Here is a 60,948-nt window from a genome sequence, read left to right on the forward strand (position 1 = left end):
CTTATGCTTGTTAGCCAAGGCGGGGACGTAGGCAATTTGGTTGAACCTTGATAACATTTATGGGTATCGTTTCCTTTATTGCTTTATTGTGCATGCTTGGTTAAATTTTGACTACAGTTTAAATTATGTTGTATATTTACATTTATTTATTTTACATGCACTAGATTGACCTTAGGCTTGTATAATACTGTTGTTAGTGGATTGACCTAGGGAACAAAATTTTTATATGCCAATTCACCCCCCTCTTGGGATTGCACCAAAGATAACATAATAGCTTCCATTCTAGCTACGGGGGCAAAGGTTTTATCATAGTTTATTCCTTCTTCTTGATTGTACCCCTTTGCTACAAGTCTAGCTTTGTTTCTAATGATTATACCATTTTCATACTTTTTATTTCTAAATACTCATTTAGTTCCTATGATCGAATGATTTTCCGGTTTGGGTACTAATTTCCATACTTGGCTTCTTTCAAATTGGTTTAATTCTCCTTGCATTGCAACTATCCAAGATTCATCCTTAAGGACTTCTTCAACATTTTTAAGCTCATTTTGGGATAGGAATGTATAATGATTACAAAGGTTCTTTAGTGAAGATCTAGTAGTCACACCTCTAGATAGTTCACCTATAATTTGTTCTTAAGGGTGATCTTTCTTATACTTCCATTTTCTTGGTAATTCCATATTTTCTATGAGTTCATCTTTTGACTTTTCTTCGTTCATTTCCTTTGCTTCCTTAATTTCTCTCTCATCCTCCTTTTTGAACATATCATCTTTTCCTTCATTTTTGACTTCTCTTAAAAAAAGGGTTAGATTCATCAAAGTCTGCATGAATTGATTCAACTATGGTGAGTGTTCTTTTGTTGTTGACTCTATTGGCTTTACTGTTTGTGGAGTATCCTAGGAAAATGCCTTCATCCGATTTAGCATCATATTTTCCTAAGTTGTCTTTGTTATTTAGGACGAATCACTTACATCCAAAGACATGAAAGTAATTTATGTTAGGCCTTCTTCCTTTCCACAATTCATAGGGTGTCTTGTTTAGGTTTGATCTAATGGAAACCCTATTAATTATATAGATAGTTATATTTATAGCTTCGGCCAGAATATATTTGGGTAGGTCATTTTCATTAAGCATATTCCTTGTCATTTCTTGGAGGGTTCTATTTTTCTTTTCCACAACTCCATTTTTTTATGGGGTTCTAGGTACTGAAAAGTTGTAATTTATGTCATGTTCATTACAAAATTTTTCAACATCTTGATTCTTAAATTCTCTTCCTTGGTCACTTCTAATATTTGAGACATTATACCCTTTCTCATTTTGAAGCTTCTTACATAAAGTGATTAATGAGTTGCAAGCTTCTTCTTTGTTAGCTAGGAACAACACCCATGTGTCTCTTAAGTAATCATCAACAATTACGAAGGCGTATTGTTTTCCTCCTAAACTTTGGGTTCTAGTAGGACCAAGCAAATCTAAGTGTATGAGTTCTAGGGGTCTACTAGTTTATATATGTTTCTTCTTTTTGAAGCTTTTCTTGACTTGTTTTCCTAATTGACAAGCATCACATACTTTATCTTTGACAAATTTGGTTTTAGGCAAGCCTTTAACTAAATTCCTTTTAAAGAGCTTGGATATAAGATTTATGCTTGCATGTCCTAACCTGCTATGCCAAAGCCAACTATTCTCGCTCATAGCTGCTAAGCAAGTTATATCTTAAGAGATCAAGCTATCAAGGTTTATGCAATATACATTGTTCATTGTAAGTGCAGTGAATAATGTCTTTTGATTCTTAGAATCTTAAATTATGCATTTGTCTCTCTTAAACATTATTTCAAATCCTTTGTCGCTAAGTTGACTAATGCTTAGTAAATTATGCTTTAAACCATCTACTAACAAGACATCATCTATAGTAAGTGAAGAGTCTTTACCTATTTTACCAATTCCGATGATCTTGCCTTTTGCATTGTCACTAAAGGTTACAAATCCTCCATCCTTTTAAGTGAGACAAGTGAACTTAGATTTATCTCCCGTCATATGCCTTGAACATCCGCTATCTAAGTACCATTTATCCTTAGACAAAGTGGTCCTAAAATTTATTCTTAGATGGAGTGGTCCTAAAGCAAACCTACAAGAAAGGATTAAAGTTGTTACTTTTGGAACCCAAACCTTCTTAACTTTCTTTAAATTTTACCCAGTTTTAGCATTTATCTTCCACTCATTCTTTACTTTAATATACTTTTTCTTAAGGGGACAATTAAACATTATGTGTCCTTTATTTTTGCACATATAGCAAGTGGTGTGCTCATAAATATTCGTTGATGAAGTGCTTGCATAATATTTATATTGATTTACAAAATATCTCATAAACAAGTTTTTCTTTTTTTTGTTTGGTACTCCATCATAACCAATTCCTTCTTTGTTGTTTGTCATCCTTTGTTGTCCTACTATCTTTTCGAAGTTTTCTTTACCTTTGGTAAAGTTGTAGATGACTTTTTTATTTCTCTTGAATTTGGTTTTTGAGATCATTTATTTCTTGCACTTTTTTACTATCTTCATTTACTTGAGACTTAGCTAATTTTTGAGACAAGTTATCTACTTTCTTCTCAAGTTCTTCAATCTTTAAGTCTGTTTCTTCTTCAACAAGTTTTGAGGATTCAAGTTGATTTCTAAGTGCTTCGTTTTGTTGTTTCAAGCTTATGTTCCTCTTTGAGACTTTAACAAACTTGTTATATAGAAAGAGTAATTCAGCTTAAAGTTCTTTGTAAGAGGGCATGCTTTCACACGAATTACTACAATATTCATTACACGAATCTTCAGAGATAGAATAATAAGAGTTTACCTCTTCATTATGCGCCATGAAGCACATGTTTGCTACTTTTAGATCACTTGACTCACTTTCCGATTCACTCGAACTAGTGTCATCCCAAGTTATCTTCATTGCAGGCTTCTTTTTCTTCTATTCCTTCTTGAGTTGTGGGCATTCCGATTTGATGTGCCCGACCTTTTTACAATAATAGCAAGTGGGAGGATCATTTTTGTTTTTGTATTCTTTTTTAGTACTTTCTCCTTTTTCAGCTTTTGATCCATTAAATTTTCTATCGAATTTTTTGTTTCTTCTTAAGACTTTTCCAAGTCTTTTAGTTATGAGAGCTAAGTCCTCATCTTCTAATTCACTAGATTCATTATCTTCCTCACTTGAATACTCTTTCAAGGCTTTTAGAGTTATAGACTTCTTATTTTTATTTTCAGTGCTTCTTTCTTTCAACATCATTCCATAGGTTAGAAGTGATCCTATGAGTTCATTTAAGGAAGTTGTTTTAAGATTTCTCCCTTCCGTAATGCTTGTGGTTTTTGGTTCCCAAATAGGTGGAAGTGCTCTTAGAATTTTGTGGATCATCTCATGGGTAAAATAATTTTTTCCTAAGGCACTTAGTGAGTTTATGATATGTGTGAACCTAGTGTACATGTTTGTTATACTTTCATCAGAGTTCATCCTAAAAGCTTTGTATTCACTGGTTAACATATCGATTCTACTTTCCCTAACATCTACCATGCCTTCATAGGTTACTTCCAATTTATCCCAAATCTCTTTGGTTGTTTTACACGCCATTACTCTATTGAATTCATTTGCATCAAGTGCACAGTATAAGGTGTTTATTGCACTTGAGTTAATTTGCAACATTTTGTAATCTGAGTCGTTTAGTTCTTTATCTTCTTTAGGTACTTCTTTTCCAACAACTAGTTTAGTGGGGATTAAATTTCCATTTGTGACAACATTCCATGCCTTCCAGTCTATTGTTTGAAGATAGATTCTCATTCGTTTCTTCCAAAATGTGTAATTTAATCCACAAAAAATGGGTGGCCTAGTTGAGGATTGACCCTCACCAAAGGGAGCTACTCCTATTTGTGCCATTTTGATCTTTATATAGCTACTTGTTAGGTTTTGCTATAACCGAGCTCTGATACCAATTAAAACCTAAGGTGTAGTCCCAAGATGGGGGGTGAATTGGGTCTTTTAAAAATTTCTTAGATCCTTTTTGTTCCTTTTTATAATCTTTTAAGACTTTCTTGTATTCTTGTTAACCGGGCAATCCACACAAAATCGTATAGTTTTTTTTCCAGTAAAATGATGTGAGCACACAAAAACTTTTAGGAGAATTTCAATGCAGGGATCGTATATAACTTCAGCGTATTGCTTATTTGATCTTTTTGCTACTTTTTGCTTCTGTATTTTTTCATTACTTAAAGGAGGTATTTATAGACTTTTTCAAAGAAAAGTTTCCTCGTTTAACATGAAGCATTTAGGTAACTTTTCAAAAAGTATTAAATTATAAAATTAATTTTGAAAATCTTCCATTTAGGTAAATTTTTCAAAAAAATATTAAATTATAGAATTAATTTTGAAAATTTTCCATTTAGGTAACTTTTCAAAAAAAAATATTAAATTATAAAATTAATTTTGAAAATTTTCCCACAAGTTTGAAATTCAAAGATTTTTAATTTTGACAATCTTCCCACAAGTCAAAAATTCTCAATTTTAACAATCTCCCCACAAGTTTGAAATTCAAAAATTCTTAATTTTGACAATCTTCCCATAAGTCAAAAATTTTCAATTTTGACAATCTTTAAAATTCTAGTTTACTTGAAAAACTTAATTGGAACATTTTAAAAACATTTTAAAGAGTTTTTCAAATAATGATCTCTGAGTCTTTGATTTTTAAGGAGCTTCACATATCTAAATAGCATTGACTTTGAAGTACTTACAACAATCCTTCTAATCGTGGTATCCTTAATCACTAAGTCCTTCAGCCTCTCGAGGTTCACTTTTGACTTTAAGATTTGCTTAGCCTTTAACTTCTTCATTTGTCGTTCATTGCTTCAATATTTTGAGGAGCTTCCACTAGATTGACATTGATCTTCAGCTTATCAACCGTGAGTGTTTTTTTACATAGATCTGAAATCAAATCACTCAACGCCACATATTAAAGCATCCTTCATTTTGTTATCATCAAAACACAATTGAAAAGCCCAGTTAGGCCAACACTTTTCCATCATACAGAATTGAGTTGTTAGGGAATAAATCATTATACTATATCATAGCCCTAAATTCATAATGAAGCTAAAATGCTTAAATATTTTCAAAGCTCATGCCCAGTTAGAAATTGTTGAATAAGAGTAAGCTTAAATCGGCGAATATTGATTATTTAAAATTTGGAGTCTTGGCTTAGATTTGAGAGCATTAAAAGTGAAACTTGAAAATTTAATGTTGCTTTGACTACATAAATGAGGGGGAGTAGAAACTTTTTATGGCATTGTGCTTAATTTCAAAACACCATTTTTGTATGGTTACATTTTAAGTTATGGTATGATCTAAGATGAAAGCTTATATCCATCCTTCACATAAATGCCTAATCATATTGGATGGATGATTTTCTATTTGAGCTAAATGCCACTATCCATTGCTTGTAAAATGAATATACTGTTTAAATGGATAGTCTATATTGATTCTCTACTAAATTGCATGCTTATACCGAATGTCTCCTGCATGGCCGATGCAGTAATGTGAATTGCATATTAGTAGTGGATATGGGTTCTCCCATGCTTGAATTGAATGGTATCTGTATGATGCAGATTATTTTGAATTGTTTGCTTGAACCTATCAAGTATTAGGTACATGGTAAAAATGGGAAAAATGTTCGATTTACAGACGACATGCTGCCGAAATTTTGTTAGAATTTTCCCAAAAAAAGTTCAAAATTTATAAGTTGTGTACTAGAATAAATTATGATAAAACGCATGCTAGGTGAACTTTATGATTATTTTTATAATGCATACAAAATAATTAAACTATTTGCTGGTGCGTGTTAAATTTTAAATGGTATATGCTAAACTGAAAAACATGCACAATCTTCATGTTTATTTCCTAGGTTGCTAGTTAATTAAATAGGTTAGTACATGTCAAATTTAAAAAGCTATAAATTAAAACATGTACACATTATGTTGTCCTAGGAGGGACTAGTTCATGGACACCATTTGGTCCAACTCTTGGGGTTATGTACTTTCAGTCTGGACATAAATGATAAAACATCATCCCTTTAATTAAACGTCCTATATCTTGATGATGGTCCATAAACTGGGACATTTGCATGACTTAGGGGGAGTTATCATATTGCACATAGTCATTGTGTATTTTGAGTTATATCATCTTTTTTTAACCCCTATTGCATAACTTTTTAGCATAACCTTGATTGGTTATCATGTATTAAATTGAAATGCAATATGTCATGCATATGTGTTGAATGACCAATATTTGCTACATACTGAAATCCTTTGAAAATGATGAAAATATGATGATTGATCTTTAATGAACAGCATCCTTGAACTATAATGTAAGTATGCGTGCACGCATATACAAGGGGAGGTTAAGCTCCACTTTCAAGAAAAATGAACTTAAATATCTATAATCTATTGCATGCTAAGTTTTGTTATGAAGGATGAACATATGATGGATGCGCTTAAATAAAATTCATCCTCGAACGTAAATGCACTTATGTGTGCTTGAGATTATACAGGAGAGTTTAAGCCCCACCCTTGAGAAAAGGATTAAAGTCACCTGACCCATGGACTCACACTTTCATTGTTTCTACTTTTTGGATTCAAAGTTTTTCTAGGCACCTTGAACATCATATCCTACGCATATTGAATCAATATTTGATATGGATTGTTCTTGGGGCATAGGAACACTGCACATAACTTAAATGTTAGACTTTTGGTGCATGAGTGTTCTAGGAATAGTTTTACTAGTGAAACACAAATCGTTTAATATAGATCCAGTAAAATCTATCAAAAATGAAAATTTATTGCTTATACTCCTAAATGAATTTCGTATAATTAATTTTAGTATAAGTAGCTAAAAGAATCTAAGCACGTATTCAAATTAGTAGGGGGAGCATCTAGAAATTATTTTTCTATCTTGTTGTGCTCACAACACTTCTAGCTTAGATTTGGTTTTTAAATTCATTGTGGCTTGTGCTTAATTGTAATGTTTTTATTGAATATTATAAATGAAAATATTTTATTTGCCACAGTGTCTTAGATTTTTTCATATGATCCCTCTTCGTAAATTTTCTAGTATCTTTGGGATCTATGTGGTTAGCTTTTTTGGTCATATTATGGAGTGCACTTAAATGTCAAACCAGAAAAACATTTGCTTGCTTGAACTTTATTTAAAGTTTCTTTTTCAGCAAGCATCACACCTTTTCTTTATCAAAAATCATTAGGGGATATATATATATATATATATATATATATATATATATATATATATATATATATATATATTTGCAAGAAATGAACTTACATAGAACATATCCTGTTTTCTTGCTTTTGTGCTTGAATGTCTTCATGACTCGTGCTATTCGGTTTTAAGAATTTATGTCATGAAATTTCAATTTTTAAAAGGGTGTTGCATAACTGGTTCATTGATCTTACATGAAATGCATATGAACTAGTTAGACCGCTTTTATGCTCAAACCTACATTTGCTATCATATGTAGTGTGTGTTGAACTCAAATCTTTCACGGGTCTTATGATATGTTTAAATTGTCATAGTTTGTGGGTAATCCAGGTTTGATCTTGTTTGTCATGTACCTTTTAATCTCTTAATGACCAATTATGAAATTTTTCTGTGCTTAATAGTTATATTTTCCTACGAGTTATAAATTTTTTTTATGCCCAACTGTTATATCAAAAAGGGGAGAGTTTTCAAAAAGGGGGAGTTCTCTTTGCTAAGTCTATTTTAAATACTCAAAATGTTTTCTACTTAACTTGGCCCTTTTGCTAATGACAAAAGGGGGAGAATGTTTATGAGCATCATGTTGAAAGGAAAATATTTTTAGGGGCAAATATTATGGAGACAAATTTCTGAGCTGCATGCATGCCTATATTTGTGCCTTATCGCTAAAATTGAATACATATAATGTGAAATGTCTTCTTTAGTTAATATGTTTGTGTCATCCTATTTATATTCTTAGTTATGTATATTCTTAGGGAGAGCCTTTTCAGACTGTACCCATTTTGCTCATGGGTGTTTGTCATCATCAAAAAGGTGGAAATTGTTAGCTTTTTGAGTCCGATCTCTGTTTTGATGCTAACAAAACACCAATATCTTATATGTGTACTCAGTATGTGAACATGTTTTATTTCAAACACACATAAAAAAAAGGAAATGGAGGCCATATAGAACTTAAAGCTCACATCATAGTTTTGGTCTGTAATAATTGCATGTCATGCATGATTTGGATTGGCAAGCTCAAAATGACCATAGTCTGGCCGTAAGGATCCAAACATGACCTTAGGGGACCCAACCAAAACTCAAAACATTTTTCTTTAAAGCTAAAACTCATACAAAGGTTTTTAAATTAACTTAAGGTTAAAAATAGAGTTCTCAAAGACGGTCGACCGATGCTAAATTTTTGGGCTTAATTTAAAAGCATGATTGACCGAACCCTTCCAATATTAATTAGTTCAATCGACTGAACAGACCATAGGCCAAAAAGTCAAAAGTTTGATGAAACCTCGAGCGACCGAACCCTTGGCATTATAAATGTCTCGGTTGACCGAACAAGTTTATTGACTTTTTTAGTCCGATCCCTATTTTGATGCTGACAAAGCACCAGTTTCTTATGTGTATTTTTAAGTGCTTGAACAAGTTTACTATTCAACACACACATAAGGCAAAATGGAAATGGAAGTTAGCAGACTTAAAGCTTACTTCAACTGGCGCATTCCATGGAGAGAAGGGCAATGAAGAAGAAGAAGACGACATTTAATTTTAATTTGTATTGCATTTAATTTTTTAATATTTGGTCTATAATAACGCATACATCTTGCATGATATGAATTGAATGCTCAGATAGAACCGTAGACTGACCATAGGGAACCAAAGGCCATAGATTGACCTTAGGAATCACCTTCGGTCGACCGACGTCAGATTTTTTGGGTTAACTCTCAATGACCATAGATTGACTTTAGGTCCCCATAAATTCTAGTAAAAATCAGGATTTAAATTAATCTTTGAAAGGGTCTTAGTCGACCAAACTCAGCTAGTTATATTCAGCTTAGTCGAAGGAACCATTCAAGGGTCAACAGTTTGACCAAAGACCGAACCTTGAAGTGACTGATCCCCTAACGGTTTAGCCGACCGAATTTTCAGTTCTTTTTGGACTTAGTTGACCGAACCTGATAAGTAGCTGATCGAACTTTGCCTTAGTCAACCGAATCTTGAAGGGGTTCAAAATCGCCTTAATTCAACCGACTATATTTGTAGTTCAAAAGTGTCTCGTTCGACCGTACTTATCTATATAGTCGACCAAACCTCTCGGGTTGGAAGTTTTTTAAGGGCTAAAACGTCATTAATTTTTTAATTAAACTTTTCCAAAATACCAAGCGTGTCCCCAAAGGTCATAATTTTCAAAAAATCTATAAATACCCCTTCCATAACTCAGATTAGCAACTTTGATTAACTCCCAAATTATTTTGTTAATCAAAGTTCCCCAAACCATTTTTATTGCAAAAATCATTCCTTTGGGGCAAATGTTTTAAACAAAAACTCTCCAACTCTCTTTCCATTCACTTATTTCAAAATCACTTTGGAAGAGAGGATATTTATTTCGGGTATTTCATTTGTATTCATATGCACATACTCTCACTTGTTATTTATTTTCTAAAAATCATTTTGAGAGTATTGGTTGGCTTTCTCCCATTTATTTCTTTGATAAATATTTTTTTTTGGAAGAAAAATTATTTACAGTACAAATATTTTATTGAACCTAAATTCCTAGATTCTCCAAATATTTTTTATTTGCAAAAATATTTATAGGAGAACAATAATACTCGTTTTTTATATATATTTTATTTGTGCAAAATTATTTGATAGCACCCTTACTCTACTGAGCATATTTCATATCATATTAGAGTGCATATATTTAGAGTCTAAATGTTATACATCTCTACTTGTATTTAGAAGCATTTTATCATATACAAAAATGGTTTTTATTGTACCGGTTGGATTCATCTCATTAATTAAGCTAGAGAGTCTCAGCCCCGTAACTGAGACCGGTTGGGTTCAGCCCGAAATTTGAACTGGGGAGTCTCAACCCCGTAACTGAAACAAGTTGGGCTCAGTCTTGTAATTGAGTTGGGGTTTACCTCACCCCGTAAGGAGAGGTTGTAATGGCTTTTGCTCCACCCGTTTAAGTGAGCAGGTTTAGTGGAATCCTTGGGGGGGGTATGCCCAAGGCGGGGACGTAGGCTAGTTTGTTTATTTATGGTTATAATTATTTGCATGCACACTTTTATTTAAATAAGATATGCTACACGTGTATGTTCACACCTATAGTTTAATCATTTTTCATACACGTTATTATATTGAGTGAGATATGATATGTGGTGAATCGACGTAAATTTTTTAATTTAGAAAAAATGGTTTTAAAACCCAATTCACCCCCCCCCCCCCTCTTAGGATCACACCAATTCCAACAAAGTTAGAAGTCAACATGTTGACCTAGCTTCAGCCAACCGAACATGTTTTGTGCATATCGTCCACGGTCAACTAAAGCTAAGATGTGACATTTTCCATCTTCCTCAGCCGACCGAACTTGTTGGCCTAATAAGGCTTACAATTCTTATTTTGATGATAACAAATCATGATGTGTTTAATGTGGTTCAAGTGAAATTTTTTCAGGAAAAAGGCAAAACTTAAAGGAAGTAACAAAGCTCAAAAGCATGAGGAAGCTTATGGATTAAAAAGAAATCTTGAAGAGCATAATAAAGCTTATGGATTACAAAGAGATCTTAAAGAGCATGAGGATTAAAGATAATCTGGTGAAAACTTAAAGAGAAGATTGAATACTCAGAGATGATGGAAGAACAAGATTGAAGATCAAAGGATCATTTTTTAAGGATGTTCTAAATGTAAGTATTTCAAGTTAATTTCAAATATAAATTGAATTGAAGCTCTCAAATATTCAGAAATATATTTTTATAACCTAAAGAATATTTTTATAATCAATGAAAAGAAAGGGTTTTTGAAAAAGAAAAACTTTTGAAATAAAGAAGGGTCAGACGACTGTCATATTATGGCAGGCGACTACCAAATTAAGTAAAGGATTTTTCAAAAAGACAGTAGTAAAACAGGCGACTGACTGAACATGCCAGGCGCCTGAGTGAACATGTCAGGCCACTGCCTTGGTTCTGGCAAGCATGGCAGGCGACTGCCACTCGAATGTTGGCTTAAAAACTCTCAACGGGAAGATTTTTTAAATGAAGTTTTTGGACACTATTATTTTAAAAAACTTGGAAACTATTTCAAGGAAACTTTGGGGGTAAGGAATTACTTTTAAACATATATAAAAAGCCCCAATCTTCAAAGGTTTGAGACACCCCAAGCAATTTTCAAACAATCAAAGTTCTCAAAGACTCTCAAACTCTCTTGTATTCAACTACTGAATTGCTACTGATTCAAACTCCGAAGCAAAGCTTTCAAAGTCAGAATCTTTTATATTTTGGAAGATATTTGGTCATTCATATTAAGTATTGAGCTTCAAATTTTTTTATATTTGAATTACTTTGAAGTATTATTGTGCTAAATGTTGTACTAACCTACTCTGCTATGAGAGTGTTTTCTTGTACACAAAATCTCTTTATCTTGATTCTTATTCATAGACGATTCAGGGCTGTAGAATCGTTGGACCAAACGAGGAAACATCGTTTGGAGAGGCGGGCTCTAGCCTAACGGAAGGAGTGTTTGTAATTGGTATTGTTCCACCCGTCAACGGAACTAAACTAGTGAATCCTTTGGTGATTTGCCAAAGGTGAGGACGTAGGCTGGGTATAAGCCGAACCTCATAAAATCTTGTGTTTCTCTTCTTCCTTACTCTTTACTTTTTCAGACAAGACTTATAATATGCGTGTATGTTTTTAAATTGTTAATTCTGAGTGTTTAGTTTTTAAATAGACCGAAGGATAATTTGTTTTTGGTTTGATCAGCATTGATTGCGGAAACCGAAAGGGACTACGTTGGTTGATCAACCTAAACTTTCTAATTTGAAAGTTTGTTTAAAAGCTAAACATAAAGAAGACTTGTGAGTTTGGAATAAACACAGGGCTTACATAAATTCAACTTGATTTACAATTCATTACAAGGCTATTGAGATAAAGATAGAGTTTTTGATTGTCTTGATTAGTTGTGATTGAATTGTTTTATATTTACTTATTGTGGTTGTTGATATTAAACAAAGAATTAAAATTGAATTAATCTTAAAAATTCCAATTCACCCCCACTCTTGGGAAGCTATCCTAATTTCAATTGGTATCAGAGCCTAGTTATAGCAAATTCCTAATAAGAAGCTATAAAAATATCTAAATGACTAACATAGGAGTAGCTCCTTTTGGAGAGGGTCAATTCTCAACTCGTCCACCAATCTTTTGTGGACACAACTACACCTTTTGGGAAAAGAGAATGCAAATCTACCTCCAACACATGGATTGGAAAGCATGGGAAGTAGTTGTAGATGGAGACCTTGTTCCCACCAAAATAATAGATGGAAAACATATTCCAAAAGAGAAAAAGGATATGATTGATTCAGATTATAAGATGCTTCAAATAAACTCAAGTGCTATAAACGCTTTGTATTGTGCTTTAGACGCTAACAAAATTAATAAGGTAATAGCTTGTAAAACAGCTAAAGAAATATGGGACAAATTAGAAGTCACATATGAAGGAACCATTGATGTTAGGGACAATAGAATAGACATGTTAACTAGTGGATATGAAGCATTCAAAATGAATTCAGATGAATCCATATCAAGTATGTACACAAGATTCACCCACATAATTAACTCCTTAAATGCCTTAGGAAAAACATATACCACCTACGAAATGATTAGGAAAATTTTGAGAGGCCTTCCCTCAATATGGGAACCTAAGGCTATAGCAATTACCAAAGGAAGAAACCTTAAGACCACCTCCTTAGATAAACTCATAAGATCACTTCTTACTTATGAAATGGCTCTAAAAGAAAGAAATCCTGAACCAAAGTATAAGAAATTTATTGCACTAAAAGCATCAAGCCACAGCTCAAGCGAAGAAGAAAGTGAATCAAGTAACTTAGATCAAGATGAATTAACATTCATCACTAAGAGACTAGGAAATTTTTATAGAAGGAATAAAAGATTTCCTAAGAAGTTCAACAAAAGAAAAACTGAAAAGGTAGAATCAAGTAGAAAAGAAAATAGAAGTAAAAATGAACCTCCTATATGCTATCATTGTAAGAAACCAAGACATATCAAACCGAACTGCCCTTTGCTCAAGAAAGACAAGAAGAAAAAGAAGGAAGCTATGAAAGCTCCTTGGGATGACTCAAGCTCCAGCGAAACTGAAAACGAATCAAGTGGACAAGAGATGGCAAACATGTGCTTCATGGCGAATGATGAAGAGGTAAACTCCTACTACTCTTCAACCGAATCTAGCAATGAATCTTATGATGAGTCATGTGATAGTATGCCCTCATACAAAGAATTACAAGCTGAATTATTTTCTTCACATAAAAGATTTATAAAAATTTCCAAAAGAAATATAACCTTGAAAGATCAAAATAAAGAACTTCTGAAGCAACTTGTATCATTTAAAACTATTGAAGAAGAAAAATATTCTTGTATGAAGAAATTAGAGGAAGAAGCAAGTAAAGTAACTCAAGAATTAGCCAAAACTCATAAAGAAAACTTAAGTAAAAAGGATCAAGAAATAAATGAACTAAAGAAATTAGTAGAAGATGAAGAACAAGTTATATATAATTTTACTAAAAGGAAAGATAATTTTGAAAAAATGATTGGACAACAAAGGCTACATGGGAATAAAGAAGGAATAGGTTACAATGGTAAACCAAACAAAAAGAATAAGAAATTATACATGGGATACTTTGTAAAGGAAGTCAAGCACTATGCTAGCACTTCCTCACACAACAAACATGAACACACTACTTGCTATATGTGCAAGACCAAAGGTCATGTAATGTTTGATTGCTCATTAAAAAGGAAGTATGTTAAAATACAAGGAGAATGGAAAGTCAATAATGGATCTAACAACAAAATAAAGAAAGTTAAAAGGATTTGGGTTCCTAAAACTAACCAAATGAATCCTCCATTGTAGGTATGTTTTAGGACAACATCATCAACGGACAAGTGGTACTTGGACAGCGAATGTTCAAGACACATAACCAACGATAAGACCAAGTTTACATCATTAAAACAAAAGGATGGAGGATATGTCACCTTCGGCGATAATGCCAAAGGTAAGATCATTGGCATCGGGAGAATAGGTAAAGAACCTTCTATTACTATTGATAATATATTATTAGTAGAAGGTTTAAAACACAATCTTTTAAGCATAAGCCAATTGAGTGACAAAGGGTTTGAAATAATCTTTAAGAAAGAAAAATGTGTTATTCAGAATCCCAAAGAAAATAAAATCTTATTTATAGCTCTTAGGATAAAAATGTTTATTGTATAAATCTTGAGAATCTAACAAATCAAAACGTAACTTGTTTGGCAGCCATGAATGATATAAGTTGGCTATGGCATAGGAAGTTAGGACATGCTAGCATGGACTTATTATCCAAATTATCAAAGAAAAATCTTGTAAAATGATTACCAAATACCAAATTCATAAAAGACAAGATATGTGACGCATGCCAAAAAGGAAAGCAAGTTAAAACCAGCTTTAAAAATAAAAAGTATATATCTACTAAAAGACCCCTAAAACTTTTACATACAGACTTATTTGGTCCAACTAGAACCTTAAGCTTAGGAGGAAAATAATATGTTTTTGTAATAGTAGATGATTATTCAAGATTTACTTGGGTATTATTTCTATCTAATAAAGATGAAGCTTGTAACATGCTAATTTCCTTATGTAAGAAATTACAAAATGAGAAAGGTTATAATGTAACAAGTTTTAGAAGTGACCAAGGAAAAGAGTTTAAAAACAAGGAAGTCAATAAATTTTGTAATAAACATGGAATATCTCTTAATTTTTCAGCACCTAGAACTCCACAACAAAATGGAGTTGTAGAAAGAAAAAATAGAACTCTACAAGAAATGGCAAGAACTATGCTTAATGAGAATAATTTACCTAAATACTTTTGGGCTGAAGCTGTAAACACAGCATGTTACATTATAAATAGGGTATCTATAAAATCAAGTGTAGATAAAATACCATATGAATTATGGAAAGGAAGAAAACCTAATATCTCTTACTTTCATGTATTTAGGTGCAAATGCTTCATTCTTAACACTAAAGATGATTTAGGAAAGTTTGATGCAAAATCTGATGAAGGTATCTTTTTAGGCTACTCTACAAATAGTAAAGCCTATAGGGTCTATAATAGGAGAACTCTTACTATCATTGAATCAATACACATAACATTTGATGAATCCAACATTTATGAAAATAAAATTCAGAATGATGAACAAGAAGATGTTCCACAAAAAGAAGAAGATCTTGAAATAAAGGAAGAAAATATTAAAGAGACTTCAAATGAAAACATTATAGAAAGTCTAGGACTACCTAAAGAATGGAAATATTCTAAAATTCATCCAAAAGAACAAATACTTGGAGAAACTTCAAAAGGAATAACCACTCGAGCTTCTTTGAAAAATATTTGCAACCATTATTCCTTTTTATCTCAAGAAGAACCCAAAAATATTGATGAAGCTTTAAAAGATGACTCTTGGATTATAGCTATGCAAGAGGAACTAAATCAATTTGAAAGAAGTAAAGTATGGGAACTTATACTGAAACTCAAAGACAAATCAATCATAGGAACTAAATGGGTGTTTAGAAATAAAAAGGATGAAAATGGAGTTATCGTAAGAAATAAAGTTAGGCTAGTAGCTCAAGGATATAATCAAGTAGAAGGTATTGATTTCGATGAATCCCTTGCCCCCGTAGCAAGAATGAAAGCAATTAGGATGCTCTAAGCTTATGCAGCCTATAAGGACTTCAAATTATATCAAATGGATGTAAAAAGTGCTTTCTTAAATGGATATATAAATGAAGAAGTATATGTAAAACAACCTCCAGGTTTTGAAAATTCAAAAAATCCAGATTGTGTATTTAAGTTAACTAAAGCTTTATATGGATTGAAACAAACTCCTAGAGCTTGGTATGAAAGACTAAGCAAGCTCCTAATCCAAAATAATTTCTCAAGAGGAAGGATTGATAGTACGCTATTTATAAAAACCAAAAACAAAGACATGCTTATAGTACAAATTTATGTTGATGATATTATTTTTGGGGCAACTAATGAGGATTTATGTAATGAATTTGCTAAGTCCATGCAAGAAGAGTTTGAGATAAGTATGATGGGAGAATTAAATTACTTTTTAGGATTACAAATCAAACAAGCAAAAAATGGAACTTTCATAAATCAAACTAAATATATTAAAGATATGTTAAAGAAGTTTGATATGGAAGAAAGTAAACCTATAGGAACTTCTATGAGCACTTCAACTAATCTTAACAAAGATGAAAAAGGGAAACAAGTAGATACTAAGCATTACCGAGGAATGATAGGGAGCTTACTTTATTTAACAGCAAGTAAACCGGATATTACGTTTAGTGTATGTATGTGTGCTAGGTTTCAATTAGCTCCTAAGGAATCACACCAAACAGCGGTTAAAACAATCCTTAGATATCTATTAGGCACACTTGAACTAGGTTTATGGTATCTAAAGGAAACTGAATTTGAAATGATTAGTTATTCAGATGCAGACTTTGCTGGATGTAAAATAGATAGAAAAAGCACAAGTGGAACGTGTCATTTTCTAGGACACTCTTTAGTTTCATGGTCTTCAAAGAAACAAAGCTCTATAGCATTATCCACAGTAGAAACAGAATACATAGCTGCAGGAAGTTGTTGTGCCCAAACATTGTATATGAAACAGCAACTAAAAGATTTTAAAATACAATATCAAACTATTCCCATAAAATGTGACAACACGAGTGCCATTAATATTTCAAAAAATTCAGTATCTCACTCAAGAACAAAACATATTGACATAAGAGATCATTTCTTCAGAGATCGTGTGCAAAACGAAGATATAATGCTACAATTTGTAAATACAAATGACCAATTAGCATATATATTCACAAAACCTCTATCTGAAGAGTGATTTATATTTATAAGAAGAGAATTGGGCATGTTATATAGTCATGAAGTCAACTAAACTCTGTTCTGCTTCGCAGGCGACTGCCAGGCTACTGACTTTTCAGATTCCACATGGACAGGGGCCTACCACATTCTAGCAGGCGACTGCCTCGCGGCGGGTAAGGTTTAAAAACCTTCTTAAGTCATTTTAACTTCCATTAGGCGCCTGCTCCTTCATCCTTCTCTCTAAAATTCTTCTTCTCTATCTTTTTCCATACAAATATCATGTTCAAATCAGCTTGAAACTGAGTCTCTAATCCTTCCTACTCACTAAATCACGAACCTAACCTAGGGTTTCCCTGTTCTTCTCTTCCATACAAACATGCCACGAGCCAAATCAATCGGTATCAAGGGATCTTCGTCTTCAACAAGGATCAATAATGATGAGGTGGAGAAATGGTTAGTGACTCCACATGCTAAGCAACTTTATCGGAATCAGATTGCTTCAGCTAAACCCATTTTAGGTAAAGTTCTTAATGTTACGTTCTTCAATACGGATTTTCCTGAAATCATGGAACTTTTTAAGGAAATTGTATGGGATCGGTTTATTACATATCAAGTTAAAGGATATTATCCCAATGCTGTTCAGATTTTCTATGCAAATATGGAACGATGTGATAATGGGATCAAAACAAATCTTCTTGGGCAAAATATTCATCTAACTCCCATATCTTTGGGAAAAATTCTTCGAGTCAAGCCAGGAGATTTTGAGGTTCACATTGTTGAGAAACAATGGATTATGTCCCAGGGTTTTACTCCACAAGAAGTTTTGCCTCTAGTCATGACTAATACTCCTGTTAATTTTGGACATCCACCTCTTTACAAATAGCTTAATTTGAAAGCTCTAATCCTGCACAAACTCATTACAAACAATATCTTACCACGTTATGGTTCTCATGATCATATTTCATTCCTAGATTGTTTTGTAATGTGGTGTACTCTCAAAGGGAAAAAGATGGATCTTCCAAACCTAATTATCCAATTGATTATTATGAAAGTTGATGCCCCTCGTATTGTTCTACCATATGCTGGGATGTTAAATATGGTTTTTGCTCATTTTAATGTTCTTACACCATCATTTAATTTTACTAGCAAAACCCATTACGATATTTTTTCTGATACTATTCTTAAACGTATGGGATATAAGAACTCTCCTCAAGGATGGTTTCATAAGGGACATCGTCATGTATCATCTGCACCACCACCTCCGTCTTCCATACCAGCATCTTCAGTTCAACTTGATCCAGAAACTCCTTCATGGTTCGTTCCATTTTTTAATCATTATATGACTTTTAGTGATGGAATGAAATCTGGACTTGGTACTCTGCAAGAGAAGGTTTCTACTATAGAAACTTATTGTTCAAGTATTGATAAGCGAGTTGATAGGATTGAACAACAGTTGGCCAGCTCCTCTAAACGCAAATCTCCAATGAATATCAGCTCTGCTACATCCAGTGACGATGAATTCGGAGAACAAGAAGAAGGAGATGATGAAAGTGGATCTATGGAAGCTTCTGATTGATGTGTTTTCATCTATGAGTTATTTATCATTTTTATGTATTAAAGCTTTATCGGATAGTATGCTCTTTATGCTCTAAAAGTAGTACTTTGTATTGCAGCACTTCTTTATTTTTGTATTATTCTTCTCCTTTTTGATTGATGTCCAAAGGGGGAGATGTTTAAAAAAAGTGAGCGCAAAAATATGCTATGCCATGATATGAAAAACTTGTACTTATATGGATCATATCTTGTGGTTTGTAAAACTGTGAATGGATGGATCATTTATCGATTATCTTTGTACTTATATGCATAGATCATATCTATAAAAATGTATCATGCTTATTGATAGGAGGAGCCATGAGTATTAATTCTAATTATTTTTGCTCTCGATTTGTCATTGTCAAAAAGGAGGAGATTGTTGGCCTAATAAGGCTTACAATTCTTATTTTTTTGACAACAAATCATGATGTGTTTAATGTGGTTCAAGTGAAATTTTTTCAGGAAAAGGGCAAAGCTTAAAGGAAGTAACAAAGCTCAAAAGCATGAGGAAGCTTATGGATTAAAAAGAAATCTTGAAGAGCATAATAAAGCTTATGGATTACAAAGAGATCTTAAAGAGCATGAGGATTAAAGATAATCTGGTGAAAGCTTAAAGAGAAGATTGAATACTCAAAGATGATGGAAGAACAAGATTGAAGATCAAAGGATCATTTTTTAAGGATGTTCTAAATGTAAGTATTTCAAGTTAATTTCAAATATATATTGAATTGAAGCTCTCAAAATATTCAAGAATATATTTTTATACTCTAAAGAATATTTTTATAATCAATGAAAAGAAAGGGTTTTTGAAAAAGAAAAACTTTTGAAATAAAGAAGGGCTAGGCAACTGTCATATTATGGCAGGCGACTGCCAAATTAAGTAAGAGATTTTTCAAAGAGACGGTAGGAAGAAAGGCGACTGCCTAAACATGTCAGACGCCAGAGTGAACATGTCAGGCGATTGCCTTGGTTCTGGCAGGCGACTGCCAGTGTTCTGTGTTGTGAGTTTGTTCTATGACAGGCGACTGCCACTCAAACATTGGCTTAAAAACTCTCAACGGGAAGATTTTTTAAATGAAGGTTTTGGATAATATTATTTTAAAAAACTTGGAAACTATTTCAAGGAAACTTTGGGAGTAAGGAATTACTTTTAAACATCTATAAATAGCCCCAATCTTCAAAGGTTTGCGACACCCCAAGCAATTTTCAAGCAATCAAAGTTCTCAAAGGCTCCCAAACTCTTTTGTGTTCAACTATTGAATTGCTACTGATTCAAACTCCGAAGCAAAGCTTTCAAAGTCAAAATCTTTCATATTTTGGAAGATATTTAGTAATTCATATTAAGTATTGAGCTTCAAATTCTTTTATATTTGAATTACTTTGAAGTATTATTGTGCTAAATGTTGTACTAACCTACTCTGTTGTGAGAGTGTTTTCTTATACACAAAATTTCTTTATCTTGATTCTTATTCATAGACAATTCAGGGCTGTAGAATCGTTGGACCAAACGAGGAAATATCGTTTGGAGAGGCGGGCTATATCCTAACGGAATGAGTGTTTGTAATCGGCATTGTTCCACCCGTCAACAGAACTAAACTAGTGAATCCTTGGGTGGTTTGCCAAAGGCGAGGACGTAGGCTGGGTATAAGTCGAACCTCGTAAAATCTTGTGTTTCTCTTCTTCCTTACTCTTTACTTTTTCAGCAAAGACTTATAATATGCGTGTCTGTTCTTAATTTGTTAATTCTGAGTGTTTAGTTGTTAAATAGACCGGAGGATATTTTGTTTTTGATTTGATCAGCATTGATTGCGGAAATCGAAAGGGACTACGTTGGTTGATCAACCTAAACTTATTAATCTGAAAGTTTGTTTAAAAGCTAAACATAAAGAAGACTTGTGAGTTTGGAATAAACACAGGGCTTACATAAATTCAGCTTGATTTACAATTCGTTACAGGGCCATTGAGACAAAGATCGAGTTCTTGATTATCTTGATTACTTGTGATTGAATTGTTTTATATTTACTTATTGTGGTTGTTGATATTAAACAAAGAATTAAAATTGAATTAATCTTAAAAATTCCAATTCACCCCCGCTCTTAGGAAGCTATCCTAATTTCAGAACTGTTAGTTCGAATTGACCTCGGTCAGCCAAAGTTCAAATCTCGGCAAACTGAACCCTTACCGGGCAACCGAAACCACGAAACTTTTGGGAAATTGCTTGGCTCAGCAGACCGAGTATATCCACGATCGACTAAACTAGAAAATTTCTTGAAAGCTGTTGTGAGTGTTCGGGTGACCAACCCTAAGCGTCAGGCGACCGAACCTTTTGGGTTGGCTAATTTTTACCGTAGCTAAACAGGGGTTAATTTTTATTAAACTTACTTAAACTTTTTCAAAATCCCCAATATGTCCATAGTGGTCATATTTTCACCCAACTCTATATATACCCCTTTCATTTGCTTAATTAATTTGATTAACTCCAAAACTCTCTCTAATCACTTGTAAATTAAAATTCCCCCAAACTTATTTTATTGCAAAAATCTTTCCTTTGGGGCAAATATTTTTTATACCCTCCAAACTCTCTTTGATTCTTTCATTGAAATATTTTTTTAAGAGATTATTTTGTTTGGGCATTTGTTTTTTTTTTTTTTTTTTTTCATTTATTGCAAAAACATTTTCTAAGCACAAATCCTAACTTCTCCGAACAAGTTTTATTGTAAATCTTTGTTGGAGAAATTTTTATAGCACTTGATCTTTGAGGTTCTTAATTCATATTTTACCTCACATCAAAGATCATTGTTTGCAAAATGCCTTTGAAAGCAAAACCCTTTGTTCTACTAATTTGTATTAAAAAAAAATTTTTGTTTTTTTGGGACATTCATTTGGGTTTAAATCTTAGTTGTGCATATCATATACAATATTTTTCAAAGGTTGAAAATATGATTTTGAGAAAAAGCACCCTTACTCTACTGAGCACATTTCATATCATTAGAGAGTGCATTTGTTAAAGCTTAAACGTATACATATTTGCTTGTATTTTCATAAGCATATTTTATGTACAAAAACTAATTTTATGTATCAGTTGGTTTAGCTCGTAAATTGAACTAGGAAGTCTCAGCCTCGTAAGTGAGACCAGTTCAATTCAGCCCAAAAATTGAACTAGGGAGTCTCTGCCCTATAAGGGAGATCACTTGGGCTCAGCTTGGTAATTGAGCTGGGGTTTACCTTACCTCGTAAGGAGAGGTTGTAACAGCTTCTACTATGCATGTTTAAGTGAGCAGGGTTAGTGAAATCCTTGGGGGGTATGCCTAAGGCAGGGAGGTAGGTAGTTTTGGCCGAACCTCGTTAACAAATCTCTGTGTCTTTCTCCCTCTCTCTCTCTATCTATCTATCTATCTTATTTAAATTCCTGCACTTTACTTTCTATACATGTATGTCTATTCATATTTACTGTCATAACTATTTGCATACACCTATATAATTTGAATAAGATACTACAAATGTGTGTGCTTGTTTTCACTGCTTAAATTATTTTACACACGCTTGTACTTTTGAATGGGATATAATATGTTGTGATTCAACGCATAGTTTAAATTAGCCAAAATTTTTAAAACCCACTTCACCCCCTCCCCCTCTTGGGATCACACCAATTCCAACAAAAAGACTTTTTAATAAGGCAATCGTCAATTGATGTAGTGCAGCCTCGAGTCCTGAACACCCTTTGGTATTTAGGGCATAACTTTTGCTAGAAAATTCCAAAAGGGATGATCTTAGTGTCCCTAGAAAGCTAAGAATAAATCCCACAACTTTCATGTTGATGACATTTTCTGATTTAGGGCACTCGTCAACGAGAACAGGGGATTCGTCGATAAGTGACTAGTTGACACTAGTCAATGAGTGCAGGGGACTAGTCGACGAGTCCAACCAGCAAAACAGCTTCAACAGACAAAAAATGGCTAGTTTACCAAATAAAATATCTTTTATACCCCCAAACGGCTAGTTAACGGCTCCTTTGGCTCTTGGGCTATAAATACAAGCTATTAGACTTGTATTGACATGGTTTTGAAGGTCTTTGATCATTCTTAGTGAAAAACATCATTTTATACAAAACCTAACACATTGCATATTAGTTTTTCATTACATGTGGTCATTATCTCTTGCTCACTTATTGTGTTTGATTCAATCCTTGAGAGAATAGTGTGAGGTTTGGGTTGTAATTTATATTTGCTCATTTGAGGAGCATTGTGTTGTATTTCCATCTTCTTGTAAGGTTGCTTGTAAGGTTCTCTGTGAACCATTAGGTGAAGGTTCATTATGAACCGAAGTGAAGGCTCTTAGTGAGCGCAGCAGGGATTTGTTCCCAAGTGTAGGGTTTGGTACTCGAGTTGTAAGGCTTACTCCGTCGGTGAAGGAGTACTCATAGTGGATTGTGGAATCCTTAACTTGGTGTTAGGGCGTGGACGTAGGCTTCGTGCCGAACCAAATTAAATCTCCAGTGTTAAGTTTTCTCTCCCTTCACTCCTTTATTTAGGTCTTGTGCATGATTTATATTTCATATATTGTGATATAATTACTTGTATCTTTCCAAGCATTCTATTTTCTATAAAAATATGCATTCTGCGAAAAGAGTCTATTCACTCCCCCCCCCCCCCCCTCTAGACTACATACTCCTAGCTAGGATGATTAACAGTATAGATTCAATAAAAGTTTGAGTTTGTTATTTGTTTAATGATAATAACTTATTTTTTTGTATAACTAATTGTAACTAAATATATCTAATCCGTTCATAGGAATGGAAATTTCATAAACCAAACATAATCTTAAATTTTTGGATGTTTTAAAATTGTGAATGTTTATTTCATGTAGTATGTTTATATATATTTTGATGATATGTTTATTTGAGGATACATTATTAAATATTTAAATAATATATTGAATGCATTTGTAATCTTTCAAAATGCATGTGTAGTATATTTCAGGCTCTTAATTCATTAATGAAATTGCACAAGAACTACATTTCATTTGAAAAAAAAAAATTATGATTTTTGGTGTAATCCCAAGAGGGGGATGAATTGGATATTTAAAAAATTTAGGTCATTTTTTGCCCTATTTTAAAACACAATCAGTATTTCTCAAGCCCAGGGTTTTTCAACCAATGACAAATCCCACAAATATCCAAGTATGCAAATATTTAACACATATACAATAAGCACAACAAATTAAATATGAACATACAAGTGCGGATAAATAAAAAATGTAGGGAAATAGAAAGCAAACATGAGATTTTTAACAAGGTTCGGCTATCCCCGCCTACATCCTCGCCTCAAGACAACCCTCTTGAAGATTTCCTTTAACCACTCCTTAAATAAGGTGGAGCCACCTTATACACACTCCTTCAATCGGGTGGAGCCCCCCATTGCACACTCCTTCACTAGGGCAGAGGCCCCCCTCTATACCAATCCTTCTAGGCAAACCAACCTCTCCAAGCGATACCCCACGCTTGGCACGGTTCACTATCCGAACCGCGGGAATACAAAGAGAATGAAAGTTTTGTGTACAAATAAATGCTTCTCAAAATCTAAGTTGTGCAATGAAAATCTAATACACTCTCACAAGATATGATTTAAGCTCAATAGAGTTTATGTGTTTCTCTCTCAAAATTTGAATTAAATGAGAGAAGATGAGAGTAAATGATCTTTGAGTAAGAAAATGTGTATGATAATAAATGCTCAAAGATTCAAATGTAATAAATGATTTCTCTACAAAATATTTTTGCAACAAATGAAATTTAGAGAAACTAGGGTTTTGCCCTCAAAGATATATTCAATTGAATGTGTATGTGGGAGTAAAATGTTTCATTGATTTTAGAAAATATGTAAGATAAGAGCTTCAAAGATTCAATCGAAATAAAATGATTTCTCCAAAAGTATTTTCAAATACAAGAATGGGAGAATCTAGGTTTTCCCTCTTCAAAAAGATTTTTGCAATAAAAGAGTAGAAGAGAACTTTGATTTGTAAAATAAAATGCCTAACAATGAAAGAGTATAAAAATATATGTGCGATAGTGTTTTCAAATGCTTTGGGCTTGGTATTTATAAAGAAATTTCAATTCTAGCTGTTATGTGGCCGTTAGGGAATAAAATAATAATTTAATTTAAATTTTTGTGACAATTTTCTACTCAAAATGAGATCAACCCGAGAGTTTTGGTCGACTGGCCCACGGTCCGATCGACTGGCCCAAGGTGATTTCCCTCTTCCGCATGGTTCGGTTGACTGACCCTTTGATCCGGTCGGCAAGATTTTCATTCCATGAATTTCAGTCGACTGGGCTTAAACGTCCGGTTGACTAGGCCTTTACAAAAATCCATCTCTGGCCATTTGTTATGTCTGGTCGACTACGCTTGTGAGTCCGGTCGACTGGGCTTAAACGTCCGGTCGACTAGGCCTTTACAAAAATCCATCTCTGGCCATTTGTTCTATCCGATCGACTAGGCTTGTGAGTCTGGTTGACTGACCCTTTTACCAAAATGATTTATGGCCAAGTGCTTAGTCCAGTCGACTAGGCTTAAGAGTCGTCGACTGGGCCTTTTGAAAATATGCATTTTAGCCAAAATCTTTTCAAACCTTTGTATGAGTTTAACTTTGTATGTAAAAGGTTTTCCATAAAAAAATTGATTCCCTAAGGTCATTCTATGATCAATGTTAAGCTTTAAATCAGATCATGTAAGACATGCATACAATTTAAACTAAAAGCATTTACAATTAAAATAGTATATGTCTTCACTCTTTGCTCTTCAAGTTTTCCATCGAATAGGCCAAGTAATATGAGCTTTAAGTGCCTCATGGACTCCATATTGCCTTTACCATATGTGTGTGTTGAAGTATAAACATATTCAAGTACTAAACACACACATGAGAAACTTGTGATTTGTCATTATCAAAATGGGATCAAACTTAAAAAGTCAACAAAGATCATTTTCAACAAGGGTTCTTCTACGTCAATCTATTGTTCTTCTTTTCCTCTCTCTCCCTAACATCCTCTTGATATCTCCTTTTTTTTTTTTTTTTTTTTTTTTTTTTTTTTTTTTTTTTTTTTTTTTTTTTCCAATGAAGATCCCTATTTTTACTTGAGTATGCATCTAGGACACGTTTTGCAAGTATTCTTGGCAGCACTTCTTGATAAACCCTCCCCTTTCCCCCGCGCGCAATCCTTAATATCACCTTCTCTACTTCTTTTGCCAAGACAAAACAAGTGCTTTCAAGGTGTTAACAAATCCACTATTGCAACAAATTTTCACATTTTGTTGCCATTTAAGGGGAAAGACTGCTAGCAATGGTTCTACTACATTAGTCCATGATCTTAATCTCCTCCTTGGCTTTTCAAACTTGCCGTCTCCAATTTCCCTTCTCATAATATTCCCCAATTGAATATTCCCCAATTGTTCTTTTAATTTCTTGCGCCACTTTTACATCATAGTATCCTACAACTGTCGACTTTCACCCTAATTGTTGTTTCATATTAGCCATACATTTCCAATGACGATAGATTTAATGTTCGTACTAACCCAAAGCAAAGCAATGTAGTTCAATTTTTTTTTTTATACTCCCACTTGGGAGAAAAACTGGGATACACATGTTAATTTCTACTTTAGAAGTTGATTTCTCAATTGTACCGTTTATTTATTTTCTTTTTCATCCTCTTGTGAAGTTTGGGATTGTTCATCTTCTTTTCTCTTGGAGTATGCTCACTTTAATAATGGTCCTTCCCATGTGTCTTTTCCTTGACATTATACTCTTGACACTTTTATAATGATCTTATTTTATTTTTATTTGTTTGATGCATGTTCTAGTTATTGGAGTTTTTATTTCTTTAAAAATCTCAATAATAGGAAGTCAAGGGGCCTACTCATCTAGTGGAGATTATTGCTCCTCTTCGTTCCTTATTCTAGGTCAAATGTGAACATTGGAGATTCTACAATTCTAATTACCTTTTTGAAGAATTTTTTTGACACATTTTTTTCTAACTAAAATCCTGTCAAAACCTAAAATTTAACTTGCACTTTAAAAGGATTTTGTACAATGCGAAGCATGTACGCATATATTTACACACGAGCACAAGATTTCTGCATACATGAGTTCCCTAAGTATGTCGAGGCACGTGTGATGTCCAAACTCTGGTAGTAAGCTCTTCAATCCGAAACATTGCCTGAGTGGTGATTTGGAGCAGCAGGGTGAACCGAAATTGCAGATACAGTCTCATTCAATGAGTGCTTAGCAAGGCCCACAATCTTCTTCACCACCAACCAAACAGCCCAAAGGAATCCAATCCAACCTGATACATGTATGCATATATATGAACACTTTATTTTTTTATTTATCAAATCCCAGGCAGAAACACGACAACATTAAAAGCAAACCCCCTACTTAAAAGACTTAAGCTGAAAGAGTGCATCTATTTCATGCAGATCTTTGTGAGCATACCCATAAATCCATGCAGGATTTAAACACCAACTAATGGATTAACGATTGGTTCATTGGAAATTGCAGAGGTCCCAGGAATTAGAGGTTGAAACATCGAGTCGAAATCACATGGTCTTCCTATTAAGCTCGGATAACTCAATTTAAACAATATCTCTAGGAAGCATGGGTTTAGAATCTAGAGAATTGAAAATTAGTATGAAAGAAAGAGAAGATATAGAAAGTCAAGTAACTCTTACCTGTCGTTATCAGAACAGCAATGGTGGCCCAAACTGTCACAGTAGAAATAACAAAAACAGCTACTGATAATGCTCCAATGTAAATGGCCGTCACGCAAGCAAAGAAAAAAGCCAAGAAGCCTCCTGCCACCGCTAAAGATATGAGAAGAGAGATGATAATGGCATTGATAGTTGCGGCTACAAAAAAAAGCATAACAAACAGCAACCCTGTCAGCGCCAGAAAAATAATTGTCCCAACCTGCAGCAATTGAAAGAAATTCAAGAAAAAACTGTAAGATATTGTGAAAAGAACTATATAAAAAAAGAATGAAAAAACAAAAAAAAGATTTGCAAAAATCTTCCTTATAAGTGTCTCCTGCATGGTGTGTATACACTTTGAGCAGCATGCACATGAAGACACACAACGTATCTTGCACTGACAAACAAAAAGTCCTACAATTGAGAAAATTTGTGAAAATAGCGGCAATTTTTGTAAGACAACAAAACACAAGTTGACAATGTCAACATCATTCTCCTAGGAGGAACAATCTTTAGCTCCATGAGATATTTAAAGCACAAAATAAGAAAACACTGCTCCGATATGAGGAAGGTGAACTATAGCCATTTTGAGTAGTAATCTCAACTGAAGTTCTAGATGGTACATTTTTCTATGGAAGGAACAATCTTTAGCTCCAGAATAGTATTTAAAGCAAAGAAGTGTGGTAATCTTGGAGAACTGGATGGTATGCAACTGTTCCTGTAAGGTATTAATTAATATAGAGGAAATAATATAATTGAATGCTCCCTCTCTCCACCACACAAAACAAGTTATCATAGCTGGATAAAATCAGATCATTATCATCATCAAAAATCATAATTTCTCCTTGTTCTCTCTCCCTCTTGCCATTTCTCATATCTTTTCTTGATCCTCTTCATCTGCATCATCATCAAAACCCTATAGTAGAGCATCAGAGGCAAACCCAAACAAAAGCAACTTCAACCGATCTTATGAGTCGCTGATATCCAAAACAACTTAGTTGATACCAACACTGTATGGACATCTGGCAGGGGGTTTAGAAATGTGTAAATGGGAGCAATATAAATCGAAGGACAAGATTCCACCTAAATCAATCAAGAAGGAAAAAAGAGTTTAGAGATATTAATGAAGCACGGCCCTTCCATCTCTTTCATGTCAAGGACTGGCACTAACTTGAACACACCAAATACACAGAAACTGAAGTGAAGCCAAACAAACCATAATGCTGCTCCAAACCAAGACAAAACGATAAAGCTGCTCCAAAATCCTTCCATCATTCCAACAATCACAACTACAAAACTAGCACAACCAAATCCCCTTAAAGTTCTTGAGAAATAACCCCTCTAATGAAAAATAGCAAACCCAATTCCCCCCAAAAACAAAAACAGCTAGATCCAAATGAAGCCAAGGAAAAGAAAACGTAGCAAACAAATACAAGAATTCGTTTTCGCCATTTTGAGAACAAGGCATACACACAAGTAAATAAAAATCTTTATTCAGCCTCTTTTATGTAACAAATCATTGGTATTCCAATTAAGGACCACATATAAGATAAAATCCTTGACTTTAGAAGGAGCCAAAGCTTTGCAACTAGGAGTGTAAAGGGAAAATGGAGTCTAGGAGTGTAAAGGGAAAAATTGTTTTAAAGCATCCAAACTCCAAACTCTTTCTATTCTGCATAGAGAAAATGGAAGAGTCAAGAGTGCTCAAAACCAAAACAAGGCCACATATGACCCTAAAGCTCTCTCTCTCTCTCTCTCTCTCTCTCTACAACTACATTTTACTGCCAACACCGCCCATCCCTGAAATCCCATAGCCATAGTCAACAAACCTTCATCACCACAGCACACCAAAATCACCTGTGCAACCTCGTGGCCATTGTAAAACTCTCATACAAATTTGTCAGACCAATTGAAAATTTTGTTATCATTACACAATAATGGCTATGACTAGGCCACTGCACCACAAACCCCACCTCCAACCCATTCTCAACCACCATAGTCATCCTTGCATCTAAACCTTGCCCAACACCAAACCTTCCAAACGTCAATGTATCAGTAATTTTCTGCGAGAGACAAAGATATTGAGAGGGATTTAGCAAAGGGCCAATCAAAGAAAATGAGCAGAGCGATCCTCGTGGCTACATGTGTCATCAGCAACTATTGGCACCATTGGCCTACAAGAAGTTTGCAGATTGACTCATCAATGCTTGTGGGTCAACAATGCAGAATGCCCCTCTTAGGGATGGGATTCATGAAACAAAGAACTCTCTGGGAGTTCGATGGATATTGAAAAAATCACTCGGCCTCCTCCTCATTAACTTACCATTCCACTGCTATAAATATCCCACTCTCACATTTCAAGTGCAACCCATCATCTTCATCCTCATCATGGCAAACTCGTCACCATCTCCTTCACCACAGCCTGCCACCTCAACACCCCCAACAAACCCTATTGCTGTTGTCGTCCATATCTTGTACTTTTGTTGAACAAATAGAATTTTGTTTTTCTTTGATCTCTTGAGCATCCAAAGTTTCCCACATGTGTGTACATGTGTTACACACATGTCATAAGTCAAGCTTGTTCAAGGCATTATGCTTGTCTACAACTACTTGCCTTGTGTACATGGGATGGGTTACCATCATGTAAATATTAGTATACATTTTATGCTTTTAGTAAGTGTAACCCTTAATGTAAAAGGGGAGTACAACTCCTCCGAAAAGACTAAAATCATACAAAGTTTTTGGAATAGTTTTAGGGTCAAAATCGGGACTAGAACGAAGTTTACGAAAACGTCAACCGACACCGGATTTTTTCGGTGTCTTCAAAAAGACCTAGAATGACCTTAAGACACTCACTCATGCATACACATGTTTGGTCATTTGAAATAGGATGACTGGTGGCTTAAACAGGACCAAAATGCACAAAATATACACATTCGGTCGACCAAACTACCATGTACAAAATGCCTCGGTCGACCGAACCCGGACCAGGTCAACTAGTTGACCACAGCCCGGTCGACCGACCTATGTAGTTCAAAATGGGCCCAGTCGACCGAACCTTGTCCGGGTCAACAGTTTGACCATGACCCGATCGACCGAACTTGCCAGTTCATTTATACCCGATCGACCGAACTCCCTTGGAGTCAACATATTGACCACCTGATCAACCGAACCCAAAATGCACTCCAACGCTCTGGTCAACTGAGGGTCCTCGAGAGATGCCCCAACAACCTGGTCGACCGAACTTCTCAATTCAAAATGTCCCGATCGATTGAACCTCGCTTTTTGAAAAATCGCCTCTTCCAGTCGACCAACCAGTTAGTTCATTTTCACCCTAGTCGACCGAACCGCGCTAATTTGGAAAAATCGCCCTTCCTGGTCGACCGACCTTGAAGTTCAAAATTGGCCCGATCGACCGAGCCATATGAACTTCAGTCGACCGAAAGTCTTCTAGTCAACCGGTGCTCCTGGGTTGGTCCGAATTTTTACCACGGTTAACTTTTTAAAACGAGGTTAATTTTAATTAAATGTCATTACACTTTTTCTAAAATGACCTCTGTGTCCCCAACGGTCATATTTCTCACAAACTCTATAAATACCCCTTCATTACTCCAAATTAGCAACTATGATTAACTCTAAGTTTCTCTCTAATCCTCTGTTAATCAAAGTTCCCCCAACTCATTTTTATTGCAAAAATTTCTTCTTAAGGCAAAATATTTTATACAAAACTCTCCAACTCTCTTCCACTCTGTCATTTCAAAATTACTCTTGAAGAGAGTATATTTATTTTTGGGCTTTTATTTTTACATGTTATACTCTCACGTGCTATTTGTTTTCGGAAATTATTTTTGAGAATATACCTTTGGTTTCTCCTAATTATTTCCTTGATAAATATATTTTGGGAGAAGTCTTTTATTGCACAAATATTTTATTGAGCCTAACTCCTAGATTCTCCAAGTATTTCTAACTTGCATAAATCTTTGATTGGAGAACATAATACTCATTTTTCATATACATTCTATTTGTGCAAAAATCATTGAAAGAGAAAAACCCTAGGTTCTCCTATAGTTTTATTGAAATATCTTTTTGGAGAAAACCTTTTTATTAGGGTTTAAAAATAGTTAAGCACCCTTATTCCCCTGAGCATTATTTCATATCATTAGAGTGTGCATTTGTATTGAGCTTATTGTGTACATTTCAGCTTGTATTTTTTAGAAGCACTTTAATGTACAAAAATGGTATTAATGTAACGGTTGGATTCAGCCCATTAATTGAACTGGGGAGCCTCAGCCTCGTAAGTGAGACCGGTTCGATTTAGCCCGGAATTGAACTGGAGAGTCTCAACCCTGTAAGTGAGACTAGTTTGTCTCAGCCTAACAATTAAGCTGGGGTTTTTCTTGCCCTATAAGGAGAGGATGTAAAAGGCTTTTGCTCCGCCTGATTAAGTGAGCAGGAATAGTGGAATCCTTGGGGGTAAGCCCAAGGCAGGGATATAGGTTGGTTTGGCCGAACCTCGATAACAAATCTGGTGTCGCTCTCTCTATCTTATTTAAATTCCTGCACTTTAATTTCAGCATGTGTATGAATGATTGTTTTATGTCTTAATTATTCTCATGCACACATTTAATTTAAATAAGATACTGCACATGTGTATGTTTGCTTTTAGTGTTAAAATCATTTTACACACAAGTGTATATGTTGAATGGGATATGATACGTGGTGAATCGGTGAAATGTTTAAATTTGCCGAAAAGTTTTAAAACCCAATTCACCCCTCCTCTTGGGATCACACCAATTCCAACATCATCAAAAAGGGGGCGAATGTTGACCTCATAGGTCAGACCCGATTTTGATAATGACAAATACTCAAGTATTTGATGACTATCTAATTCATTAGCAGATATACTGATGGCACATGAAGTAAAGCATGAAGACCCTGAAGATCATTTTATTGTATTTCATTATTATTCAATTCGGGACTATAATAGTAATTAGGAGAAAAAGGTCTGTAATAAATCTTTGCATATCATGCATATAGGATAAATTGTAAGCTCAATAGACCTTAGTGAGACCTTAGGTCCCAATACATATGCACAAATAAGTCTGCATTATCACTTGCACAATCAGGGGATTAACTTGAAATAAATTAGACAAAATAAGCATGTTCGGTCGACCGACCCAACCAAGCTTATTCAGCTTGGTCGACCGAACTGGCCAGTGGTCAACTATTTGACCACAGTACGGCCGACCGAACCTAGCCAAGTTTATTTAGCTTGGTCGACCGAACCTCCCGGGATCAACATATTGACACCTCGGTCAACCGACCAGGAAAATATGGGCAACGCCCTAGTCGACCGAACCCCCACGTGAGAGATTCCAACCGCTTGGTCGACCGAACTTCATAGTTCAAAACAATCTGGTCAACCAAACCGCATGGATTTGGAAAACCGCCTTTGAAACCCTCAAGTTGGTCGGCCATCTTCTCAATTCACTTTCTCCACGGTCGACTGAACTATGACACTCGGTCAACCGAACCTTAAGTTCGGTCGACCGGTGCTCTCGGGTTGAATATTTTTTTACCGAGGTTAAAGGTCTTTAAATAGGGTTAACTTTGCTAAATTTTTTTAAAACAATTCTAATAATTCCCTACACGTCTTAAACGGCTATATTTTGGCCTTTATCTATAAATATGAGTTCATTTGTGAGGATTAATAGAAGATTAAGAAAAATCATTAGCCAAAATTCTCTTAAACTCAAAATCCTATTTTGCCTATAACACTTCCAAAAACTCTCATACATTCATTCTCTTAATTCATCTTAGCTTTGTGAGAGATTCTTGTTGTGCTAGTGCTTATTATTAGTGCTCATACTCCCATTACTTTGCTTGGTTGATTGGTATTAATTTTGGGGAGTTAAACAAGGTTTATCTCACAGATTTTATTTGGTAAATCTTGTGTTGGGAAAAACTTAGTAGCTTGAGAATCTTTGCATTGTCATTACAAGATTCCTATAGCTATATTTTGTTGTGCAAACATTTTTACAAGCTATATTATTCTTTCAAACAACTCTTGAGCATATTTTATTGAAGAAAATATTTTTGAGTTGATTTGAATATTGTTGTGGCATCTTTGAAACTCTAATTCTTTATTGAGATTTGATATAACTTGTTTCAAAGAAATAGCTTGATTAGAAAACTCTTAAGCATTCTTGCGATCATATCTTGTAAAGTGTGGCTTGCACAAAAATACACATCACTGATCTTACATTTACCTATATAGTTGATGTGCATTTGATTGATTACATTTGGTACATATCTACTTGATTGAAAAGCATAATCACTGTACCCTGTTATATTGAGAAATCTGTTGTATTCCAGGCGTGGCCTGAGGGGACGGTAATCCAATCCGGTAAGGATTGGTTGTAAAGGTTGAGGTCATCCCTGTGCTAATTGACCTAATTGTTTAGGTGTCATTCCACCCGTTAAGTGAGCTTATAATGGTAATCTCTGTGCTTGTTAGCTAAGGTGAGGGCGTAGGCAATTTGCCGAACCTCGATAACATTTTTGGGTGTCATCTCTATTTATTGCTTTGTTGTGCATACTTAGCTAAATTATTTGTGCAATTTAATTTTCGCTATATATTTAAATTCATTTACTTATCTACACTAGATTAACCCTAGGCTTGTGTAATACTGTTGTTAGGAGATTAACCTAGGGAATAAAATTTGAAAATACCAATTCACCCCACCCTCTTGGGATTATGGTAAAGCTAACATGGTCGACCGAACCTCAAATATGGTCGACTGAAACTCTCGAGTTGCTCAATTTTTACCGAGGTTAAACAAGGGTTATTTTTTATTAACCATACTTAAACTTTTTCAAAAATACCGAATGAGTCTCGAACGGTTATATTTTTTGGAGTGTCTATACATACTCCCTCATTTGGTTTAATTAGCAATGCATTAGCAAACATCATTACCAATATATTCTCTAAATTTTTCAAATACCTATTTTTTACATACAAGCTTACTATTTCCATTCTTGCTCATCCTCGTTAAATTCATTTAGTAAGAGTGTTTTAAAGATCATATTATAAGCTTACACTCTCATTGATTGTATTTGATTGAGTTTGATTTTATTTGAGAGTAAGCTTTGAGTTTTTCCCTTGTGACTTTATTAATAAGTCTTCTTTGGGAAAGCTCTCTAGAGCTAGTGAGTCTTGCATTATTGTTACAAAACTAAGAGCTTGTATTGTGTTTGTTTGTGAAATATTTTTTACAAACCAATTTCAAATATCCCTTGTGGTTGATTTTTGAGAAAAAACATTTTTGAGATATTTGCTTGTGTGCTTAAGATATTTGATACTGCACTTTGTGATTGATATTGTTATCTTGATTCAAAGATCCTAACACATATACTTTCACACTCTGATTGCTATACTTACATTATTTTGAGAGTAGACATTTAAACTACATTGAGTTTATCATATCCTATCATATCATAGTCCATTGGTTATACTGGTACAAATCTGCTTATTGGAAAAGCAAGTATTTTTGTACACGAAATTTATATTGTGAATCTGTTGTATTCCAGGCGTGGCCTGAAGGGGTGATAATCTAGCCCGTCAAGATTGCTTGTAAAGGTTGAGGTTAGCCCTGGTAATTTGACCTGGTGTTGTATAGGGTGCCGTTCCACCTGTTAAGTGAGCAATAGTGGTAATACTCGGGCTTGCGAGCTGAGGCAAGGACGTAGGCAAGTTTGGCCGAACCCCGATAACATTTATTGTGTCAACTTTAATTTCCACACTTAAATTTACGCACTTGAATATTGTTATTTTAATTATTGTAAATGTTTCAGAATTACTGAGATTGCTTCAATTGCTTTACACTTTTGCTCAGTTTGATTTCTGCTAAATTGATTAATGCTTAGAAAGACCCTAGATTGGGAAATACTGATTGAGATTTGAACATAACCTAGGAAGAAATTTTAAAATTCCAATTCACCTCCCCCCCCCCCCCTCTTGGGAATATACCAATTCCAACACAACACCCCCCCCCCCCCGGGAAGCTGAGCATCAGATTGGAATGAACGTGAAGCTTGGATCGGAAAAATTCAAAAAGGGGTCGAGGGCACATGCTGCGTATAAAGTTTTCCAGCGACAACAAGTTCTCAAAGGAAATGATAGTCTAATTCAACATGTTTGGCCTGCTTGTGAGAAACTGGGTTGGAGCTCAAAAACAAATGGCAATTTTGTTGTCGCATAAGAGAAGAGGCCACTGTGGAATGGGAACCTAGAGGTCACGAAGGAGATGCGTAAGCCAAAGAAGTTCGACGACAGTGTGCGCAAGAGCACGATACTCAGATTCACAGCTGGAACAGGATACAGTAGGTTGCTTCTTAGCACTCTAAGAAACCAAATTGTCGCCAAGATAAATAGAGTAGCCAGAAGTAGAACGACGAGAGTCAGGATAGCCTGCCTAGTCACCATCAGAGTAAGCAATTAAAGCACTAGGAGTAGAAGATGGGCGAAATGTAAGGCCAAAATGGAAGGTGCCCTTGACATAGCGAAGAATACGCTTAAGAGCAAGAAAATGATCTTCAGTTGGAGCATGCAGAAAATGGCTAACAGAGTTGACAGCATAAGCAATGTCAAGGCGCGTGATGGTCAAGTATTGGAGTGCGCCAACGAGAAACCTGTAAAGAGTGGGATCCGAAAACAGAGAACCATCAGCAGACAAGTGCTGGGAAACAACCATGAGAGTATGGATGAGTTTGCTATCAAGTAACTGAGCTCAAGTAAGAATATCTCATGCATATTTCAGCTAACTGATAAAAGGACCATCTGCAGTTGGCGAAGCTTCAAGGCCAAGAAAGTAACTGAGAGGACCTAAATCCTTAGTGGCGAACTCAGAATTGAACTTACAAGTAAAGCTATTAAGAAGAGATGAGCTGTTGCCAGTACCAATAATGTCATCAACATAAAGAAGCAAATAGATAATGTCAGATTGCTTATGAAAGACAAATAGAGAAGTGTCAACATGGCAATAAGAGAAACCAAGTTGAATGAGAAAAGAGCTGAAGAGCAAGAACCGGGCACAAAGAACTTGCTTGAGACCATAGAGAGTTTTCTTCAGCTGACAAACATGATTAGGGAAGCGAGGACCAATGTACCCAGGAGATTGTTCCAAATAAACATTTTCAGTGAGAGTACCGTTAAGGAACATAGTCTTGACGTCAAGTTGACAAAGAGGCCATTTGTTGGTCACGGCAATAGAAAGCACAACGCGGACAGTGGTAGCCTTGATAACAGGACTAAGAGTGTCAGTGTAGTCAAGACCAGGTACCTGTGTATAGCCCTTAGCAACAAGGCGGGCTTTGAGACGCTCAATGGATCCATCAAGTATATGTTTGGTCCGAAACACCCATTTGGAGCCCACAACATTGGTGTTTGCAGGTTGAAGGACTAAAATCCAAATGCAATTATTTTGCAGGGCTTGAACTTCTTCATACATGGCGGCAAGCCAAGCAGGATTATTAGCAGCAGATTTGAATCCTTTAGGCTCAGTAGAGACAAGAAGAGCAGAAAGAAGTCTAGAGGATCCCAAGACACTAAGGTTGATCGGATGGCGAGTTTTGAAAATACTAGCTTTAGCTCATGTGAGCATAGGGTGAGAACCCAACGGAAATGAAGGAGCAGGAACATAAGGAGCGGTTCGTGTCTCAGAAGGGGGCAAGCTAGAAGCTGGGTGCGGCAGAGAGGGACTTGCAAAAGAATCAGTAGCCTACAAAGACTCATCCACTGGATCAGTACAGATAGCACACGGGGTAGATCCGGATTGAGTAATGTGCGAAGAATGGTGTGTAGGGGAAAAGTGAAGGGGGTCTGTATGGAGAAGGCTGGGTTCCAGAAAAGTGGAAAAATGTAGAGAGGAAAGGGGCTAAGCCTAAAAGGTATCGATGAACCTGAGTAATATCCGGTGCACGTTACCCTCATGGACACCAGCTCGGATTCTTAGATCCGATGCACGACGCCCCCTTTTTTGGTACGCTAGCTCAGATTCTTACATCCGATGCACATTACCCTCATGGATGCTAGCTCAGATTCCTACATCCGATGCACGACACCTCCTCTGGTGCGCTAGCTCGGATTCTTACATCCGATACACGTCACCCTCTTTTTTGGTACGCTAACTCGGATTCCTACATCCGGTGCATATTAGTCCATTTGGTACGCTAGCTCGGATTCGTACATCTGGTGCACATTACCCTCATGGACGCTAGCTCGGATTCCTACATCCGACGCAAGTCACCTTCAACCCCTTTGTAGATCCCTACTAACCACTAATGGTCCAAGAGAGTTTACTAGCACAAGTTGTTTCATCCCAAAAGCTTAGTCATTTGAAAGCATATACTTCTACCTAGTTAAAATAAGTGTCTCTTATCTTTATAAGTCATATTACTACAAAATGACAAAGGAATAACATCCACTGTCATTTTCAAGCAACAATGCCTATAAAGAGGGGCAGCTGTAGACACCCAAATTTTTACCAGGTCATTTTGATTAATAGAACGGGGTCCTGTTCCCAAAGCGACTTCAAGTTCTAAACCAAGGAGGGCCCCATACAGCTTATGGACCTCACATGGCTTGTGGGCCACACACATCTCTACTTGGCCCCATGTGGCTTGTGGGCCCCACACGTCTCCATCGAGCTCCACGCAGCTTGTGGGCCTCACACGGATTGGGCCGCACTTGATAAATGTTTTTTTTTATTATTTAATTGTAAAATGCAAGCATGCTTTGTTCCCCCATGATTTGTAAGTAATAATTATTCACCCCATGCTCTATCTCCCCATGCTTTCTCCCCATGATTTGTACGTCATAATTATTCACCCCATGTTTTGTTTCCCCATGATTTGTAAGTCATAAGTATTCACCCCACGCTTTGTATCCCCATGATTTGTGAATCATAATTAATCACCCCATGCTTTGTTCCCCCATGATTTGTGACCCATAATTACCCCCCCATGCTTTGTTTCTCATGTTTGCCCCAAACTAAGTCTATAAATAGTCTTCTCATTGCAAGCACAAAAAAGGAGTTTTATATATTGAAGTCTTCCATTGTTAAGCTTGTGAAGCTTGTTCCTCTCTTTATGAGTGAGTAGTGAGGCTACGTTCTGTTCTCTCGGGAGATCAAGTGGTGAGAAACCACTAATCTTCCCAGCAACTCCATCATCCCCTCCTCCATCAACACCACACGGCCACCACCAACATATACCCACACGGACATCGGTCGACCAATCCCATCTCTCATCGGTGTCGAGTTATCCCATTTGAAGAAAGCACTCCGTAGTGCCTCAACTCAGAGCTCAAGAATCACCCCCAGAAGGGCACTCTAAACTAACACCTACAGACTCACCAACAGGAAAAGAAGATTGAATGAGAGGAGTGCCTCAACTCAGAGCTCAAGAATCACCCCCACAAGGGCACTCTAAACTAACACCTACAGACTCACCAACAGGAAAAGAAGATTGAATGAGAGGAAGACGAGAGGTAAAACTAATAGGCTTTTCCTTCCTGAGTTACATTCTAAAATGTGATAGACTAGGTATGAAATTGTGAATGCAGGAACTCAAACCCAAAGTTAGGTTCAACCCTGAACCTAAAGCCCATTTGCTCCTCAGCGAACCGTTTGACCCACTGAATCGTTTTGAACCGGTTATCTAGTATTTTCTTATTTATTTTTCTATTATGTTATCTATTTGAAAATTCAGGCTAAATATGGAAAAATCACTATTAAAAAATCAGGAAAATTCAAAAAGAAAAAAATTGAAAAATATTTTGAGGCCAAAAAATAGTTTTTGCACTTGGAAAAATAAAAATGGGTTCCAAAAACTTCCCAAAAAATTTTGAAAATATTACTTAATATGTAGAAAAAAAAATTCTATAAAAATTTATGAAATAAATATGGGAGTTATTTTCATAAAATATTTTCTCAATTTTTATCCCTATGATTTCAAAAGAGGGCATGAGCTTTTTAGGCTTCATATGTATATTATGTAAATATTTGTGTGGTTTAGTATTTTGCATGTGTATGTGCATTTTTGCAAATTTTCAAAAGGGAGTAATTTAAAAGGCTATTAAATTTAATTTGAGGGATAATTTTCAATTAATTAGGTACCGTTCAAAGAACGAGAGTGTAGGGGGTGCTAATACTTTCCACTCACATAACCAAACTTCCAATCCCTACTTTGGTAAACGCAGACCGATTTTACCCTTAATTAGGTAGTAATCACGTAATTTAACCACACTCCAAAAGGTTAGTGACGACTCCATTATTCCAAAGTTTCACGAAAATTAAAACACCTTTTTATTTCACCCGCCCTGGGGCACCCTCGCTCTGCGGGGACGTCGCGACAGCTTGGCGATTCCACTAGAGACGTCGCAATAGTTTGGTGACTCCGCTAGGGAAGTTCATATGTTGGGCTAGGGTTATAAGCCATATTGCTACAAAATGATAAAGGAATAACCTACATTGTCATTTTCAAACAACAATGCCTATAAAGAGGAGCAGCAGTAGACACCCAAATTTTTACCAGGTCATTTTGATTAATAGAACGGGGGTCCTATTCACCAAAACGAGTTCATGTTCTAAACCTAGGAGGGCCCCACACAGCTTATGGGCCTCATATGGCTTGTGAGCCTCACAAATCTCCATTGGGCGCCACGCAGCTTCTAGGGCACACACATCTCCATCGGGCTCCACGCGGCTTGTGGCCACACAAATTGGGCCGCACTTGACATATGTTTTTTTTTATTATTTAATTTGTAAAATGTAAGCATGTTTTGTTCCCCCATGATTTGTAAGTAATAATTATTCACCCCATGCTTTGTCTCCCCATGATTTGTAAGTCATAATTATTCACCCCATGCTTTGTCTCCCCCATGATTTGTAAGTAATAATTATTCACCACATGCTTTGTTCCCCCATGATTTGTAACCCATGATTATCCCCCCATGCTTCGTTTCCCATGCTTTCTCCAAGTTAAGTCTATAAATAGTCTTCTCATTGTAAGCACAAAAAATGAGTTTTATATATTGAAGTCTTCCATTGTTAAGCTTGTGAAGTTTGTTCCTCCCTTTATGAGTGAGTAGTGAGGCTCAATTTAGCCTGAATTTTCAAATAGATAACTCAATAGAAAAGTAAATAGAAAACCCCCTCCTGGGTTTAGAACTTGAACTCGCTTTGGTGAACAGGACCCTCGTTCTATTAATCAAAATGACCTGGTAAAAATTTGGGTGTCTCCAGTTGCCCCTTTTTATAGGCATTGTTGCTTGAAAATGACAGTGGAGGTTATTCCTTTGTCATTTTGTAACAATATGGCTTATAACCCTGTTCCATATTTAGCTTGAATTTTCAAATAGATAACATAATAGAAGAATAAATAGAGGAACAAGTTTCACAAGCTCAACAATAGAAGACTTCAATATATAAAACTATTTTTTTGTGCTTATAATGAGAAGACTATTTATAGACTTAACTTGGGGCAAGCATGGGAAACAAAGCATGGGAAGATAATCATGGGTTATAAAACATAGGGGAACAAAACATGGGGTGAATAATTATGACTCACAAATCATAGGGAGACAAAACATGGGATGAATAATTATGACTTACAAATCATGGGGAGACAAAGCATGAGGTGAATAATTATGACTTACAAATCATGAGGAGACAAAGCATGGGATGAATAATTATTATTTACAAATCATGGGAGAACAAAACATGCTTGCATTTTACAAATTAAATAATAAAAAATAAAAAAAAACATGTCAATTGCGACCCAATCTGTGTGGGGCCCACAAGTTGCGTGGAGCCCGATGGAGATGTGTAGGGCTCACAAGCCATGTGGGGCCCACAAGCCGTGTGGGGTCCAACGGAGATGTATGGCACACAAGCCGCATAAGACCCAATGGAGATGTGTGGGGCCCACAAGCCATATGAGGCACATAAGCTATATAGGGCCCTCCTGGTTTTAGAACTTGAACTCGCTTTGGTGAACAAGACACCCGTTCTATTAATCAAAATGACTTGATAAAAATTTGGGTGTCTACAAATCTCATATTTTTAATCTTTTTCTCATTTGATAATTCTAAGTTTAAGTCTTCTATTTGGTTTTCATTAAACAACTTACTAATGTAACTTTGTCATCTTTTTTTAATGTCTTCGTTTTTAACCAACACAATATCATCCTCATTTTTTATACATTTTACATTTCTTAAGTCCTTACTTTTCCTTTCTCTAACTTTACCAAGTTTAAATATATCTCTTTTCCCTTCTTTTGTATCTAATCTATCATACAAACTATTAAATAATCTGTATTTAACTTCACTAACGGCCTTTTTTGCATCTTTTCTTGTCTCGTTATACTTTTCAAAGTTATCTTTGTTTCTACATTTTTACCACGTTTTATACTAAATTCTTTTTGTCTTCATGGCTTTTTGTACCTCTTCATCCCACCACTAACTTTCTTTTCTATTCGAGAATCTTCCCCTTAATTCACCTAAAATATCTTTTGCTATCTTTTTAATAGAACTAACTAATCTATTCCAAAGAGTATTTGTATCTATCACATCCTCTATAGTCCAATCCCCATCTTTGATCCTTTTATTTTTAAATTTTATTATATTTTCTCATTTTATGTTCCACCACCTAGTTCTCTTACACTGCTTTATTTTATCATTTTTCTTTCATTTTTTAATATATATATCTAACACTAAGACTCTATGCTGTGTGGTCAGACTTTCACCTAGAATAACTTTACAATCCTTACTTGATAAATGATCTACCCTCCTAGTTAAAAAAAATCTATTCAACTTCTATTTTGTCCACTTTTAAAGGTTATTAAGTGTTTTTCTCTCTTCCTAAAGCAAGTATTCATTATACTAAAATCATATGATATAACGAAATCTAAGATCATCTCCCCAAACTCATTTTTGTCTCCATATACATATCCTCTATGTATACTCTCATAATTTTTATTATCTCTTCCAACATATCCATTCAAATCTCCTCCAATAAATATTTTCTCAATCCCCGGTATGCCTTGTATAATACTATCCATATCTTGCCAAAATAGTCTCTTAAGGTTTTCTACTAAACCGACTTGAGAAGCATAAGCACTAATGATATTCCACAACCAGGTCTACCAATTCATATCTTCTCCAAAATATCAAAAACATGTTTAGACCTATTACTTTTATTATTATATCCTTACTCCTGAAATAAACAAGTTGATGGGATCCCTCTCGGCTAGCTAATCGTTAAGAAATTTAACCTAACAAAACCCAGCCCATCATTGGATCTACCCAATTCGTTTCTTTCCCAAATTATCATGAGTCCATAATCGCGCATTTCCGTGCTAGGCTAGTCAACCCTTCCATCAAACACTTGGTGGGTACAATATGACGAAGACAAACTCCCTGCTGTTCAAAAACATCACTATAAAACAAACCAACAAGATTGAACCTAATAACAATATGACCATAACCAATAATTCGTTCAAATAAAACCATCAAGCTATAGAATTCAAACCGAAAACAATCCATAAGAATATTATCATGCGAAAAATAGGCAGCGAATGGAAAATTCAGAAGAAGCGAGAACTGACAGAAATGACGAGGAGGGCACGGAAAGGGCTGCCGCTGCGAGCCCAGTGAAGAACGTCGAGGCCCGTGTTTTGAAAAGCTTCGGGAAGGAGAGGGGCGTGCTCGGAGAAGGCGACCTTGATCCGGTGCAGCGGCGGAGCAGAGGCGGCGCTGCTGCCGCTATCGGGGCCTAAGATGGCAGCCATCAGGCTTTGGAGAACGCCGTCCAGCGTCTGCCTGTGGTGGGTCCGCTTGGTTCCATCCTCCAAGACCACGCCATTGATTTCCTCCAGTTCAGGCGATTCAACCATTGTTGTTTGCTAAAGCTGTACTTTCAGCTGTCTCTGTGTGTCTAATCTGAGAGAGACCGTGAGAAAAAGAGAGTTAGGTTGATACGTGAGAGTCGAGAGGAGGCTGCCTGTTGAGTTTTTTGTTTTTATTTTAAAATAATATATTAAATAATACTGAAAAATATTTTTTAGATTGTTGTGGTAAGGTAATCTTATTATTTGATCCAACGAAATTTAAAAAGTTAGGATATGTGAAAGATTGATAAACAAATCTTGTTAGACCATCCAACGAGATTTGTCTAAAATTAAAATAACAGGGTGTGGGAATCAGCTAGAGGAGAGAGGAGAGAAAAAGTACCTGAATTTCATAACCTAAGTTTTTTTCCCGTTTTAACTTTTTTTAAAAATAATATAACATTCTCGGAAGTATTTCCCAGAATAACTCTGACGTAATCTCGCTACTCGGAGTGGCGAGATTTCCCACCTATGCAAATGTAACGACCTGAATTTTTAAATGAAATTTAAATAATAAAGAAAGAAAAATTTGAAAAAGGAAAAGAAGGGAAGCTGCCAAACTTCGTCGACGAACACAGGGTTTCGTCGACAAAGGTTTTAAAGATTTCGTCGACAAACACAGGGCTTCATCGACAAGAAAATATCGAGAGGGGTTCTGAGGCAGCTTGAATTTTGTCGACGAATATAGGGTCTCGTCAACGAAATTTATGAAGAACTCGTCGACGAAGATCGAGCTCGTCGACGAATTCTGCTGCCTATAAATATGAAAAATCCGATTTTTATTTCATTTTTCACGCCCCTCTCTCTCTCTCTCTCTCTCTCCTCTCTCTCCTCTTTAGCCCTCTCACTCTCTCTCTTCGATTTTGGGCTGGTTTTACGTTGGATCGAAGATCTGAGGCTACCATGACGTTCCTGGCAAAGTTCTCTACAAGGTTGCCAAAGCGGATCGTTGAGAAAATAAAGTTGGAAATCATTCCTAAGTTGAGGTAAGGTTTTTTAAGCCAAATTAGACTTTATGGTAGTTAGGGAAATTGATGTATGCATGAAAATATTGAGGTTTAATACTAGAAGTTTTGAGTTTCAGGGTATTGAGTAGGAAATCCTACGGGGGTCAGGCTAGAAAATTTGAGGGGCTTTCTCAGTAGTCAGGTAATGGAGTAAACTAAAGCAGTTCTTTTCCATGCAAACTATTAGTGATTATGAGTAGATTTATTTTCAAAAAAACATATGATATATTCATTTATTATGAATGAAATGTACGATTGGGAAAATACTGTTATGATGCTTAAAAAGTATATGTATGTATGAGATGTCAGAAAATCATGATTTTAAAATATGAAGTATGACTTTTAATAGAGCATGTGTGGCATGAATATTATTTTATGTGAAATGAAAAAAGATATGAATGCTTTTACAAGTAAAACACATTTTCGAGTATTTTGGAATGATGGGTTATGTTATATTGAGTTGACAAATATATGATAAATGAGTTATTTTCAAATGTAAATACCAGAAATGTATTTGACGCAAGGCCATATTTATGTTATCGGCACAAGGCCGTATTTATATGATTTTGGCACGAGGCCATGAATTTACGTTATCGACGCGAGGCCGTATTTATTATGCTATCGGCACGAGACTGTATTTATTATGTTATGGCACGAGGCCGTATTTATGTTATTGGCGCAAGGCCATATATATATATATATATATATATATATATATTTATATATTTATTTATTTACTATGATTTTGGCACGAGGCCATACGTATGATTTCGGCGCGAGACCGTATCTATGTTTTCGGCACGAGGCTGTGTTGATGTTACGTATGTTCATGTATTATATGTTATTGCAACCAGGATGTTAGTTTAGTTCAGACCAGGAGTTCGGTACCGTAGCTATGGGTAGATTTTGGCATGAGACCATATTAATGCTAACCATCCCACGAGGGGATAGGAGATGGATAGTCGATGTAGCTTTTAGTAGAGTGTGGACGTCCACCTGACAGTCCGGACCAGGGTGCGGCAGGCCCATCGTACTTACAAATATAGTTGATTCGGCAGTGGTCAGCCAGCCATTGTCGGGTCCCGCCTTTGGGCTACACAACCCGTCATGGGGGTAATACATGACATTAGCTAGCTATTCTTCTTGGGTTGATTTTTCAGTATTACGAGTTATAGCAAATGTTTATGTACATTACGAGTTATTAGCATATATGAAAATGTATGATTATTTCGAATGATATGACGAATGTTTTCCGACTTATAAAATGTACAGTATATGTATAATTGCACTAAATATTCGTGTTGTCACACAACTGTATTTAATTTACTTTCCCTTACTAAGAAGTGTCTCACCCTCAACATTGATACATTTTTCAGGAAATCTAGAGAAACCGGCGGGTCAAGGCCGCCGTTGAGTGAGTGGAGCTTCCCTACTAGAAGTGTAAGCCTTAAGCTAGGATTAGGAGATTTTTGGTTGCATAATCCTAGTGTTATTTTGATTTTTTCTTGGAGATTGTACATATGAACAAAATATTGATATTAATAGAAAACTATGGTATTACATTTTATGGGTGGATGTATGGATTTTTATGTTTATTGCTGCTAGGAATTCCGCTGTGTATGACAAGTGTCCCCGTTACCCACGGGTTCAGGTTGACCATTTATTTATTATGTTGTATTTTATTGAAGGACGTTATAGCAAATCTCTTGGCTGCCACACATTTGTGCCAGATTGGGCCTGACATTTAAATCTTGTTACACGAAGTAACGAGATTTGCTTAAATCTCACTACTCCATGTAGCGAGATTTTCTGTGCACCTATTGAATAGGTTTGCCCTATATTATTTATTAATAATTAATTAAATTGAGAAATCTCCAGTTATTAATTTAAATTTTCACATATAATAAATTATAGTACGTAGTTTAGTTAAAAATACTTTTTTTATCAAAAATTAATATAACAGTCATACACTATAAATATACACTAATTATATGTAATTAAATTGGGAAATCTTCTATTATTTTTTTGAGTAGGAAATATTTAAATATTAATTGAAAATAATTAGTATTTAAATAATTTAACATGTTCCAAACAGAGTTTCTGCTTCTTTTGTTGCCGCTGTCTCTAACACAAAGAGAGCCTAAGGTCTGTTGCCCAAGAAGTTGTTGTTGTTGCTACCATTGTCAGCATAAATATTTATCTAAACTTAATGCTTCTTTTATTCTCTTTTGATTCTCTTTTTATTCTCATGTTTTCTTTTAACATTATTAATTTGTTTTTCTCTGACAATGAGTCTTAGGGATCCTGTTCCCTTTGATGGAGTTAGGATTTTAATTTTCGCATTTCTGACATTTTCTATTTTTTGTTTGTTCCTCTATTATCCTCTCTCTCTCCCTCTCTCTCTTTGTTTCTGTTCCACCATTTTCCCTATAAATTCTAATGTCATTTTCATTTTGTTGAAATATTCATAAGAATAAAATATTAAAATTCTAATGTCTTTATTAAATATTATTAAGAATAAAATTTTTTTATAAGATTAAAATTGTGAAAAATATTAATGAGGTCTAAACTTAAATTTTATTTATCCATTCATCATACCTTGATAGCCAACCATGATAAAGCGGATTTTTATGATAAAGTTAATTTTTATTTTATCTTTTTCTTCCATTCTCTTAATATTTTTCAAGGTCTAAACATGATTTAAAAAATGTGAAATTATCTTTACATCACTCTTGCCCAAAACGTTTCAAAGGGATTCAAAGAATATGAAATTGTCTTTGTACCACTTTTCTCAATACATTTTTTCAATTTAGTTATCCTTTAAAAATTCAGGCAGAGGATGAAATTTTTTTATATGAAGCCACTGCATGAAATTATTTTATATATATACAAGTCACATACCACAATCACATAAATTCAGAATTTTAATTTTTACTATATCAAACAAACATGCTAAAGAACATAGAAATATAAAAACGATTATATAATTCAAACAAAAAAATTTCATGCATGTTTTTGTTTGGGCAGTATCATAAAAAATATAATTCAAATACAAAAAAAAAAAAAAAACCCTAACCTTCAAGAAAGGCGTTTCCAAACGAAGTCCTCTTAACAGCACACTTAACTCAAATCCGATTATCAAACCAACTCTTAAATTAAATAAATTAATTAAAAATTTATGAACAAACTAAATCCCAAAATGTATCTTACCCCTCATTTCCTCGAGTTTATATACGCATGCCCTCAACGGTTAGCACAACGGTCATCTGCGCACATCCCGCCCCTATCTCCTTCAACGGTAAGTTGCTGCTCTGCTCCTCCGCATCTCTCTGCAAAAGGATGTACACCTCTCTGTTCGCAAAGGCAATGGAAGGAGAAAGGGTTGTCTCATGTGGCTGAAGCAAATCCCGCTGGTTCATCTAACGAGATTTGCCACGCGTCGATGAACAGCTGGATAGGCATTAAATATCCCAAGCAAATCTAGCAAGATGAACCAATGAGATTTGCCACACATCGAACGCCGGCTGGATGGCCTTTAAGTATCCAAAACAAATCTCGCTAAATGAATCAACAAGATTTGCCACGCGTCAAGACTAGCATGTTTTATCAACTAAAAATTTCGCTAGTTGGAGTAGTGAGATTTGCCACGCGTTTACATGAGCACCGTCTCTGAAAAGAAAATGTCGGTACTCTAAGTAGAGAGATTACGCTAGAGTCATTTTGAAAAATGCTTCTAGAATTTTATATTATTTAATATATTTTAAAAAAAAGTTAAATCGGAAAAAAACCCTGCATAATCCTGTGGCAACTGACAGTTGAAGTTATGGGCGTCGAGACTTTCGCTGCCGCAACCACCTCCTCTATTCCGGCGTCCTCTCTCCCGAAAAGTATGTCCTCTCTAATGGTGGCTGCGAAAAGCCCCAGTTCTTGGCTCACCAACCACATCTGCGACCTCAGCCACTTTAACTGAACCTTCTCTATGTTCACGCCGTCGAGCAAGATCTCCCGGCAAGTGCGTCGTAGAACCTCTGCAACAGCACGATCGCCGTCCATTTCCCAGACCCACTTCCGCCGACCAGCGCCACCGTCTTCCCCACCGGGATCTCTAAGCTGAAGCCATTGAAAAACATGGATTCTGGCCTAGATGGGTACGCGAAGTCTACATTCTTGAACTGCACTTTCCCTGAAACGTCCGGCAAAATGTCGTCGTGGATGTCGTCGGAATCGATCTCAGGTACTCTGTTTATCACCTCCATTATACAGTCTCCAGCGGGAGTGGCCTCCGAGAAGTACTTCAGATTGGATAGACCTTGACCCAGAGCCCTGTTCATCATAAAAAAAAAAAAACACGGAAGATTTGATTTCAATGATCAGGGCACTCGGCTTAAATATGGCTCATTTTCCAATGAAATTTCTGTTCTAGCATAATATTCTGGTCAAATTTAGTAATTGAAAATTTTTAAATCATCCCACCAGTGGCCATGATCTCAGTGTGGCAGCAATTAAGACTGAAGAATGAAAGAAATTAAAAACAGAGTAACTAAAGGGAACGGAGAAAATTACAGTCCGCCGAGGGTATTGGTAGCGCCGACTGCAAAGATGGTTCCTCCTTGGGCGCCGTGGTACATCACCAATCTGCTGCCGTAGTAGCACAAGAATGACGAAATCGCGAAGGTGACGCCATTGCTTCCAATGGCGAGGCCCTTGGCCAACCCCATGTGATGGGGATAAACCTGTAGCAACAATTACACACGAAAAAAGAAACAAACACAATGAAATACCGGATATAATATGGTTCGGTCGAATCGACCTACGTCCACGAAGCATATACCATTGAAGAAATATTACAAGGAGGAGGAGCCACATTGCTCAACTCTCTCAGTCTCTTTCTTTCACTCTCTCTTACTGCAATTCTCTTTGCGTATAACGTCTCTGCACTCACAGCACTCACACTACACACCACTATCCTGGACATTCTCCACACACATATATATATACATATAGAGAGAGTAAAATTCAAACATGGTGGCTTAATGTCAGCCATGGTGGGCAAGGCAGGTGGAGGGTTGTTGGCCTCCATTTGCTGTAAGTCTCCAATTTCAACATAAGCTGCTGGGGAAAGTACTGCTGCCGATGACTCCACACTTGCATTCTCAAATCTCAATAATCTCCCACTTGGAGACGGAGATAGCATCTCAACCAGTGTACAAGTAAATGATGTGCTCATGTCTGTATTCAAAGATGAAGACCGACTGAAGTTAAGTACAACTTCAACTTCTCTGTAGTCACCACCTTCATCAACATGTCAGTTGGATTCCTACTTCCTTGAATTTTTTCAAGTGCCAGTACTCCATCCTTTAATAGAGATCTGATGAAGTGATAATACAATCCGATATGTTTGGTTCTAGAATGAAATACTAAGTTCTTTGCCAGATGTATTGCTCTCTGATTGTCGTTGTACAAAACATTCTTCTCCTACTTTAATGCAAGCCCTGTCAACAAACCCTGTAGTCAAATCATCTCTTTACTGGCTTCTGTTACTACTACGTACTCAGCTTTTGTAGTGGATAGGGCAACAATTTTTTGTATCTGCGACATCCAACTAACAGTTGTTGTGCCAACAGTGAACACGTATCCGATGGTGCTCTTGCGGTGATCAACTTCACCAGCAAAATCGACATCTACATACCCTTTGACTTTCAAGCCTCCTTTTCCGAAACATAAACACTTATCAACAGTGCCTCTGAGGTACTTGAAGATCCACTTCACTGCTTCCCCAGTGAGTCTTCCCTGGATTAGACATGAATCTACTAACTGCTCCTACTGCTTGGCCAATGTCCGGTCTGGTACAAACCATGACATACATAAGACTTCCAATGGCTGAGGCGTAAGGTACCTTAGCCATGAAATCCTTCTCTTCATCTGTCTGGGGAACCTGATCCTTGGAGAGGCGAAAGTGTCCTACCAAAGGTGTATTTACTGCTTTGTCACTGCTCATGTTAAACCTCTGTAGAACACGGCTAATGTACTCTGACTGAGATAACTGCAATGTTCCCTATCGCTTATCTCTGGAGATTTGCATCCCAAGTATCTGCTTCGCTGAGCCTAAGTCCTTCATGTCAAATTCCATTGACAATTGCTGCTTCAATTTCCTGATCTCTTCTATATCTGGTCCTGCGATTAACATGTCATCCATATATAACAATAGAATGATATAGTTATACTGATACCTCTTGAAGTAGCAACAGTGGTCGGCGTTACACTTTAGAAAATCATTTATATGCATAAAGCCGTCAAATTTTCGGTACCATTTTTTGGGAGCTTGTTTGAGTCCGTACAAGCTCTTCTTCAATCTGCACACCAGATTTTCTTTATCTTTCTCTGAAAATCCTTCTGGTTGATGCATGTAAATTTCTTCATCAAGATCACTGTGAAGAAACACTGTCTTCACATTTAACTGCTCGAGATATAGGCCCTCTGAGGCAACAATGCTCAAGACTGATCTGATGGTTGTCAACTTCACAACTGGTGCAAAAATGTCGGTGTAGTCAATTCCTTCCTTCTGCTTAAAGCCTTTAACTACCAACCGAGCCTTGTACCTCCTGGAGCCGTCATGCTTCTCTTTGATTCTATATACCCACTTGTTGTGAAGGGTCTTCTTACCTTTGGGCTACTCAGCTAGTTCCCACGTTCTATTGGAGGTGAGGGACTTCATCTCGTCCTTCATCGCAAGCTCCCACTTGCTCGTATCTGCCACTTGACATGCTTCATCATAGCATTTGGGCTCTCCTCCATTTGTAAGAAGTAAATAATTTATATACCTTCTATTTGGTACATGGGGCCGAGTAGATCTCCTAAGCTCCGGAGCTGGAGTAAGAGACAGTGGTGCGACGATTTGCTCCACTGGTTCCTCCGCCTGAGGATTCTTGGCATTCTGTTGTTGCGTCCCGATACATTTTAGGATATCATCCATATCTACATAGGTTGACTCCATCTGAACTGGTTCGGTGGATTCTGCTGTGTGCCTGCCTTTATACATTGCCCTTTCGTTGAAAATCACGTCTCTACTTCTGATCAACTTCTTATTTTTATCATCCCAAATGCGATACCCATATTCATTTTCATCGTAACTGACGAAGGTCCATTTCCGGGACTTAGGATCGAACTTGTTCCTGACATGATCACTGATGTGTACATATGCAACACAACCAAAAAATTTCAAATGTGAAAGTCTCGCCTCTTTTCCGCTCCATACCTCTTCTGGTATACGGTGGTCCAAAGGTACTGATGGACCCCTATTAATCAAGTACGTTGTTGTGCCGACTGCTTCTGCCCAGAGTTGCAATGGTAAGTCTGACTGTATACGCATGCTTCTGGCTCTTTCAGTCAATGTTCGGTTCATCCGCTCTGCTACGCCATTGTGCTGAGGCGTGCCTGGCACAGTTCTTTCCATCTTCATACCGTGCTTGTAGCAGAATTTCTTAAACCTGGTGTCTTCATCCTTTCCGCCATTGTATGTTCTCAGCTTCTTGATTCTCAAAACAGTTTCGTTTTCAACCATAGCTTTCCATACCCTGAAAGCATCAAATACTTCCGACTTATACTTCAAAAAATAAACTCATACCTTCCGAGAGTGATTGTCAATGAACGTGACGAAATAATTCCTTTCGCCTATGGATAAGATAGGCGTCGGTCCCCACACATGTGAGTGGACTAGTTCTTATTTCTCCTTCTTTGGGGCACGGGTTTTATCTAGAAACTAACCCTCTTCTATTTCTCAAATATGCAATCCTCACATATGTCAATCTGCACTGACTGTAAACTACCAAATTTCCCCTTTGAGTGTATCACCCTGAGTCCTTTCTCGCTCATGTGACCAAGTCGTTGGTGCCAGATGTTGCTGTCGTCATTTCCTGCAGCAACTGAAATAGACATGGAGGCATTGGAGGTTAGATAAAGTGTTCCGCTTTTCTTACCTCTAGCAATTGTTAATACACCCTTTGAAACCTTCCATTCATCGCCATTGAATGTCGTTGTGTGTCCCTCATCTGTCAGCTGACCTACTGAGATCAAATTCTTTCTCAGGTTTGGAATATGTCTGACATCCTTCAGCTTCCATATTGACTTGTTTATATTGATCTTCACAACTCCCTTGCCAGTTATGTCATAAGGTTGATCGTTGTCAAGGTACACCTTACTAAAATTACCTGGTGTGTAATCCTTTAGGCATTCTCTGCAGCAAGTGGCATGAAATGAGGCCCCGGAATCTAAGACCCAAAACTCCTGCTTATTCTTCAGAGAGCATATCAAAGCATCTTTTTCTCCTGAGGAAGAGGTGAGATTTGCTTCTGTCTTTGCCTCAGATTCCTTTCTCGGACCTTTACACTGGTTTCTGAAATGCCCGATCTTTCCACATTCCAGCACTCAACATTCTTTGTGCCCTAAGAACCTCTGGGATTTTTGGATTTGGACCGCCTGGTCCTAGATCTACCACGATTGTTAGATCGTCCATGCTAGCTTCCATTTCCTCGACTTTCCACATTCAAGGCTGAACTTGAAGTGGAGGCATTGTTCGACCGCATTCTGATCTCCTCTGTCAAAATCATATTGATAACCTTGTTGTATTTCAGTTTCGATTTTCCTGCAGAGCTACTGATCACAGTGATAATACCTTTCCAACTCTCAGGTAGCTGACTGATAATTAATAGGGCACGAATCTCACTATCAAATGTAATCCCGACCGAGGCAAGTTGATCCGACAATTCGTTGAAATTATTTAGGTGTCTGCTAAAGCTTTCACCTATAGACATGCTTATGGTAAACAATCTCTTCATTATATGTACCTTATTCGCGGCTGATGGCTGCTCGTACATGTTAGATAATGCATCTATAAGGGACTTGGTGGTTGTCAAGTGCTTGATGTTGAAGGCAACATACTTTGCCAACATCATCTTCATAGCTTCGAGAGCTTTTCGGTCAAGCAACTCCTACTTGCTCTCCTTCATGGACTCTAGCTTCTCCTTTAGTGGCAAGTGCAACTCTTTACCAAATAAATAGTCTTCTATCTGCATCTTTCAGAAACCGAAGTTCGTGTCGTCAAACATCTCGATCTGAGAGCTCTTTTCGTTCGACATCTTGACTCACTGATTTAGAGATGGAATTAGCTCAAACAAATAGCACGGTTGGATCTAGAACGGCTGAAAACCCTAGAAATAGCTTAATTTGCTCGAAAAACGGACCTGAAATGGCTTCGAAAAGCCCAGTCAAACGCTCGGTCAAAATGGTCAACTCTGGTCAACTATGCTAACGTGGCATGTTGACGCGGCAGTGGAGCCCACCTACTGACGTGCCAATGGGGTCCACTTGTTGATAGGTCACTGTGGGGCCCACCACTGATGTGGCAGTATGGGGTCGGATGACGTGGCGCTGACGCAGCAGCGCTGACATAGCTCCTGGGTCTGGATCAGTTCGGGTCAAATATAGATTTGTGGACCGGGTCTTGGGTTGATCCGGTCTGAGAGATTCTTCGGGTCGGGTCGCGTAAAGTTTGGGTCAGGTTGATTCTGTCCGTGCGAGGAAGACACGTGAGCGCGCGTGTGATGCGTGACCAGCAGGTACCGGCGCGTAATCGGCATGTGGGGAGGCGTCTTTCTCCAGCGAGGCATGTGGTGGCGCCTGCGGTGTCATTTGAAGTCTTTTGGAGCTCCGGTTGACACCGTTTGCTTCGTCTTGATGAGAGGAGTACGATGGTGGACTCAAAATTAAATTTTGAGCTACTAGACAGATGCTCAAAATCTGGAAATTTTTTTTTTCTCTGATCTAGCGATTCTACTCCAACCAAGCTCTGTTACCAATTGTTGGGGATAAACCTGGAGCAACAATCACACACGAAGAAAGAAACAAACACAATGGAACACCGGATATAACATGGTTCGGTCGAATCGACCTACGTCCACGAAGCACACACCACTGTACTATACTTGGAGAAATATTACAAGGAGGAGGAGCCACACTGCTCAACTCTCTTAGTCTCTCTCTTTCTCTTTCTCTTTCTCTTACTGCAATTCTCATTACGTCAAAGTTATTCTAAGAAATAGTTTCTCAAATAAAATATTATTTATATATATTATTTTAATTAAGATAAAACGAGAGAAAACTCTACCGCTGTTAGCGCAATGGAGACCACTGCGTCCCATTTGTATTCGTTTCTTAATATAATCAGAATTCTTTTCTCAGTGTTCAATGTGCGCACGTTGGTCAATGCACGCACATGGTTGTCTTCCGGCTTCATTCCCCATATTTGTTTCTGTAATTTTATTTTAATTAAAAATATTCAAGAAAAGTTTGGGTGCTACTTTATTTCCAAAATTTATGTGTCCTAAAAAACATTGGCCTATCTAGCATTTTTTAAGTAAAAGATGTTGGATGGTACAACATTTTTATTTTGGGCGAGGGTCATTGCCCATTGATGCGTGGTGGCTAAAAAACGCTATCATAAGTAGCGTTTTTATTTCTGCTAAATCATTCCCCCCCCCCCCTCCTTCCTCTTTGTTTGCAATTCGCAGAAGAGGCCAAGAGCCGAGAGAGCCGAGAGGGGGGCGCCAACCTAACAATTCTCAAAACTTGCAGGTGAACATTGGGTTCGAATTGTATAATCTGAATGTTCTATCATGAAATACAATCCGAGCATTAGGAAAGTAGTATATAAGGGAAATGAGGTATATTTTCCTATATTAAACTTCGTTCTTGTTGTGTTGAGATTCTAAAATTTGAGTTGAAATTTATGTTAGTTTGTAATAGAAATTGATAGTTTATATATTGAATTTGGTTATATTGAAGCCAATTTTGTGATTTAAAGCATCCTTTTGGAACCCCCAATTAGAGGTTAGTGTTTTTTGCATGTCTAAATATTTGCATATTAAATTTATTTGAATAAATGATGAATGCATATGAAATTTTGTGTTAGATAGCATGGAATTATATTATATGATTTGTGTTTTTTTTTTTTATCTTTTATTTTTGTTACAACGACATGTTTGATAGCATGGAATTATATTATATGATTTGAATTTTTAATTTTTGTGGTAAAACTTGAGATGCTCATATTCACTTAATTTCTTATGAGGTAGTGATTTGACGATTCATTAATAGAATGAGATTTGAACTTTTGATGAACAATGTATATTATTTAGAAAAGTAGAATAATTCAGGGGAAAATATCATATTCTTGTTTTTATTATGTAATAAAGCAGAATAAATGTTTGACTACTTTTTAATTTTTGGACAATGAAATTGTTCTTGGAGATATAAGTACTTGTATAATGTATAATAAGAGGTAACTCAAGAATTTTTGGACAATGAATTTGCTTAGGTCTAGATGCATATCAATTTCACTCGGATTAGTTCTACATGTGGACCCCATACAAAATGTATTTGGTAGTTTCTACTACTTTCAATATAATAGTAAACAAAGTTTACTCACTTATAAATTATGAACTTCTTCGTAGTCATTGTCTCAAGTATAGGTGTTTGGTTGTTGTCGGCCCGGGTGTAGAGTCAAGAGGGGGGTGAATGGATTCTTTCATGTATTTTCGACTTTTCTCTACAAAATAAAGTTTTTGGCAAGATTCAAACAATTATATCACAATATAAGTAAAGTAAATCATGCACAAGATATGAAATGAAGACTGAAGAGTAGAGAAGCTAAACACTGGTACTTTAAAGTGGTTCAGCACCAAGTTTAGGTCCACGCTTTGATTCCAACTCAAGGATTTCGCAATTCACTATAAACTCCTTCACCAGCGGAGAAGCCTCACAAAGAGAGAACCAATCCCTCAATGCTTACGAAAAGCCTTCACACGGGAACAAATCTCAACGCTCACCAAGAGCCACAAGGTTCACCAAGAAGCCTTGTAAGTCGGTTCACCAAGAACATTCACCAAACGGTTCACAAAGAACCTTACAACTTGGTTCACAGAGAACCTTTTACAAGAAGATGGGTATACAACACAATAATACTCAAATGAGCTGATATCAAATACAATACAATCCTCACACTATTCTCTCAAGGAATGAATCACAAAAGATTAAAGAGCAAGACAGAATTTGAGCACTTGTGATGAAGAACTAAAATACAAAGTACCTAAGTTTTGTATTCAAAGATATTTTTCACTATAAACTTGTAAAATCACCAAAACCTTTACTAAACAAGTCTTTGGACTTGTATTTATAGCCAAAGAGCCAAACTAGTCATTATCTAACTGTTGGAAGTGAATCCCACTTGATTGGCTTGAGAACAAGTTGTTGGTGTTCAGGTCTCGATGTTAATCATCAACGAATGTCATCCAATCGTCGACGAGTAATCTTCAATTGTTGACAAATTACCCCCTTTTGTCGATGAGTCAACAAGGCTAAAAACTTGATTTAGCTACTGGAAAATTTTCGTCGACGAGTCCACCCAATTCGTCAACGATTCAATGTCATTCATTGATGATTGGCCTACGTAGAAACTCAATAAGGCTACTTGTTTAATTAGTCAACGAAAACACCCCAATAGTAGACTAATGCCTTGTTTTTCATGCTTAATAAGTCTTTTAATGGTTTAAACCAAACTTAGTTGTGAATTTCAGTGTTATCCCAAGAGGAGGGTGAATTGGGTATTTTAAAAATTAAGTCTTTTAAGTTCTAATTTTGAAAACTATCAATTACAAACTTGCAAACTACTTACAACTACCTCGATGTTTTTCAATTAATCAACTTAATGAGTGATTTTGTCAATCAACCTAATTTACCCAATTACTTTGTAGACCTACTATATATTTAAAATATTCACAATATTCACACAAATAAGATAATGTGGAAATTAAATAAAGGTAAGTGTAAGAGAGATGCAAACTCAATTTTTACGAGGTTTGGCCTACCCCAGCTTACATCCTCGCCTTGAGCAACCCACTCAAGGATTCCACTAAAAGTCAGCTCCTTTAACTGAGACGGAGCTTCCCTTATAACCTGCTACTTACAAGAGGCGTAGCTTCCTCCTCAATCCCGGTTCATAGCCCAAACCATGTATAAAAAATAAAGATTACAATTTCTGCAACAACTCAAAACGCTTCTAACCAAGCTAGTGAGTACAATAAAATTCCTAGTACATAATCATATGATAAAACATGAAGCTCAACATGTATGCAAAAATATTATCTTTATAAAGAATGAGATGCTTCACAAATCAACCCTTTAATCAATATCTCGCAAAAATAATTTTTATAAATAAATGCTTTGGGGATCTTAGGGTTTAATTTCAAATCACTTTATGCAAGAATAAAAAATAAGTTCTTTAAAAGAATAGTCTTGAATAATATGTAGATCTAAGTGTTGACTCTATGAGTCCAATCCTGTTTTGATAATGACAAATCACTTGGTATTTGACCTGTGCAAGTGAGTTTGTGAACGGGACCATGATTTAAAATGCACGAATGGTAAACTTGTATGGAAGCCATGAGGAACCTAAAGTACATATCACTTGGTGCAATCCATGGAACAAGAGGAATGAAAGGATGATGAAGCAAGCATCAAGTTCAAGATCTTCAATGGAATGGGTATTTAGAACAGAATGTATTTAAATATGTCATATGATATATATCAAAGCTCAAATATACCCTAGACAGACCTTAGGACTCATGCATTTCATGAAAAATGCATTTACATTAGTTCTAAGTTGAAAAAAAATTTTCGAGGCAAACTTTAAAGGCCTTGTCGACGAACCCAATGGCCTTGTCGAAGAACGTATGAAGGCCACTTGGTAATGAACAGTGTTGTCTCATCGATGAACAAATACCAAGAGCCCAAAAAGTTCAGACAGTGCCCTCATTGACGAACTTATGGCATCATCAATGAATGAGTGTTATACACTCGTCGACAAACTTATACATTCGTCGACGAAAGTTGGGACGCTAATTCACGTTTTAGCACGGCCATGGACTAAAACTCTTATTTTTAAATGATCCAACGGCCAAGATTTAATTTAGGGCCAAGAACACTTATAAAAACAATCTTTAAACCCTAGAGCACCACTTTTTGCCTATCTCTTGAGAGCCTTAAGCTTATTGCATCAATCTTTGGCATACCATTGAGAAGCTTTGAACATATTACTAAGAATCGTTGCTTGCACTACAAGAAGTCACATTTGTCTAGGCATTCGCATATTCAAGATCTGAACAAATACATGCATAACTTTTGCTAAACTTGGTTTGATCTTGAGGTTCGGAAAAATATTTTATTGAGTTTTAAGTTTTTTATTAATCAATCATCCTCTCCATTATTCGTTTATTGAAAAAAATTTTGGGAGCGAGAAACTAATTTTTCCATAACTATTTATTTGAAAAATCTTTTGGGAACAGTATTCTAAAGCTTTGAATTCTTGGGATATTCAAAGTTATATTTGTATTCAAAGAGGTCTATCTTATTGGTGCAAAAAGTATTTGAAAAATAGTGTTTTAAATCTTTGAAATATTCAAAGTCATATTTTTATTCAAAGATTTAATCTTACGAATTATTTAATAGCAAGAACTTAGATCTGCATAATATTCAAGACTATTTTTTTAAAGATCTTATTTGGTATTTTTGCATAAAGTGATTTGAACTCAAACCCTAAGTTCTCCAAAGCATTTATTTATAAAAATTATTTTTGGGAGATATTGATAAAAAGGTAGATTTGTGAAACATATCATTCTTCTTATAAAGATCATTTATTAGATACATACTAAGCTTCAAGTATTCATCATATGATTATGTGTTAGGATTTATCTTGTACTCACTAGCTCAGTTAGAAGCATTTTGAGTTGTTGCAGAAATTGTAATCTTTATTTTGTATACACGGTTCGGGCTGTGAACCAGGATTGAGGAGGAAGCTACGCCTCTTATAAGCAGCAAATTGTAAAGGAAGTTCCGTCCCAATTAAAGGAGCAAACTTTTAGTGGAATCCTTGAGTGGGTTGCTCAAGGCAAGGACATAGGCTAGGGTAGGCCGAACTTCATAAAAATCGAGTTTGCATCTCTCTTACCCTTACCTATCTTTAATTTCTATGTAATCTCATTGTGTATGTGTTGAACTTTTAGTACATGTGTGAGTAATTGAGTAACATTGTATGCTTGATAAAGACACACATAAAATTAACTAATTGTGAAACATTGAGGTGGTTGTGAGTAGCTTGCAAGTTTGAAATAGATAATTTTCAAAATTAGAACCTAAAGGACCTATTTTTTAAGATACCCAATTCACTCCCCTCCTCTTGGGATAGCACCATAATTCACACAACGTTCTTGCTATCAAATAACTTATAAGATTTAAACCTTTGAATAAAGATATGTCTTTGGATATTACAAAGATTTAAAAACAATAGTTTTTCAAGTACTTTTTGCACCAATAATGTAAAACTCTTTGTATAAAGATGTGACTTTGAATATCACAAGGATTCAATCTTTAGAGTGTTATTCCCAAAATATTTTTCAAATAACTATGGGAAAATAGGTGTCTTTGTAAGAACCCGAACCATGATATATGGAATAAATAAATAAGAGAAGGGTAAAACGGTAATTGAGTAGGCTTTGTCGACGAAGCTGGAATTCGTCGATGAGGGCCCTCTGTTGTTCGGCGATGAAATGCAGGTGTTCATCGACGAGGAGAAACCGAGGGGTTTAGGGAAATCCGAAAATTTCAGGCTTGTCAACGAGGCCACCGCTTCGTCGATGAACTCCCTTCGTTGACTCGTCGACGAAGACGCCACCTCGTCGACGAGGTTGGCCGAGTCAAAGGGCTATAAATATCTTTTTCCATTGCTTCTTAGCTAAGTAATCAAGTTTTTTTTTCTCTCTCTAAGAACTCGAACCACACACACACACACACTCTCTCTCTCTCTCTCTCTAGATTTCTTCGTCGTACGTTGTTTGAATTTATGATCTGATGTTACTACAAGGATCAGGGAAGGATTCTCTTCGAGATTTGTGGAACGGATCTTCGTTTCGAGCGTTTTCAGGATTTGACCCAAAGTCAAGGTGAGGCTTGGCTTTCAATTTCGTTATAATAGTTATGTAGAGAATGGAATTGTAAGTATGTTTTGTAGTGTGGTTTATAGGTTTTGGGAACTCGGTTCGTTGTTTAGGAGCCGTAGAGTTCAGGTTTTAATTTTTGGGGAAAGGTAAGGCGATTCTATTTATATTGATTATTTTCGAAATCGGACTCAATAGAACTGTGGCTCAAGGTCTTGTGTGTATTTTGGTTACTCATTTGGGAAAATCTAACAGGGATTTTCATGTTATAGTTTTGGGAAAATGGGGCATCGGGTTGCATCTCTGGTTTCGTTGGAAAACTGTGGATATATTGTGATATATATTATGTTATAGGGATGACCATGCCTTGACTTGTTTAAATCGTATTTTTGGGAAAATCAGGATTTTTAGA

At 36.0% G+C, this 60,948-nt stretch overlaps 1 protein-coding gene across 1 annotated transcript; it reads right to left on the reverse strand.

Annotated features, from left to right (window-relative positions):
- Positions 1-26,717: 26,717 nt before the first annotated feature.
- On the reverse strand, positions 26,718-43,612 carry LOC131160293 (uncharacterized). Its single transcript, XM_058115777.1, has 3 exons — positions 43,205-43,612; positions 27,521-27,758; positions 26,718-27,135 (listed from the first exon to the last, which is right to left on the reverse strand). The coding sequence occupies exons 1-3, from the start codon at positions 43,490-43,492 to the stop codon at positions 26,993-26,995; spliced, it is 669 nt and encodes a 222-aa protein (XP_057971760.1). The 5' UTR covers positions 43,493-43,612; the 3' UTR covers positions 26,718-26,992.
- Positions 43,613-60,948: the final 17,336 nt, after the last annotated feature.

The sequence above is a fragment of the Malania oleifera genome, chromosome 7, assembly GCF_029873635.1.
Source record: "Malania oleifera isolate guangnan ecotype guangnan chromosome 7, ASM2987363v1, whole genome shotgun sequence".
NCBI classification, from domain to species: domain Eukaryota; kingdom Viridiplantae; phylum Streptophyta; class Magnoliopsida; order Santalales; family Ximeniaceae; genus Malania; species Malania oleifera.

What these genes read in the sequence shown, in the direction of transcription:
- LOC131160293 (XM_058115777.1), bottom strand. Translation starts at nt 43,492, where the DNA reads ATGGTTGAATCGCCTGAACTGGAGGAAATCAATGGCGTGGTCTTGGAG. An exon ending in GTGCCCTCCTCGTCATTTCT is followed by an intron (nt 27,759 to 43,204) that starts GTCAGTTCTCGC and finishes CAATTGCTGCAG; the next exon opens with GTTGGGACAATTATTTTTCT. An exon ending in TGCTGTTCTGATAACGACAG is followed by an intron (nt 27,136 to 27,520) that starts GTAAGAGTTACT and finishes TACATGTATCAG; the next exon opens with GTTGGATTGGATTCCTTTGG.